Source organism: Phodopus roborovskii, unplaced genomic scaffold (assembly GCF_943737965.1).
Source record: "Phodopus roborovskii unplaced genomic scaffold, PHOROB, whole genome shotgun sequence".
Lineage (NCBI taxonomy): Eukaryota > Metazoa > Chordata > Mammalia > Rodentia > Cricetidae > Phodopus > Phodopus roborovskii.
In genome coordinates this window covers 9,208,695-9,280,783 of record NW_026126410.1, presented here as the reverse complement: position 1 = coordinate 9,280,783, position 72,089 = coordinate 9,208,695, and positions in this window count along the sequence as shown.

The following is a 72,089-nucleotide window of genomic DNA, read 5'->3' as shown; positions in this document are numbered from 1 at the left end:
AAACTAGTTAAAACATCTCATGAGTTTATATGTCTGGTCACACACACACACACACACACACTTATTTTTTACTGCATTTCTGACAAAAATGTTAGTGCTCATTTCTGTTTAGCACTGAGTAGCATTTCATTGTCTGGATGCATTATGATCTATTTAACCATTAACCTACTAAAGAATATATTGATGGCTTTCCCATTTTGATGATTTGAATAAAGGTTTTTAAAATAGGCACATGTATATTGTTCTGTGGATAACAAGTTTTCAACTCTCTTACATCAAAGCTAAAGAACATGTCTATTAGATTGTTTCAAAGGTGTGTGTTTTGTCTGGGGAGCTACTGCCAAGAGATTTCCTAACATAGTGGTTTCTTCTGCATTCCCACTAATAATGAGTAAGAGTTTCTGCTGATCCATATTTCATCCAGCATTTTATGTAGTCTTTGTTCCTTATTTTAGCTACTCTAGTGTACATGTCAACATATCTCATTGCTGTGGGCCTGTGGGCCAGAAAAATCTCTCATATTCTGTGTTGACATATGTTGGAAATATGTGATCTGTTTATTGATTTCTAATTTACAGAGGGTTACAGTTAAAAGATTGTCTTAAGTCTCAAAAGAGATTTTGAACTTTTTCTTTTTCTCTTTTTTCTTTCTTTCTTTCTTTCCTTTTTTTTTTTTTTTTTTTTTTTTTTTTTTTTTGAGACAGGGTTTCTTTGGTTGTCCTGGAACTTGGGCTATAGATCAGGCTGACTTCAAAGTTACAGCAATCTTCCTGCCTCTGCCTCTCAGTGCTGGATTAAAGGAGTGCACCATCACCTCCCAGCAGAGACTGCACTTTTCAAACAATGAGACTTTTGAAGTTGAACTGAATGTCCTTTTGCATTATGATATGGCTACAAACTTATAGAAACCTGGAAGTGGGATGCTATGATTTTAATAACAATGGTCCCTATAGCCTACAGGCTTATACATTTGAATGCTTAGTTACCAGTGAGTGACACTATTTGAAAGGTTTAGAAGGATTTAGAGGTGTGACCTTATTAAAAGAAGTTTGTCACTGAGGGTGAGCTTTGAGTTTTCAAAAGCCAAGCCTAGTCTCTCTCTTTCTCTCTGTCTTTGGATCAATATGCAACTCTCAGCTTCTGCTCTGGCACCTGCCTTGCATGCTGCCATGTTCCCAACCATGATGATTGCTGGGACATGTCAAAAGAATGATGCATTGTGAATAATGCTTTGGGGAATTGTGAGAGAGGCTCCCAGGGGGAAAGGCAGAGTGCCTTTTACCTCAGGTGCATTGTTTCCTGGATTGTTCTTGGATGCGATTTTGTGCCTTCTGTGACAAATATTTGCATCCGATTTATAAGATATATTTATTCTGTTGGATGTCAGAACATACCTATAGAACCTAATCTAGTGAAAGGACATGCTAAGTGATGTCCTAAGTGTACCCTGAATCTGGACATGGCCTTCTGCCTTGCTTTCATGCTTTTCCACATATAATCTATAGTATGTGTCAGACAATTGTATTGAAATTGATCTGTCCTGAAGAAATTCTGAGAATCTGAGAAAGGGCGGCTCTGTTAATATTTAGTATGTACTTACTGACATTTGTTTACATAATTTTCTGATCGTGTTTCTCTGAACTCAAACAGCCTTCCTTGGATCATTGCTTTCTTTGTTTTGAAACAAAGCAGAGGGCGTGGACCCTCATGCCCCGACTCAGGAAAGCCCCCTCCCCCCCATCAAGAAGTGGTCTTGATGCAAAAGCATGAGGTCTTTTATATTCCAGTGCACTGGGGTCCATAGCCATACTCCATGCAGGGCAGAGGACTGGGAACCTTGGGTACAGGGTTCAGACAGCTTTTATAGGGTTACACATCACAAACCAATCATCTCATAGCATCCAGTGCGGACTAATTAATTTAAACTATCCAAGCCGGCACTTAGCCCAGGAAGTCTGCTTTCTCTAGGGCTTCTGGGTGGTGTGACAAGGCTCATTTCCTGTGTTCATTCACTTACAGGTGCTGTCAGTAAACCGCCCTATCGTAAACAGTCAAGAATGTGACCTTTTGCCTACTCACTGCTAGTGGGCAGAGTCTAGGGAGAATTAGGCTACATTTTTCCATCCTTACAGCACAGGACAACAACGTTGTCTACAGCACAGGACTGTAGTCAGACCATCTTTAAGGTCCTTAAATCTCAGGTCTCCAAGACAGACCTTTCACAACTTGTGAAAGTTGACAAGATAATGGACTAAATCTCTGAAACTGTAAGCAAGTTATTAAATTACAAGCTTTCTATTATAGTAGTTGCCTCAAACATGGTGTCTCTGCACTGCAATAGAACAGTGGGTAAAGGGACTTGCTGTCAATCCTAATGACTAAGTTAGTCATAGCTAAAATGGTGGAAAGAACCAAGTCTCCTAGCTAATACCCATACATAGTCCACTGAATGTGTGCCCATGCTTATACATACAGACAAAATAAACACATGGAAACAAAATTTGTAAAAAGAATATCTCATTGTTGGTTAGTTGCTTTTCTCTTGGGAAAAATTACATATGATATGCTTTGTTTTTATGTCTTTTTGGTGTGGTATCTACAAGGTTATTATCTTGTTTTTCAATTGGGTTGTTTGCCTTCATATTATTGAATTTGGCAAATTCTTTGGATCATTTGAGTAAGAATCCTGCAATAAACATGATTTTTTTGTGAACATTTTCCCCAGTGGCTCATATTTTCAGACTTGTCATGGTATATTTTACAAGGTAATTAATTGACTAAATATTAACTATGTTATTTTAATTATTTAAAAGATGAATTTATTTTTATCTCATCTGTATTGGTGTTTTGTCTGCAATGCCCATGGAAGCCAAAAGAAGGTATCATATCCCCTGGAACCAGAGTTAGAGATAGTTGTAAGTCACCATGTGGATGCTGGGAATAGAACCTGTGTCCTCTGGAAGAGTAGTCAGTATACTTTTTAAAAATATTATTTTAATTTTCTGAGATTATGGTATAATGTAGCTATGCTCTTAACTGCTGAAATATCTCTCTAGTTCCTCCATTAAATTTAATGAGTCCTTTTGTGGATTCTTTTCATGCCTAAACTCATTGCCAATCCCAATGCTGTCACTATTTCCTTTACATTGTCTTCTAGGAGTTCTATGATTTTGTGTTCTACATTTATGTATGTCTTAGTTAGTGTTCTATTGATGTGAAGAGATACCATGACCAAGACAACTGTTTAATTGGGAGATTGATTACAGTTTTCAGAGGGCATTGTCATCATGGTATAGAACACACAGAAATACTTCTTGAGTGGTAGCTGAGAACTATAGCCTGATTCACAGGCAGGACATAGAGAGAGAGAGAGAGAGAGAGAGAGAGAGAGAGAGAGAGAGAGAGAGAGAGAGAGAGAGAGAGAGAATACTGGGCCTGCATGGGCTTCTGAAACCTCAAAGCCCACCCCCAGAGACACACTTCCTCCAACAAGGCTACACCTACTAATTCTTCATAAACAGTTAAGTATGAAAATATATGAACCTATGAGAGGCACTCTCATTCAAACCACCACAATGCCTATGATTCACACTAAGTTAGCTTTTGTAAAAGTAGTAAGGTTTGAATGTAGGTTTCTTGTTGTTGCTGTTGCTTACATGTAGCTTACAAGCTAGAATCACTGACCAAAATGAATAAAACATACTGTAAACTTCTTTCCTAAAAGGTCATGACAATAATGTCTTATTAACTGTTGTCTTATCTTTACTAGGGTTAAGTATCAGATTGTATACTATGGATCAATAGTCAAGTTCAGAGAGACTTTAAAATTAGACACCAAAGGGAGTGTGTGCTTTCCTCTACAGGTAAGGACCACATCAGCGGGCAATATGTGTTCAATGACCCTTTTCTCTTACGTCAGTTTGTTGTTTTCTTCTGGTCAGGATCTACTGTCCTGAGCCCCCTGTAGGTCTAAACCACTGTCCAACTCTACTTGTAAGTGAAAATATGAATTAATACTTTTATCAGTTATTTTACAAGAGGCATATTAAGAGAGATTTAACTATTAAATCTGTCACCAAAGTCTAAAATTAAGGAAGTGATTTCAGAAGTTGTACAAAAGTATATCTATTGGCTTGGCATGGTATGACAGAACTATAATCCAAGCATTCAAGAGGGGCAGGGAGAATGATTGTAAACTCAATAGATTGTGTAGTAAAATACAGTCACATAAAGAAAAAAAGGACCAAAGACTTCCTTTTAAAATTGGTGATCCCTCCTAGAAGGCATCACCCTCCCTGTGGAGTGGGGGAGGGGTGGGATGGGAGGGTAGTGGGGGGGCATGAGAGGGAGGAGGGAAGGAGAGAGAACTGTGATCGATATGTAAAATAAGAAAAAAATATATTTCTGCAGAAAGCAAAGCTAATCTGTTTCTTTCAAGTCTTCATTAACAAAGTGAAAGATGACATCCTATTAAATCATCTTCTTATCTCATTCAGTGTAAAGGCCTATATTATTACATCAGAAATTAGTACAATGATTATTTGAATGTATTTGTGTATGAGAGTATGTGTATGTATGGTGTATGAATGTCTGAGCCCAGGCATATGAAGATGCATTCCTGTGCATGTGTGAGCCCATGTGAAGATTAATCCTGAGGATTTGAGAAGACCACTAACCCAAATAATCATGAACAAATAAATAAAATCAAGCAATTAAGTAAATCAAGCTTTTTAAAAATTCATGTATATGGGCTATTTTCCCCTGAAAGTTGGGCTCAAGAGATCAGCCTTAGACATGAGGAAGACAAGGTTTGTTGTGTGATAATCTTTTTGTATATTGTGATAATGTGTCTCTGCCAAGGCACCTTCTGACTGGTTTACTAAAGACTTGAATTGCTAATCTATGCAGCACAGAATAGGTGGGACTTCTGTGAAGAGGGGTACTGGGTGGAGGGAAAGATCTGAGAGGTGGGGTTTTCATCAGCCAGATACAAAGGAAGGGAGACAATATTGAGCAGAGGCAGTGAACCACATGACAGAATGTAGATTAATATAAATAGGTTACTTTAAATTTTAAAATCTAGTTGGGAACAAGCCTAAACTAAAGCCAAGCTCTTATAACTAATAAGTCTCCATGTCATTATATGGGAGCTGTTGGTCCAAAGAAAGTCTAACTATAAAGGTTTTTAGAGCTCAGGGGTAGGGGTTTCCAAATGGGGGATTTGTTGGGCAAAACAGGAAGGGTTACAGGAACAAGACATAAGCACAAGTTCATCATAACAACCTTCTGAAATAAAGGCATGATTGCTGTCTTTGAGAAACAGATTTAATCACAAACAGAAATGAACCTAATTTATCCTTTCTATTAGATGGCTTTCAAGCCTAAGATGGAGGCAGGCGGGTTCATCAATGTGTGTATATGTGTTCATGGTCTGTATATGCGTGTGCATACATATGCATGTGAAGAAGTATTTGCTCATGCACACATGCAGAGGAGCCAGAAGGTGTCTTTCTCCTGGACAATAACTTCAACACCCACTCACCATCAGTGTTCTCACAAACACAGGTAATACTATCTCTATCATGGAGTTCTATGAAGATTACGAAATTAAATAGTTGTGTGTGTGTGTGTGTGTGTGTGTGTGTGTGTGTGTGTGTGTGTGTGAGTGAGCAGGCGTGTGTGCACGCCCTCGTGTGTATGATCCCTCCTGTATATCTTCTACTTTATTTCTACCTTTATCTCCATGCTATCTGTCTTGGAACACTTTGGAGACAGAAAGGTAAGTTTCTGTTCTGCCTCCAAATCCTCAAATCTCCAGATAATTTAAAGGACATTGAAGAAGCAGGAAAAGAATGGGGTGTAATCTAAACTAGTGCCTTGAAATACAAATGGTCTTTGAGAGTACCAGGAAACTTCCTAAGGATGAAGGAGAGGAGAGGGTGTGGTGATTAAGGAAGCTGAGAGCAAAGGCCTCTTGCATACTAGAAAAGCTAGCAAGCCTCATAACAGGATGACACTGAGAGCCTCTGGCAAGGGGACCTCAGGCAGGCTCATAGTAGATTTCCGCATCCAAAGAAGATAGGAAAGTAGTAAAGACTGCCAAAGTTGAAGGTGTGTTGGTGCCAAGGTTACAGGATAACAGGTAATCGGATAGTGGCAGATGGCCAGAAGGCCCTGATGTTATGCCATGTCACCATGTGATCCTAGAACCAGAGCACAAGTCTGGGCTGATCAGGGAAAGGCTCTAGGAAGGTTTTCATCATAGCCCAGTGGGAGAGAGGCTGGGAATCGAAATTGCTTGCTTTTCATGAGAATCAGAATCTGGCTGCACTCAACTGAAATCTAACACTTTGGAGGTAGAGGCCTCAGAATTGTGAGTTCAAGGTCAGGCTGGGCTACATAGTGAATTACAGGCTAGTCTGGGCTAAATAACAAGACATGGTTTTATTCACTTCTTTCCTCATCACATTCTTAAGGTGAGACATATCTCTGTCTAGTTCCTTGACTCCCCTGCTGCCTTCTCCAGATGTTTATATTTTAATTCATTTTCTTGAGGTTGAAGGAGACTTTGTATCACGAAGACTGAAGGGACACTAGCCCACTTGAACATGTGGCTCTGGCAGGCCTTGCCCTTCATGCCATCCCTTCTGCCTGGCTAAAACCCCATTAGATTGCATTCTTAAATCTATCTCCCAAGTTCTATTGCCTTATTTGGATACTTCTTTCTCCTGAGTCTGATTACCAAGGTCCAGCAATTAGAAGCTCCCTTTGGTTCACCTAATTAACATGCCCAATTAAAATTAAACAGCTAAGCTTAACATGAGGTTCCCCCCTTTACCTTTATAAACTGACAATTGCTTATGTGCCCTGTCTGTCTCCCTCTATCCAGAGCTAGTCCTTTGTCCCTCTGGGACAAATATCCTTCCCCTTTTCTCTTGTCCCCTTCCCCTTCTCCCTGGTCCTCTATCTCCTTTACAAACACATCCTAGCCCATTCTAACCTAGACCTCCCCCTTTTCTCTTCTGAAGAATGACACCTGCAAGGTTATTTCTGCTATATTTCTGCTTGAGTCAGAAACAGCCACTTTAACTTTTTCTTCCTTGCTTAATAAAGGATCTGTCTGTGAAAACAGGTGTTTGCCTATGGTTTGTGCCTAATCTGGGGTCTGGAAGGGAAACACCACTCTGTGGGAGTCCCCTTCAAAAACAACATACTATTATAGGTCAAATTCATTTTTTAAGAGAAATCCTTCATCTGTTTACTGTGAGTAATACCGGGCACTGGATGCTACTGCTGGGTAAAGAAGTTTTGAGTTTTAAATTCAGCGTAGTGCAAGAATATTTTTAAAATCCCATATAAAGAATGATGATGGAAATTAATAGTACCTCACCAATTTTGAGACCTGAAGTTATGTCTCTAGTATTCTGCTTATTGTATAGCCTACAGATAGGGCCTTGCCCTGAATGATTCTGCTGTCCAAAGTCCGGACCCCCCCCCCAAAGCACCAAAAGACCAGATATGATGCTAAAGCAAAGAGTCTTTTTTATTATGAGTTAACTAGGGTCCTTTGCCCTTTTGACACAGCAGGTGAAGTAGGGGGGGACCTCAAGCATCACTGGGTTGGGGTATATATTGGGGGTAGAGCACAGGGGGTTTCTGGAGGTATGCTAGTTGCATAGTAACAGTCTTGGGATTGGCACAACTCTGGGATGGGGGAAACTGACCTGAACTGATTGGCCAGCTGCAACTAATGAAAGGTTGCAATGCCTATGCCTGGAGGCCATCCAAGGGTGATTGATACCTACTGCATTACACTATTATCAGTAAAGGACACCCAAAGCCTGCCGGTTCCTTACCACATGGAGGGTATCTGGCAGTTTCTTCCCAGTAATTAGGACAAGGTCAGGCAAGGTGTGTAGTGTGTGTGTGTGTGTGTGTGTGTGTGTGTGTGTGTGTGTGGTGTGTGTGTGTGTGTGTGCGTGTGTGTGTGTGGTGGAGGGTTGCTCAGCATGTCTTGCTGGATCTTTTTTGCAGCCTGCAAATAAGAGGGCTGGGTAAGTGTCTGGGCACTTCAATTCCACTTTTCAAAAAGTGCATTTTGAGTGGAAACTCAGAGGCAAAATGATTCCACATCTGCATGAGTAACCATTGTCTGTTTATCAGAAATAATGAGTTTTAGACTGACAAATGACTTGTTTACACACGTGATGATATGCTTTGTGACTTTATAGTTATTCAGTAATTTCTGACATTGTAGAAAGACACAAACACATCAGTCTGTTTCTAAAGTAGCTGGCTTCTGACACCATAGTCTGATGGGAGATGTCATTCTGTAAATATGTTTCTCATACTGATTAATGAATAAAGCACTGTTGGCCAATAGGAAAGCTAGATAGGCGGGACTAGAAGACAAGGAGGATTCGACGAGGAAGGAGTAAGGAGGAGTCAACATGGAGAGACCAGGGAGACCAGACACCTGCCCCACTCCCCGTTAGGTGAAACCACATGAAAATACATAGAAATGGGTTAATACTTAAGACAGAGCTAGCCGATAAGAAACTAGTACCTGGCCAACAGAATTATATCTAATACAGAGTCTCGGTGTGTTAATTGGGGCTGGCGTGGCTGCGGGACAAGACCAGCGGCGGGCAGAAAAACCCTACTCCTTACAATATTCAGTTTGTTGATTTTTTTTTTTAAGAGTTCCATGAGTCTTTTCTTTCCTTTTGCTAACATTACTAATTTGTGTGTGTAATGATATTGTTCCTGTGTGAGAGTGAGCATGAGGAGGTAGGAGAACAACCTCAGCTGTGGGCCCTCACATGAACCTTGTTTGAGGTCAGTCTCTCTTCTTACTTCCCAGTGTGCTTCATATGTGAAGCAACATGGCTTGTGATGTCTCATCTCTCTGTAGCAATGCTGGGTGACAGACCAGTACCACTGCTTCTACCTTTTTTGTGAGTTGTAGGGATGTGAACTCAAGTTGTCAGGTGTGGGCAGCAAACACTTTCCCTGCTGCCATCAGGCCAACCCACCACTGATTTACACATACACAGCAGTTAATCCCCATGTTATGCTCCTTCCTGTTGGTTTTCTTTATTCCCCCTCAGCTCTCAAATCCAAGAAAAGACCAAATTCTGTGTCTATTTTAATAGATTTTCTTCCCCCAGCTTCCAGTACAATATGAAATTCTCTTTTCATTGTTAGAATATCCACTGTTCTGAGGCAGGCACAGTAGCACAGGTCTGTAATCCTAATAAATGGGAGTAGAGGTAGAAAGAGCAGGAGTTCAAGACCAAACCCGGCTAGTATAGCAAAGTAGAGGTTAGACTAGGTTATTTAAAGAGTTTGTCGAAAATAATGATGACAATAAAAGCAGGTTCAATACAGTGGCTTCATTTATATCAGAGTTTGTTACTTAAGCCTGATGACCGAGTTTTATCTCTGGGGGAAAAAAGCAGTGGACAGAGAAAATAAACTTCCCTCATGGAAGGCCTCACATTCCCTGGTGAGTGGATGGGGGATGGGATGGGAGTGTGGGCAGCATGGAAGGATGGGTGTGAGAGGGAACTAGGATTGATATGTAAAAATATGATTATTTCTAATTTAAATAAAATTTGAAAAAATTAAAAAAGAAAATTGTTCTCTGATCTTCACATGCACACTTATACACTGTACATTGATCTTAATGTCCCTTCTTTCTCTCCCTCTCTTACACACATACTAACAAACAAAAGTTTAAACAAAAGTACTGTTCAAACTATTAAATGTAAGGTGGAGGGTTTTTCTGCCCGCCACCTGGTCTTGTCCCGCCGCCGCCACGCCAGCCCCAAATAACACACTGAAACTCTGAATTTGATATAATCTGTTGGTCTGGATACTTGTTTCTTATTGGCAAGCTCTGCCTTAATTATTAACCCATTTCTGCTGATCTATCTATTTCTCTTACTGGGGAGCCGGCCGGCATACTGCTTTCTCCCGACTCTCCATCTTGGCTCCTCCTTCCTATTTTCTCCTTGTCTCCTAGTCCCACCTATCTTGCTTTCCTATTGGCCAACAGTGCTTTATTCATAAACCAGTATGAGAAACATATACAGAATGACATCTCCCATCAATTAAATAATATAATAAAACTTTCAGCAATCCCTAATTGCTTTCTCTGTTACCAGTCTCCATATTCATTCCACACCAGAGTCAAGGACACAGAAATGTTTCCAATGTAGTTCTCTTTTGTACTTACCTCTGGCTCAGTATCTCACAGGCTGAACCCCAGAACAGGAAAATCAACATTTGTACCAAGCAAAACTCCAGGCCCCATCCAAGGCCTACTGATGCAAACACTTCTATCCACTGATCTGTAACTTAACACATCTTTTGTGTGACTTGATTTACACTAAAGCTTGGGTACCATTTCCTCAGCTGGCTGGATCCCTGAATTCTGGATGCTCACAGATTTTTCAGCTTGACCCAAATTTGTATCGGTCACATGATTTATGTGCTCTCTTCTCTCAAACAACAAACATCAGGCTTTAAGACTGGTCTCCCTCACTGGGATATGACATCTACCTTTCCATTTCTTTCTTTTTTTTGTCTTTGTCAATAGGTATTATTGCTTCAGTATCCATGTCTAATGCTGTGAGAATTTTGAAAGCTCTCAAGTATACAGTGTGGCCTCATTCACCTTAGTACCACTAGTGGCCTAGATTGTTGATCTCCCTCCCTCTCCATAGTACTGATCTAAGATAAATGACTAGTATGAATTGTCAAAACCTTTTTTACCTATCAGAGTAATAAGTTTCTAATTGATGTTCTATCTACCTGCATGCATAAAATGACAGTAATTATCTGATAGACTGTAAGCAGATTTTTCTTTCCTACCTGCCAGTTCCCAATAACCAACAGGGAGACTCAATATTAATTATAAATCTCAGCTGATAGCTCAGGCTTACTACTAACTAGCTCTTATACTTTAAATTAGCCTGTTTATATGAATCTACAGTCTGCCACATGGTGTTATCTCTCTTTCATCTTACACCTCCTGTTTCTTCCTCATATCTTGCTGGTGACTCTGCCCTTCTTATTCTCTCAGCTCCCATAATCCTGCCTAGCTACTGGCCAATCAGCTTTTATTAACAATGAAAGCAACATGTCTTCATAGTATACGAAAGGATTATTCCACAGCAAGGGATATACTGAATCACCATATGTTTCTTCTATTCTCTATCCATGTGTCCCGATAGACTCCTTTTACAACTCTCCATGTGCTCCCAAGATTCTGACAAAAGGAAATAATACCTCCCAGGTGATTTCTCTCTACCATTCAAAAATCTTATGTTTTATTGCTTCCAGAACAGTGATTTTTTTTAAAGTCTTATTGCCATTCTTTAGTGAGGGGAGCCTGTATGATCAGAGATGGAAATGAGCCAGGGAATCTATTTACAGTCCCCGGCTTGGGGATCGGACTCTGATGGCTTGTTACACTGAAATTCAGCCATCTCCTCTTCAGGTGTTTAATTTGTTAAGATGCATACTTGAAAGAAAAATTTACTCCAGGTATGAAAATAGATTTTAAAAAGTGAACATTGGTATTTGCAAACCATTGGGGGCAGCTTTACTGTAACCATAAACTTGTTTCATGTGTTCTTGTTCTCACAGTTTTATGTGAAGCTGCTTAATAAATAACTCAAACTCAGCACCCAATCTAATTCTTAGAAATCTGAGTGCAGATGCAACTGGTAATTTTATATGTATACAAGAAAGGGGAGAAGAGGAGGGGAGAGGAGGGTATGAGGGAGCAGGAAAATTGAACCAGGGAAAGAATAGAGAACAAGAAAAGAGATACCATAGTAAGGGAGCCATTATAGGTACAAAGAGAAATATGGCACTAGGGAAATGTCCAGAGATCTACAAGGATGACCCCAAGTAACAATCTAAGCAATAGTGGAGAGGCTACCTTAAATGCCCTTCCCTGATAATGAGATTGATGACTACCTTATATGTCATCCTAGAGCCTTCATCCAGTAGCTGATAGAAGCAGAAGCAGACACCCACAGCTAAACACTGAGCTGAACTCCTGGAATCAGGTTGTAGAGAGGGAGGAGTGATGAGCAAAGGGGTCAAGACCAGGCTGAAGAAACCCACAGAAACAGCTGACCTGAACAAAGGGGAGTTCATGGACCCCAGTCTGATAGCTGAGAAACCAGCATAGGACTGACCCAGACTACCTGAAAGTGGGTGTCGGTTAGGAGGACTGGGCAGTCTATGGGGCATCTGGTAGTGGATCAGTATTTATGCCTAGCATACGAATGGACATTGGGAGCCCATTCCACATAGAGGGATACTCATTCAGCCTAGACACATGGGGGAGGGCCTGGGCCCTGCTCTAAATGATACGATAGACTTTGAAGATCCCCATGGAAGGCCTCACCCTTCTTGAGGGACAGAAGGATATGAAATGGGGTTTGGGAGGGGGACATGGGTGGAGGGGAGTATGAGGAAACTGGGATTGTCATATAAAACAAGTTTGTTTCAAATTTAAATTAAGAATATTATAAAAAAAAGAAATGAAGAAGTTAAGTATCAGTAAATGATTTAATTACCAATAAAGCAGACTTGAAATTATTTGGGTTCTGATGGGCTTTCACTAGGATACCAATATTTTAAGCTCATAAAGCTGATGACTTAAATGAATGGTGTTGATGTGTTTACCAACTTCAGTCACTTGTGGCTCCAGCCTATTCATTGCAGGCTGGATAACTGTAGATACTATGGGTAACACAGGGGATCATATTTTAAGGAAATGAGCAATTTTTATAATCACAATATGATGATATAAGTAGCCCATTTAACTTTTGGGTACAATGTCAAGGAACCAATTTTTAAAATGAATATCTTGAATCTGGGCTTGAAGATACCTTATTAGGTAGTGGTGTTAGTGGGTAGGCTTGATGATTTGAGTACAAACCCCAGATCCTACAAAGTGACAGGAGAATTGTCCTCTTACTTCAGGGCATAAAAGTGACTGTACAGAACAGACACCCACACAGACATTCACACACATACAAGTAAATATAAATATAATTACTTGAATCTAATCAATACAGGTAGATTGTCTTTGTGGCAGTAGGGCCAAACATGCATCAAAATATCAGAGGAAAGTTATTACTAAATAATAAGGGCTTGTCGAGTATGAAAATAAATTGTTAACAATGAGACACAATCATAAATTGTCAGAATCCTACATTTTAAGTTTGATGTTAATATGGTCATGGTTCAAAATCAAGCCCTTCTGGTTTGTTCAACTAATTACTTGATTGCTTGATAGAAAAAAATAATTTCATTATAATAAAATTGGTAATTACTCAAATTATTTAATAAATTGTAAGTGATCAATTTACTGTATATCTTACTCCATTTTGTGTTGGTATTGTAGACTACCATAGACAAACTAACTCTGAAACAACAGAATATATTTAACTTTGGCTTTTGGTTGAGACATTGTTGGAGTCCAGCTCCAGCAGGGCTCTGAGCTGCAGGGCAGAGATGTGAAGTTGGTGAAAAATGAAGAGTCTGACCACCGGTTGTCTTTCAAACCATTTTTATTTGTACAAGTTTTAATGCATTCAAGCATGAGCAGTTTCAATACATTTCTCTTTAATCACTTCCCAGGAATCATTAGCATTTATCCACTTTTGTTTCTTTTCCTCTTCCCCACTCCCTCCCTTGACCATTACACCATATCATTAATTTTTATATTGCAAGTGAAATGATTATACCTAGCTAGGCATATCTTACTCATGCTATGCCCTAGCCAGTGGCAAACATACAATTACAAAAAAAAAAAAAAAAAAAAAAAAAAAAAAAAAAGAGATTCAAGTCCTATGATTGGTATTTAACAATGTGATACTTTCATGTTTTTGTAATCAGCTGAGTGTATGATGCCATTCCTAGGATATTATTTTCAGATGTAAGTCAATTTCTAAATTATCTGTTTATCACTTTTATGTTGACAACAATTGTAATCCCATTATTTATAAAGTCTCAAAATGGTAATGATTACCTAACTCTTGTAACAGTTGGGACCAAGTTTCTATTCTTCCTGGCAATTTCTACGTGTGTTTTTACTTCCAAGGGAACTGGGAGTTTTAACTGGGGGAAAAAAAAAAAAAAAAAAAAAAAAAAAAAAAAAAAATTAACCATTCATGTCCTGGCACCAGAGAGATTTCTGACCTTTCATGTCCTTTATCTTTCCCTTATGTGTCCCTGTGAGTTCTTAATGCCATTTTAATGTCAGTCAGGTTCTTAAGTTCTTTGGAATAAAGTTATCTCTTTTTTTTAGGATAGTTAAATAAGCAAGAATCATTCATCTTAATGAGTTCCTCCTGTTTACTCAGGATGACTTGCAAAGGCAGCCAGGCGCAACTGGAGAAACCGGTTTCTGTGATAGACTTCAGAGAGGTTTAATTTCTTTGTAGAAACTTAGAAAAATTAACAGCTTTTCTTTCCAGTAAACTCAGTCACAATCACAACTGACAAAGCAAAACTAAGAATTACCATAAGTTTAAGTATAGAGAAAGTTAGAGAGACCAGAGGCCCATGAGCTTCCTAGAATCAGTGCAAGGGTCTGCAGCATAGCTTCTGCATGTCCTTGCAGGTGGATGGGATTCAAAGGGTCTTGCCATAAGGAGCTCCATTAGCAAAACATTTATGTGCAGTTCCCAGGGATGACAACATCGCTTCCACCAGGATGTCACTAGCATCCGGCATATCTTTATTGCTGTTATTCCATGGCAGAAAAGAGAAAAAATGTGAGTGAAGAGAGAAGGTAAGGGAGATACCCTTTTACCAAGAACATAAATCCCTTTACAGGGTCCAGCCTACTGATAACCAACTGATTTATTTGATAACCATGTTAACTCATTCATCTGTAAGATCTTTTCCTGTTGTCCAATTTGATGAAAGGATTGTCTCAATTGAGGTTTCATTTTAACAGATGGAACTGATTTGTGTCAAGTTGACAAAAGAACTAAGCAGCATAATGTTAGAACTATTTTTTTTTTATTGTTTATTTTGGAGATAGGGTCTTATGTAGCCAAGACTAGTCTTGACCTAGCTATGCAGCTAAGGGTGACCATGAGTTCCTGCCCAGGTTATGTGGTGCTAGGTATCAATTCCAGAACTTTCTGCATGCTAGGCAAATACTCTCCCAATTGAGCTACTTCCCTAGCATGAATTTATATTTACATTATCAATAGTTATTCCCATTGTAAGATTTATCATCTCAAGAATTACAAAGTTAGCACAAATGGAACCATAAAGCCCAAATGCATTTTTTTTTTTAAAAAAAATAAGACAGCCATCCATTAATATTAACAAAATTTTGTTAGCGTGAATTTTCTGGCCCGGCAGGTCCCGTGGCCCTTGAGTCCCAAAGAAGCACTCCGACAGTATATTAGTTATGAAACAGTTGGCCAGTGACTAGTATTTCTTACTGGCTAGCTCTGTCTTAATTATTAACCCATTTGTATTAATCCATGTATTTCCATGTGATCTTATCTTAGTGGGCAATGCTGTACCTGCAACTCCTTTGCCTGCTACATGATGAGTGATCAGCATCTTTTCAGAGATAGAGTGATTTCCTGCTTATATCTTGTTACTGCCCAGCTATAGCACTTCCTGTATGTCTCCTCCAGGCCTCTATAGTTAGTGGCAAGCTCCATTCTCTGACCCCCAGACAGGCTTTATTTGTGCAAGAAAGATATCACCACAGGAAAAGAAAGATAGATGTTTTGTCAGGGCTCTGTACAATTGTGTTGATTAGACAATTGTGGTTGAATTTCCTAATCCCTGGTGACATTTTTTTTTTTTTTTTTTTTATGGGGTGGGAAGGTTTTTCTAATCAACAGCCCTGGCTTTCTTAGAACTTTCTTTGTAAACCAGACTGGCCTTGAACTCACTGAGATTTGCTTGCCTCTGCCTCCATAGTGCTGTGATTAAAGGCCACCAGGTCCTGATGACATTTTGTGTAGTTCTGGGAATTCAATCTAGTACTTAAACATTCTAGATATGCATTTTGCTATTAAATTATGCCCTAACCCCTGCTCATAGTTTTTCTTTACAAACACACCTACTCAAAGAGGGCCATACTCTCCAATCAAATGGCAAGTCAATTGAGCAAATATGGACAATTCCTAATTAGTTATTTATTGAAAGGTATACACAAGCAGAATGAGCAAAACTAATATCTGAAAAATGGGTGTATTTGTGAGGTGTAGATAACCCAAAATTGTGTGGACCAATTTATGTTTAGATGGTATGATGCTGATATGGATATCAGTCACTCTGATACCCGAACCATACCAAGACTCAACCAACCAACCAACCAACCAACCAAAACAAACAAACAAACAAACAAAAAACCAACAACAAAAAAAGAGAATCATAAGCCAATTTCTCTCATGAACATAGATGCAAAAATACTCAATAAAGCACTTGCAAACTGAATCCAAGAAAACATCAAAAAGATCATTCACCAGGATCAAGTGACCTTCATCCCAGAGACTCAGTGATGGTTCAACATGTAAATATCTTTAAATATAATCCACCATATGAACAAACTGAAAGAAAAACTCAAATGATCATCTCATTAGATGCTGAAAAACCTTTAACAAAATTCAACACCCCTTTATGATGAAAGTCTTAGAGAGATCAGGGATACAAGGGACATTCCTAAACATAACAAAAACAATAAAAACAAGCTGTTAGACCAACATCAAATTAAATGAAGAGAAACAAAGCCATTCCACTAACATCAGGAACAAGACAAGGCTGTCCACTCTCTCTGTATATATTCAATATAGTACTTGAAATTCTAGTCAGGCCAATAAGACAACTAAAAAAGATCAAGAGGATACAAACTGGAAAGGAAGAAGTCAAAGTATCTTATTTGCAGATGATATGATAATATACATAAACAGCCCCCCCCCCAAATTCTACCAGGGAACTCCTATAGTTGATAAACACCTTTAGTGAAGTAATTGGTTACAAGCTTAACTAAAAAAAAAAAAAAAAAAAAAAAAAAAAAATCAGTAGCCCTCTTGCATAGAAAAGATAAATGAACTAAGAAAAATCAGGGAAATAGCACATTTCAAAATAGCTACAAATAAGATAAAGTACTTGTTGGGAACCAGCAGTCTGCTGACCCAATCGCCTGATGATGGGTGGGATGCTCATGGCCAGGTCTTCTCAACATCATGACTTACCTGGCTGCTCACTCTTTACCTGGCTGCCAGGCGACTTAGGCATGCACAAGTTTCCCTTTTAAAGAGCACCTCCCTCTTTCTCCTTCTCTCTCTCTCTCTTTCTCTCTCTCTCTCTCTCTCTCTCTCTCTCTCTCCCTTGCTCTATTTTTCCCTACTCTCTTTCTCTCTTCTCTTTTATGCTTTCAGTTGGCCACCAGCTACCCCTTCCCCTTTCTCCCCCCTCTATCAATAAACTCCATATGGGCGCTGAGTCTCCTGTTTGTGTTTCACAGGCAATAGCTGTATCAAAAGAACAACATTGGTGCGGTGACTCGGTCAGGCTCTCCTTGAGGACTCAGCTGCTGTCTGCTGGCAGGCGGCCAGCCAGAGACAAACGGGGACCCAGATTCCAAACCAGTAGCCCACTTCCATCCATCCATTCGCTGGAAATAACCATCCCACACTGGCTTCAATTAGGTAAGGTACCCCTTTTTAAAATTGTAACCCATTTCCTTAAGGTCAGGTACATTCCTAAGGGGTGAATGAAATACTGACCTCCCTGGGAGGTGTATCTGATTCTGGCTTTAAGCCTTTCTGCTCTTGGACTGCTAAGTCCTCCAGCCTCTGTTGGCCCTGGCAACGTTTTTGGGCGAGGAGCTTAGAATAAAGCTCTGCCATTCTTGCTTACCATGTGGCCACCACACTCTTGAGCTGATGAGTTTCAAGACTGGTCACTTCTCACTTCACCCATGGGGAATAGACCGGCCAAGGAAATACCCCCCACCACTCCACTGGGATGCCTAATTGAAAATTTAAAACCCTTTCACTTAATGCCACTTGTTATGGCACCCAGACTTACTTACCTTTGTATAGAAAAGTGGTCTAGATATCCCCTAGAAAATAAGTCAAATTGGCCAAAATTACTGCCAGCGAACAGATAGATGGAAGGAGTTTTTTTCTACCTCTCTGCTAAACAATCGCTTTCCCTAAACTTATTTCTGTTCTCTTCCCGCCACACTAAAACTCTCCTGCCTGCTGCAGCTGCAGCCTGTTTCAGGGAGGGAACCTCCCTCCACCTAAAAGTGTTCTGTTTTGCTAGGCATCTTATACTCCTGTTTGAATGTCTCACTCTCATTTGTCCTCTCTGCTGTTCTTCTACTTTTTTTTCTCTGTGCAGATGCCAGTGGTTCATAGTGGGCTGGGCTGGGCTGAGGCAGCATCTGCTCAAGATACTCATGCTGATGGGTGCATTTGTTTTTCTCAGACCCATGAGGGGGTCTCTGGGGTTTTATACCCTAGCACTGCCCTTAGACTGGTACATACGTTTCTCAGACCAATGGTGGTCTTTTTGGATGTTGTACCCCTTGTAATCCCGTGTCCTGTTAGTTTCACAAATCCTTCTGCCTCACGTGTGGAGAGAAAAAAGCCAACAAAATTATATCTCAAAACTTTATGACTTCTGCCAGCTGTTGGGAATGTGTTTATGATAGCTACCATCTTGACCATGTGGCCTAGCCTCACCCCCCATGGTTCTTCCCTCTGTTACATCAGCCACCTAGGCAAAGGGACAATCTAGCCAGCTTCTGCCACCGACAGAACTGTAATTCATTTACCTTTTGCCTTTTATTCTTTGTCTCTAATTTACTTTTTCACTGACTCTGTTACACATAGCTTCACATTCTGGTTCTTCTCATTTTTACTCATTCCTGTTTAATATATCTGTACATGTGATTTAAATTTAACTTTATATGTAAATGTAAGCTAACTCTATACAACTTAAATTCAACTGTACTAAATTTCAAATATTTCTAAATTGTTATGTGTCCTTAAATGATGGTAAACATTTAAGGTTACAAAGGTCTATTTCAAACTAACAAAATATCTATGCCACCCAGTCCTTCCTGTAAGCTGTTTATAAAGGTTAAGCTTCTATTACAAAAGGGAGTTTTTCTCTACCTCTTTGTCTTTTAAAGGTGTAAGTCTAACCTACTAAGTTAAAACCAGTTACAGTCAGGCTGGAGGGATCTGAGTAAAACATCCCTCCACAGCCTCTCAGCTTGGATCCAGTTTTCCAGGCAGATTAATTAATTACAGGGATAAAGCCTTACCTAGCCACCTATGTGCTTAAGGCAAGTAACTAAAGACAAATTTTGTATACTAAGGTATACTAAACACTCAGACAGCCTTCAAATGCTCAGAGATCTAGAGAATATGGCATTTAGAATGTTTCATTAAAAAGTTTTTGTAACTTTTATAATAGACAGGCCAGCTGCTGGCACCACCCATTTCCTCCAAGAAGACTGGTGGACACTAAAGAAACTCCACCCACAAAAGTGACAACACTAGTCACTGAGCAATTCTGCCTTTCATCTCAACTGCTGCAAAGGGCTCTAACGACCATGGACAAAAGGGCAGTGAAATCGATTTTCTCCACATTGCTTGGCCAACGGTAGGTAAGTCTTCCAAAAGCTCCTAATCCACAGGTCTTGTGCCATCAGTAGAAGGCAGATGTCCTTAAAGCCTCTAACCTCAACAACCTGGGGGTAGCTGTCCATGCTGCTAACTAGTAAGTATCTGTTACTCTCTCTAATCATTCAGGTAACATTTTATCCTTCTCAAAAACTCTGATGCTTTTGACAACTGGTAGCTTTGTCAGCTTAAAGCAGCAGCCAAGGCTCTAACTATTACAAAACTGATGGGTTGCTACTGTTTACAGTCTTAACATTAATCATAAAGTTTTAATGAGCTACTAATCAAATTCTGACATACTATGCTAGTATACAATCATAACTGTAACTATAAGCTCAAAATTAGGGGGCTTTTCATTGTGCTAAAAATCTGCCAGTTGTATGTGTTAATTCTTTCAACCAAATCATTTCTAACATGAGTATGCTGCTAATGTGTCCTAATATTTATGTTTTCACAAACTCAAAGGATTCTTGTAAGTTCCAGGGAGCCGAATTGGACCCATCCAAACAGGTCAGAATCATTCCAAATAAATATTCAACCTTTCCCTGGTCCCAGGACTCCTTTCCCTCACCTCCGGAACCCCTCCCTCATCTTACAATTCTCCCCTCAAGTTCCAGGACCTAGAAAAAAACTTTGTTTTCTATACTTAACCTTGTCCTCTGTTCTGCTAACATCTTGCCAGGTCTCAAAAAGATGCCAGAGTTCCATACAGTCAGGACTGCGATGAAACAACCAGCTACCAGAACTTGGCAGCATCCCCCAGCTTTCTCATTCCCCCAAAGATGATGACTGCCCCAAGTCAGCAGGAAGCAGTCTTGAGAACTCAACATCCTTACTCCCTAACCTTCCATGCCCAACCCCTACCTTTTTAATAACAATAAGAGGTGGGAATGTTGGGAACCTGCAGTCTGCTGACCCTGTCCCCTGATGTTGGGTGGGATGCTCATGGCCATGTCTTCTCTACACCATGACTTACCTGGCTGTTCAAGCTTTACCTGGCTGCCAGGGAACTTTATCAATGTTTAATAAGGATCGGGAGAAACAAATAGGCAGAATAGATGTTTATTCAGGGAGAAATAACTCACAACATAGACAGATGAACACCAGCAGTTTCCTAGTCCCAAGGGTGCCTCCGAAAGTGCTCCTGTTCCCGGGCTGCAAGCAAGAGAGCTCTCTGAACTCCTTCCTCAGCCTTAGTTCCCCCAGGTCACATCCGACCCTGTCTCTACCCCCATGGGCATGGTCTATGCCACAGGTAAGGACAAGGTGAATATCTCACTACAATTCCCCTTTTAGTCTGAAGAAAAGATTTGGGCTAGATATATAAACTATATACAAAATAGTGAATAACAGGTATGCTCCAAGAAAAGGAAAATTGAGAACATACAAACTGAAGACATAACTATCTAGTCTTAGGGTGAAGTCGAAACAGGGGTTTACAATAGAGTCGTCCTAAGCTGGAAAGCTTAAGTCTAGTACCTAATATATCTAACTAGGAAGAGAGAATAATAGTTGTTATAATTTAATCTTCAACCTCATCAAAGACCTGAGAAGGAAAATAATAATACTAGGGTAGGTGGGAAGTGCAGATGGGCAACTTCCAAAAGGTACAGCAAGGACAGAAACAGCAGGCTACCTGAATAGTCACCCAAGGTCTCATAGCAATGTTGGTACACCCAGTTTTGGCTAAGGCCTAGAGTACCTGACAGACCACAACAAAGCAGGGAGGTAAAAAGGCTGTCTTACCCTGACTTGGCAGGGTTTAGCAGTCTTCTATGTTTGTCTCCTGTAAGCACATAGATTGCATGTCCAAATCAGTGGTCAAGGTGGGGGCAGTTCTTTGCCCAAGAGGCCATTAGCCAGAAGGAGCAACAACAGTGTCCAACATATTTTTGGGAAAGTGAACAGTGCTGTCAGGAGTAATAGTGTCTCATGTCAACGGTGTACTAATATCAAAACATTTAAATGCCATGTTCTGCATGTCTATGAAGTGATTGAAGATTAAGAATCTATATCTGACTAATCTCATAGTTAAAGGAAACATGGGTGAAGATAATCTGTAATATTCAGGAACTTAGCTAAAAAACCTGATTAAAACTTCCTTGAGTAAAGCAGGGATAAATACCTGTAACTATATACATATAAATCCCTAAAATAGAGGTAGAGTAGAAATGTCTAGACATGAGGTAGAACTATAAAGGGCACCAAGATAAATATCCCCAATTGTATCAATTTACAAAATGTCTTGAATACAAGAAAAAGTATACATACATAGAATGTGGTAAGACTAATATGCATGCATAAAACATCATTAAGTGCAAGTTTCCCTTTTAAAGCAAGCGCGCCAAGTGCGCCACCCTATTGCTCCTTCTTTCTTTCTCTCTTGCTCTTGCTCTCTTTCTTTCTCTTGCTCGCTCTTTCTCTCTCTACTAATAAACTCCATGTGGGTGCTCAGTCTCCTGTTTCTGTTTCTTAGGCAATAGTTGTATCAAAAGAACAACAGTACTTGGTGTAATTCTAAGCAAGCAAGTGAAAGACCTGTATGACAAGAACTGCAAGTATTTGAAGAAAGAGATTGGAGATGGCATCAAAAGATCTCCCATGATCATGGATCAGTAGGATTAACATAGTAAAAATGGCTATCTTAACAAAAACAATCTACAGATTCAATGCAATCCCCAACACAATTCTTTACAGTCCTTGAACAAATAATAAATAATACTCAGCTTCATATAGAAAAGTGAAAAACCAGGATAGCTAAAACAATCCTGTACAACAAAAGAACTGTTGGAGATATCTCCACCCCAGACTTCAAGCTGTATTACAAGGCTACAGTAATAAAAACCACATGGTATAGGCTTAAAAACAGACAGGTAGGTCAATGGAATCAAATCAAAGACCCTGATGTAAATCTACACACCTATGAACACCTGGTTTTTGGAAAAGAAACCAAAACTACACAATGAAAAAAGAAAGCCTCTAGTACTGGTATAACTGGATGTCTGTATGTAGAAGAATGCAAATAGATCCTTATCTATCATTCTGCAAAAAACTCAATGTGTAAGTGGATCTAAGACCTCAACATAAAACCAGATGCACTGAACCTGACAGAAGAGAAAGTGGGGAATATCCTTAAAGCATTGGCACAGGATATATCTTCCTGAAGAACGCCAATAGCACAGGTGCCAAGATTGACAATTAACAAGTGGGACCACATGAAACTAAAAAGCTTCCTAAGGCAAAGGACACTGTCAAAAAGACAAATTGGCAGCCTACAGAATGGGAAAAGATGTTAACTATCCCCACATCTGATAGAAGACTGAGTTCCAAAATACACAAAGAACTCAAAAAACTAGATATCAACAGACCTAATAATCCGGTTAAAAATGGGGTACAGATTTAAACAGAGAAATCTCAATATAGGAATCCAAATGGCCGAAGAACACTTAAAGACCTGTTCAACATCCTTAGCCATCAGGGAAATGCAAATTAAAATGACTCTGAGATTGCACATTACACCTGTCAGAATGGCTAAGATCAACAGAAGAATGGGTAAAAAAAAAAAAATGTGGTACATTTACACAGTGGAGTATTACTCAGCTGTTAAAAACAGTGACGTTATAAAGTTTGAAGTCAAATGGATGGAACTAGAAAAACAATGATCAGCCTTGGTATGGTAACCCAGACCCAGAAAGACAATCATTAAGTATACTTACTCACAAGTGCGTATTAACTGTATAGTGAAGGATAACCATGCTACAATACACAGACCCAGAAAGGCTAGGTAACAAGGAACATTCAAGGAGGATGCATGGATCTCCCTGGGAAGAGGAAACAGATGAGATTTTTGTGGATGGATGGGGTTGGGTGGGGATGGGAACATGAGGGATCAGGCAGGGTGTGGAGCCGAAGGAAGAATACTGAAAGAGCTGATTGGAAAGCGGTGTTAATCAGGGTCAGATAGAAACCTGATACAAGGGAAATCCCTAGGAATCTACAATGATGACCCAGACTAAGAGTCCCAGAAATCAAGAGTAGGGGGAATACATAGCCTGAATGGCCATCTCCTGTGACCAGGCAAAGCTAACAGTGGAGGGACTGGGACACTAACTCAGCCATACAACATTTGGTATACAGTCTGTCTTGCCAATGTGGTGTGCTGGGTTAAGTGTGGCACAGAGATTGTAGAAATGGCTAACCAATGACCATTCCAGACTGAGACCCATGCCATGTGAGCTCTCCCCTGACACTGCTTGGAGTGTCAGGACCCAGAGGCTGAATGAACCAGAGACCTGGAATAGAACCAAACATAAATGAAGAAAAAAAATGTCAATGTAACAACATCTAACTATATTTTGCTATTCTCACAGATTGATGCCTAGCCCAATTGTCATCAGAGAGGCTTCATGCAGCAACTGGTGGAAACTGATACAGAGACCCACAGCTTGGGAAATCCTGCTAGAGAGAGGGAGGAAGGATTGTAGGAGCCAGAGGGGTCAAGGACACCATAAGAAACCCCACAGAATCAACTAACCTGGGCTCATAGGGGTTCACAGAGACTGAACTGACAACCAGGGTGCCTGCATGGGACTGACCTAGGCCCTCTCCATACATGTTACAGTTGTGTAGCTTGGTCTTCCTGTGGGACTCCTATCAATGGGAGCAGGAGCTGTCTCTGACTTTTGTTTTGGCTTTTGGGAACTTATTACTCACATTGGGTTACCTTGCCCAGCATTAATACAAGGTGAGGTGCTCAGTCTTACTGCAGTTTGATATGCCATGTTTTGTTGATATCCATGGGAGGCTGTCCTTTTCTGCATAGAAAAGGAGGAAGAATGGATGAGAAGGAGCAGAGGGGACGTTGGGGGGAAGGGCTAGGAGGAAAAGAGGGATGTAAAATAAATAAATAAATAAATAAATATGAAAAAAATAAGGAAATGATTAGTAGTGCATTAGTTGTCTGCACACTGGAGACCTATAGGACTTAGTAGTTCAGGAAGCCAGAAGTTTAAGATCAAGGGAGACCTACCAGTAATGCAAACCACTGTGAATTTGAAGGCTTGGGAATGGCTGGTTAAGTCCATAAAAAAAGGCTGAGAAACCAGAGCCTACAACTTCAGAAGTGCCCAGGCAATGATGGCAAGAATGGACACACTTGTTTCGAAAGAGTGAAGCTTGCTTGCCCTGCTGGCATTTTGCTTTCCAGTTTTTGGTCCCTGCAGGAACACAGCCTATTGGTTGGTGTTGCTCACATTCAGGGTGAATTCTTAATCCTTCATATCCCCTCATTGTTGTCTCATATGGCAATCATTTCTGGCAATGTCCTCATAGATGCCTGCGATTCACTAACCTCAGAGGAACCTCTGACAATTAAGATTCATCATTACAAGGGCCAGTGAGGTGGCTCAATGGGAGACACATTACTGTGTGTGTGCCTGAATCCCCAAATATGCTCTCCCAAACAAAACTAGGGCTTGACCACTGACTCCACAGAGCTGTCCCTTGGCTTTAAAGTGTGGGCCGTGGCATAAATAAATTCCAGAAAAGAATGGAACAAAAGTGTTATAAGACACATCCACTTATAGAATGTTGTGTCATGTTCTCTAGTAAAGAATTTTTCTACTTTAGAAAGCTGGGAGAGTGAGAATAATAGTGTGTGTGTGTGTGTGTATGTATGTGTGTGTGATTTGGAGAAAGACTGAGTCAGTTCAGAGCAAGAGAGAACTAGGATGCTAATTGAATTATTATGCTTGAGAAATTAAACTGAAGCATTGTAATAAATATGTAGAATAAATGAGGACTATTTTTTCCATCCACCATGAGGTTCATAGCTGACATCTGCATTTAAAGAAATAATAAAGTTATTTAACCGGACCCCGGATCCCCCTGCTCCTGTGTCCTGTCCCCATAGAGAGTGCTCTTGGAGCTCTGATACACCCCCACCCACCCCCACCTTGAGCTTGCCTTCCCCCTCCCCTGTGCCCTACCTTGACCACTGTCCCACTGCTCTGGTTGAGCACTGGGACAGAGGGTGGAGCCAAAAGTCCACACAACTTCGGGGAACTTCTCAGAGCGGCTCTGAACACAGGAGACCTGCCTATCCATGCAGGGCCACCCGTTATTTCCACCTGCTTGGTCTCTGAACCCCACCACCAGTCCTCTACTGGAGTCCCAGGCCCCTCCCAGAGATCTGCCTATCTCTGAGGGACCACTCTGAGTTCCTGCCGGCAGGATCCTTGACCTCCATAGCAGGGCCTCTGATAAAAAGCCTCAGCTGCAGAGTACCAGGCCCAGGCTAGATCTGCCTATAGGGACAAGGAACATCCAGATTCCCGGCCTTCGGGATCTTTGACCCCCATCACCAGTCTGGAGTCTGATCACTGACCCCATCCCTGTGCCCCTACGTGGAGAGACCTCCTAGAGAGTGTGGACCACCCAGAGATACAGATATCGAACATCTGACCCACATAGGCCCACTGGGGAAGTATCATAGAGAGAGGGAGAGACCCCACCAACACCTACTGGAAGAAGCTAACAACAGAAAGACAAGCATGACACCACCAGAATCTAGGGAATCTACACCAACTAGACAGGAACACAACAACAAAGCAGATGAAGCAGAAGGGAACAACTTAAAAATTACCATGATGAAAATGTGATGAAATCCCTTAAAGAAATGGAAGAAAAAACAAACGAAAAAGTGGAAGAAATGAACAAATTTCCTAAGGAAAGTAAAGAAAGTACAGAAAGCCAAGAAAAAACAATTAAGCAGGTGAAGGAAATGGTTCAAGACTTGAAAACTGAAATAGAGAAAATAAAGGCAACACAAACCGAAGGAATGCTGGAAATAGAAAAACTGGGCAAAAGATCAGGAACTACAGATGTAAGCATAACCAACAGAATTCAAGAGATGGAAGAGAGAATCTCAGGCACGGAAGATAAACTAGAGGAAATAGATTCATCGACCAAAGAAAATCATAAATCCAACAAATCCTTAACACAAAACATCCAGGAAATGTGGGACACCGTGAGAAGGCCAAACCTAAGAATAATAGGCATAGAGGAAGGTGAGGAAGCCCAGCTCAAAGGTGCCGAAAACATATTCAACAAAATCATCGAGGAAAATTTTCCAAATCTGAAAAGGACATGCCCATGGAAGTACAAGAAGCATACCGAACCCCAAATAGGCTGGACCAAAGAAAAAAGACCCCTCAACATATAATAATCAAAACACCTAGCATACAGATAAAGAAAGAACATTAAGAGCAGCAAAGGAAAAAGGACAGGTAACATATAAAGGCAGACCTATCAAAATTACACCTGACTTCTCCATGGAAACCCTCAAGGGCAGAAGATCCTGGATAAATGTTCTACAAGTACTAAGAGACCATGGATGCCAGCTCAGGCTACTATACCCAGCAAAACTCTCAATCACTATAGATGGAGAAAACAAGATATTTAATGACAAAACCAGATTTTCACAATATGTATCTACAAATCCAGCCCTACAGAAAGTATTGGAAGGAAAACTCTAACCCAAGGAAGGTAATATGCCCACAAAAATGTAGGCAACAGATAATCCAACTACACCACAAACCAAGGGTAAAGCAGAACAAATATATTCACAATACCACTGCCAACAACAAATCTAAAACAAACAAGCATCAACAACCAAAGTTCCTTACTTACCCTCAAAATTAATGGTCTTAACTCACCTATAAAAAGACACAGACTCACAGAATGGATATGAAGACAGAATCTATCCTTCTGCTGCATACAAGAAACACATCTTAGCTTCAAAGATAGACATTACCTCAGGGTAAAGGGTTGGGAAAAGATTTTCCAATCAAATAGAACCAAGAAGCAAGCAGGTGTGGCTATCCTAATATCTAACAAGTTAGACTTCTAACTAAAATTAATCAAAAGAGATGAAGATGGTCATTTCATATCCATCGCAGGAGAAATCCATCTACACAAACTCTCAGTTCTGAACATCTATGCCCCTAGTACAAAGGCACCCACATTCGTAAAAGAAAAGCTACTAAAACTCAAAGCTCATATAAAACCTCACACACTTATAGTGGGAGACTTCAACACACCACTCTCAACACTAGACAGGACCACCAATCAGAAACTCAACAAAGAAACAAAAGAACTAACAGAAGTTATGTATCAACTGGGGTTTAACAGACATCTATAGAACATTCCATGCAAACACAAAAGAATATATCTTCTTCTCTACTCCACATGGAACCTTCTCTAAAATCAACCACATACTAGGTGGCATAACAAACCTCAACAGATACAAGAGAATAGGAATAGTCCCCTGTACCTTATCAGACCACCATGCTTTCAAATTGGAATTCAACAACAACACAAATAGCAGAAAACCTGCAAACTCATGGAAACTTAACAATGTGCAATTGCACCACACCTGGGTCAAAGAAGAAATGAAGAAAGAAATTAAGGTCTTTCTAATATTCATCGAGAATGAGCACACAGCATACCTGAACTTATGGGACACCTTGAACCAGTGCTACGAGGGAAGTTCATTGCACTAAGTGCCCATATGAAGAAAACAGAGGATAGTCACATAAGAGAATTAACAGCTCAACTGAAAACCTTAGAACAGAGAGAAGCGAACTCACCCTGTAAGAGTAGACACAAGGAAATAATCAACTTGAGGGCTGAAATCAACAAAATAGAAACCAGGAAAACAATACAAAAATTAATGCAACGAAGAGTTGGTTTTTTGAGAAAATCAACAAGATAGACAAACCTTTACCCAATTTAACTAAAAAGCCAAGAGAGAACATGGAAATTAACAAAATCAGAAACGAAAAGGGGAACATAACAATGGACACAGAGGAAATCCAGACAATTTTCAGGTCATACTTTGAACACCTGTATTCCACAAAAATTGAAAATTCAAATGAAATGGAGAAATATCTGGACAATTATCACTTACCAAAATTAAATAAAGAACAGACAAATAACTTAAATAGACCTATAACCCGCAATGAAATAGAAGCAGTCATCAAAAGCTTTCCAACCAAAAAAATTTCAGGGCCAGATGGATTCAGTGTAGAATTCTACCAGACATTCAAGGAAGAACTAATACCACTACTCCTCAAATTGTTCCACAAAATAGAAACAGAAGGTTCATTGTCAAACTCTTTTTATAAGGCCACAATAACCTTCATACCCAAGCCTCACAAAGACACAACTAAGAAAGAAAACTACAGACCAATATCCCTGATGAACATCGATGCAAAAATACTCAATAAAGTACCGGCAAACTGAATTCAAGAATACATCAGAGAAATCATCCACCAAGACCAAGTAGGCTTCATCCCTGGATTGCAGGGATGGTTTAACATACGAAAATCTATTAACATGATCCACCATATAACCAAACTGAAAAAGAAAAACCATATGATTATCTCCCTAGATGCTGAAAAAGCCTTCGACAAAATTCAATACCCTTTTATGATAAAGGTCTTGGAGAGGTCAGGGATAACAGGAACATACCTAAACATAATAAGAGCAATATACAGCAAACCAACTGCCAACATCAAACTGAATGGAGAGAAACTTAAGCCAATTCCTCTAAAATCAGGAACAAGACAAGGCTGTCCTCTCTCTCCATATCTCTTCAATATCATACTGGAAGTTCTAGCTATTGCTAGAAGACAACAAAAGGAGATCAAGGGCATCCAAATTGGAAAGGAAGAAGTCAAACTGTCTCTATTTGCAGATGATATGATCATTTACAAAAGTGACCTTATAAACTCTACCAGGGAACTCCTACAGCTGATAAACACCTTCAGCAAACTAGCAGGATATAAGATAAACTGAAAAAAATCAGTAGCCCTACATTTTTCAGACGACAAAGAGATAGAGAAAGAAATCAGAGAAACATCACCCTTTACAATAGCCACAAGCAACATAAAGTAACTTGGTGTAATGCTTACCAAACAAGTAAAAGACCTATATAATAAGAAATTTGTGGCTCTAAAGAAAGAAATTAAAGAAGATACCAGAAAATGGAAAGATCTCCCATGCCCTTGGATAGGTAGGATAAACATATAAAAATTGGCAGTCTTGCCAAAAGCAATCTACAGATTCAATGCAATCTCCATTAAAATCCCACCACAATTCTTCACCGACCTTGAAAGGATAATAATCAACTTTATATGGAAAAACAAAAGACCCAGGATAGCCAAAACAACCCTACACAATAAAAGAACTTCAGGAGGCATCACCATTCCTGACTTTAAGCTCTACTACAGAGCTATAGTTCTGAAAACAGCCTGGTATTGGCACAAAAATAGACAGGTAGACCAATGGAATCGAATTGAAAATCCTGACATTAACCCACACACCTATGAACACCTGATTTTCCACCAAACATCTAAAATTGTACAATGGGGCAAGGACAGCATCTTCAACAAATGGTGCTGGCACAATTGGATGAGGGTGTGTAGAAGACTGCAGATAGACCCATGTCTTTCGCCATGTACAAAACTCAAGTCCAAATGGATCAAAGACCTCAACATCAATCCAGCCACATTGAACCTCTTAGAAGAGAAAGTAGGAGGTACCCTTGAACAAATTGGTATAGGAGACTGCTTCCTGAACATAACTCCAGGGGTACAGACACTGAGAGAAACAATTAATAAATGGGACCTCTTCAAACTGACAAGCTTCTGTGAGGCAAAGGACACAGTGGACAAGACCAAATGGCAGACCACAGACTGGGAAAAGATTTTCACCAATCCTATATCCGACAAAGGGCTGATCTCCAAAATATACAAAGAACTCAAGAAATTAGTCAACAGAACACAAATAACCCTATTCAAAAATGGGGTACAGAACTGAAGAAGGATTTCACAACAGAGGAAATCAAAAAGGCTGAAAGACACTTAAGAAAGTGCTCTACATCCTTAGCTATCAGGGAAATGCAAATCAAAAAACTTTGTCATACCATCTTACTATTGCCAGAATGGCTAAAATTAGAAACACCAGTGATGACTCATGCTGGAGAGGATGTGGAGAAAGGGAAACACTCCTCCACTGCTGATGGGAGTGCAAACTCATACAGCCATTTTGGATATCAGTATGGCGGTTCCTCAGGAATTAGTTTACCACAGGACCCAGCAATTCCCCTCTTAGGCATATACCCTAATGATCCACATCCATGCAACAAAGACATTTGTTCAACTATGTTTATATCAGTATTACTTGTAATAGCAAGAACCTGGAAGCAACCTAGATGCCCCTCAATTGAAGAATGGATAATGAAGATGTGGCACATCTACACAATGGAATACTACTCTCCAGAAAGAAATAATGGTATCTTGAAATTCGCAGGCAAGTGGATGGCACTTGAAGGAAACATCCTGAATGAGGTAACCCAGTCACAAAAAGAGGAACACAGTATGTACTCACTCATATATGGATTTTAGACCTAGAACAAAGGATCACCAGCCTATAATTCACACCACCAGAGGAACAAGGATACAAGGTGTATTCTAAGAGATTCATATAAAGTCCCTCACAGAACTGGGAAGGGACAAGTCCCCCAGAGCACAGGGCAAGTGGGGGGGCAGCAAATGGAGAGAGAAGTAGGAGAAAACGAGGGGGAGGAAGGAAAACATGTGGGGCTAGGAAGATTGAGCCTGGTTAGGATTAGAAGACAGGAGAGAGAGAGAGAGAGAGCAAGTGAGAGAGAGAGAGAGAGAGAGAGAGAAGAGAGAGAGAACATAAAAGATAGAGCCAATATTTGAAGATACCGTTGAACACAAAGAAAGGTCTATATAACTACAAGACTGCTGCCAACTAACAAATTGAGCATCCGTGGAAAGGCTACCATAAATGCCCTTCCCGGATAGTGAGATCAACAACTAACTTATCCATGGAGCCCTCATCTAATACCTGTTGGAAACAGGAACAAACACCCATACATGAACACTGAGTGGAACTAAATCCAGATGCAGATGGAGAGGACTAGACCAGGTGGCAGAAACACATAGAGCAGCTTACCTGACCAAGGAGGATCTAACGGGCCCCCCAGACTGATAGCTGGGAAGCCAGCATGTCACTGACTCAGACCCTCCTGAATATGGGTCTCAGCCAGAAGGACTGAGCAGTCTAAGGGACCTCAGACAGTGGAGCTAGGATGTGTCCCTGGTGCACAAATGTACCTTGCTAACACATCCCCCATGGAGGGAAAACTGCCTTAACCCAGAGACAGGAAAGAAGCCCTATTCCCTACTTCACATGACCTGTCAGATCTACATGACCCCAACTGAATGGTATTCCCCTACATGTGTATTTGGGGTGGGGGGATGGGAGGGGAGGGTGGTTATGGTGCATGTGAGAGGGCAGAGAGGGTAAAAGGGAGGGAGGGAGAGAAGGAGAGAGAGAGGGAAAGGGAACTGGGATCGACATGTAAAATAATAAGTTAAATAAAAAAATGCTTTGACTCCAAAATTTAAGTTGAAGGACAAGTTCCTGGGGAAAAGGATTTCTAATTTTGTTTCCACAGAAAATGAAAAGCTGTGGATCCCTTCCAGACTAATGTGGTTTGATCAAGCCAGACCGCCTGAAACAGAGTACCAGGTGATCCTACATTCAAAACAGCTGGACAAAGCAACCTTGCAGATTACAGCCAGGATTTCTGCATCTTCTTAGAATCCCCCATGACAGAGCCCCTTACTAGCAGGAAGTAGTTTGGAAAGAACGATGCTTAACTTCCCAAATATTGTCTATAAATGTTTGTTTTCATTTAAATGGCCTTGGTTATATAAAATAAATAAATGAATGAATAGAAAAAAAAAAAGAAAGAAAGAAATGACCTATCTCCAGGGAACCATTAAGGCTCTGGCTATCTTTCAGGACTTTGAAAAAGACAGGGACACAAACCTGAGGGTAATTATATTTATATATGTACGTTATGGGCCTCGAAGAGTTTTTTTAAAAAATTAAATATCTGATAAAATAATTTAGGGGAAAAATAAGACTGTGAAGTATTAGTAGTTTTTCAGAGACAGGTAATAGACAACAAATGCCTAAATGATGTCACCTGGGATTTGTGTTTCAAGCTGGGTTCTGTTCCCATACTGCAGAAATAGGAACCACTTTCAAGAGAATAATGTAAATCGTTAAGCTTCCCTGAGTCTGGCTCAGTGACTATTTAAGTGTATCAACAGTTCAATGTGCTTGTCTGGGTGATGTTGCTTATCGGACTAGGTAGGAAGGCAAAGAGCTTTGACTGCAACTTGATGAGCTGCCAGCAGGTGGCACTGGCGAGGAGCCAATGATTCAGTTTGAGGAAGGATGGCTGGCAGATAGATGCTGGGATTGCAGTCAGAGAGCAACTTGTCCTTCAAAACAAAACCAAACTACAGGGCTGTGAATTTTAGCACTAAATTTATAAGGTGTAAATAGCAGCAATGTTTTAAAGGACCCTGTGGAAAGGTTTTCCTTAATAATCCATTCTTATCTATGCTAAATTGATCAAATTCTAATGCTCTTCCATGGTAGATCAGCTTACTTTTTGTTGCTTTCTCTAAGAGTGTCAGAGAAATTTAGTTTTTATTCACTTACTAAATTTTTTCTTCGTCTTTTAAAACTGGTCAGTAGAGTTCTTGGCAATAAATTTGTTCAACACCGAGAGTGCCGTAGAGATTGAAATTGCTCAGGCTGAGGGGAGAATGGATGAAGACTGAATTTGCTTAGTACTATGAACATAGTTGTTACTTAGTTTCCTGTCCTCAGAGGGCAGTAGCTTTCTTCCACTTCAGATTTGCCTGTCCCAACTTTGCTTGTAAATGTAAGATACAATTTAGTATGAAGGCTCTTTTATTACTCTTGATCCTTAGTGGCTAAAGCTGTCTCCTCCCATTCCCTTCTTCCTCTCTTCCTTCTTCCTCCTCCCCTTTGCTACCCTCTCCTTTCACTTCCAAAACATAAAATAATGGACAGTGGTACTCTATTTTAGATTTTAGAAGGGGGATGTTTAATAAAGAGTGTTTGCTGTAATCAATTCCCTGGATATTTCAGCTCCTGGGTGCCTTATAATACTGTTTCTCAGAAATGGGCTTAGGGTGTGAAATTCATTTAAGGTTTGCGATGAACATGTTCATCCTAAAATTTAATTTGAGTCATCAACAGAATTTTCAGACTTTCATATCAGATCTTATTAATGACATAGAATTACAATTATTTGCTTCTTAGTACGCCAAGGATTTTTTCAAGTGTTCCACATTTGTTAGCTTATCTCACAACTGTGCAAAGTGGACTATTATATCAAAGGCTTTCTAGCAATGGCTCAGATCCTAGAGGTAGCTCATCAGATGCTAAGTCAAGATTTATATATGGAAGTCTCTCCAAAATCCTTATTTAAAGCAAAGGTTTGACCAAGCATAGAATTTTTTTGTCATTGTTTTTGTTTTAAATAATTTTCTGTGTTTTTTCCTAGCTGAAGTTTGTAATATTGCCAAACTTTATTTTTCTTCAAAAACTAGTTCATCAATATCTTCACATTTATTTTGTCAAAACTCTTTCATGAGGATTTAACTTGAAACATGCTTGATGAAAAGATGAAATAAAGCCTGTAAGTTATATATTCAAGATTCCCCGTGGATTTTTAACAGAGACACAGGAACAACTGGATGGAGTCTTTTCCTACAAACAGCCCAGGAGCAATTGGATATCCTGAAAAAAGAGCTTTAGACTGACTTAAATGTAAGAACTATAGCAAGAGAAGATCAGTAGGACTGTTGACCCTGCCTAGGGTTGTTAAAGATGACACCACCTGGGGCTGAGGATGGAGATCAGTGACAGCCTGGATCAGATCCCCAGCTCTGAACAAACCGGTCCTGGTGCCACAATGCCTCGTTTGAAGGTGGAAGCAAGAGAGTCGGAAGTCCAAAGCCAGTTGGAAACTTTTGCCATCTTGCCTAACAAACCAAACCAAACCAAACCAAACCAAACCAAACATTAAAATGAAGATGATACGAAAAGTAACATAGTTAAGTTTTTGTAAAACTAGAGCGCAATGAGAGTGTTGCTCTATGAAATCTCTTATGAGAACAGAAAGACACAGGGCAACAACAGGGTATTTTAAAACTCTGTACTGGAGTACTGGAGGAAGAAACTGCACCTAGAATGTCTGAAGAGCTCCAAAAGTTAGAGAGAGAGGGAGAGGGAGAGGGAAAGAGGGAGATACAGAGAGAGGGAAGGAGGGAGGGAGAGAGGGAGGGAAGGAGAGAGAGAGAGAGAGAGAGAGAGAGAGAGAGAGAGAGAGAGAGAGAGAGAGAGAGAGAGAGAGAATGAGAATGGCTAGAAGACAGACATTTCCATAAGAGTAACCATAGTGGCTGAAATAAAATCACAGGACCGTGGTCACATTTACTGACAGCAGGAATTGAAACTCGAACAAACACTTTCAAAATATTTTTGAAGTTCCATCTTGGGAATTTATGTGTTTTTTCACGTGCTTAACTCTCTAGTTATAAATAACAAAAAAATATTTAAGGAAACAATACAAATACAGTAAAATTGAAATGAGCTGTTAACTTACCATTTTGTTGCAACGATGAAAATGGTAATTATTTATGGTAATTATATACAATGGAAATGTGTAGTTTATTTTATTAAAGTTTTACTTTCCAGTTGCTTCTGGCTAAAACATCTAAAGCAGTTTAGAATCCAATTTAAAATGCTAGTCATGGTTTGTTGCAGTAGTTTTTCTTTTAAAATTCATGTGGCCACTAGGTGGCAGTAGATGCTTGGATTTTTTTTTTAACTTGCTTTAAAAAAAAACAAGGGATTAATTTTGTTCTCTTAGCAAATAAAAGGAATTTGTAATGATGGATGTTATTGGTAATTGGCAAGGTTTGAACTGCAATTCTAATCCTTAAACATCACTGTTGTTGTACTTTAAATAAGACATAATAAATAAAACCTACAGAGAGGCACTTAATGTCGAGTAAAACCTTGTAAAATAAACCGGGGCTAGCCGACTGAGATTTAAAATGTACACTTCAGAGAGAAAGAGTTTGACTTTGAGCTCTGTCGTGGTATCGGGAATATTTGGCTTTCAATCTTAATGGTTCTCAAAAATGTGCAGCCATCCCTGAATTTCTCTGCAGCTTCCCAAGCATAATACCCACAATGCTCCTGTTCTTCATTACTTATCTGGAGAACTGTCTTCTTCCTCTTTTAGATATAAAGATGAAAGCGGTCAAGTGTAAAGGAACCAAAGCCTGTGAACTTCGTGATATCACACTTCAAAACGCTCACTGTTTTCCAAGTTGATAAAAGCTGAGAGAAACATATCTATAAAACTTTCAGGAAATGCTACTTGCTTAGGAGCAAATTGAGATATTAACTTGAATAATGAAGACTCATTTGTCTTTCTTCACTGTTTGGTCAGGGGAAGTCTTTGGCAGAGTGGTGGCCTAGAGTGCCTGGTGATTTAATCCCCAGTTCAACATAAACCAGGAGCACAAACCTGTAATCCCAGCACCAGAGGCTAGAGGGTCTGAAGTCCAAGATCTTCCTAGGATACTGGTCAGGTTAATGGCCAGCCAGGATTTTATAATATAGTATCAAAAACAAACAACCACTCCCTAATAACCACAAATGAACAAAATCCACACAAAGCTTAACCTCATCAATACATCTCATTCCAAAGATACATTGTCATCAAGGATATTTCTGAGGTGTTTAATGTCATATTGCCCTGTTCTTTGTTTCATCTTCATGACAGATGGAATAAAAGCTATCCCACACCACTTATGCAGGAGAAGGCATTATAATGTATCTGCTGGGAATTCATAGCAGAGTTCTCTATTTTTAAATAATATTCTCTAGTCTCCATTGAGAGAAGAACTGAGATGGAATTCACATGGGACATCCTTCAGCAAGCCAGGAGAGATTCACTAGCTCCTGGAAGAAAACCAGAGATATTTGTTTTTAATGGACTACAGAGAAGAGGGTTCCCATAGCTGGGGAGGATTTTTTGAGTGTAGCAACTTTGTGACGAAACTAAACAGGATATGACCTGGTAAATCACTAAGGTACTCCTAATGTCCCATCCTTTCAGTGAATGCTACATGCTAGGAACTTAGCAGCCTATGGAGGTATTAACTAACATATGGGGCATGGCTGATCCCCTCCACAGGCACTATCTGCAATCAAGTTCCTCCTCACTGATAGGATTTTGGGTTAGTTACAATAACAGATTTGGTAATTAAAGGGCCCAACTTTTAGTCTGTCTTCATCTGATGTTGTATGAATCTGTGGATGGTGGGCAATCGATGTAATGATACACACACAGGAAGGATGAAACGTGGTAGCATTGCTATTTGGTTTGAGTGTGAAAGAACTCAGAAACACTCAGCCCTCCCTGAGAGCAGATGCTCAGTGAATCCAGTCTACTCTGGGAGTATGGTTAGGATCAGAAAACACAAATGCAGACTCAGCTCAAGTAGATGGACAGTTCTAATGTTCTTTCTTGCTGTTCTTTAGACTTTTAAAGTATTTTATTAGTATATATTAATTGTATAAGATATTGGCTTTCATTATGACTTGTTTCATTTTATATGTAATTTAATTTTATGTATGTGGGTGTTTTGCTTGCAAGTTTGTTTATGTACCACACAGGTCCTGGTGCATACGGAGGCCAAAAGAAGGTGTTAGATCCACTGGAACTGGATTTACAGATAGTTGCTAGCTGCCACATGAGTTCAGGGAATTGGAATCAGGTTCTCTGGGAGAGCAGCTATTGCTCTTAGCCACTGAACCATCTTTCTACCTCCTTTTACCTCTTTCTATGGCTCCTTTTAAAATTACTTTATCCACCTCAGAAAAACACATGAAATACTATTTTTGTCATAGTTATTGTGTTGGTTAGTTTTCATTGTCATCTAAATACAATCTTACAAAAAGGGGGTGTCTGTGAAGGATTGCCCAGATCAAATTGGCCTAAGAAAGTGTCTATCAGGAGTATATGGTTTTAATTGTCTTAAGTGATGTTGGAGACCTAGCTTGAAAGTTGTGGGGGCGGGCACTGTTGTCTGGATCCTGAACTGTGAAGAACAGAGAAAGCTCATGGAGTGAAATCACTGAGGCAGTCATTCCTTTCTATCCTTGAGACTGATTTGATGTGACTTGTAGTTTGGAGTTCCACTATGGTTTCCCTGTTATGGTGAATTGTAACATGGGGTGGGCTAAACCAAACCCTTTCTCCTCAAACTTGGTTTTTTTTTTTTTATCATGGCAGTAAAATTAATTAAAACCATGTTGCTTTCATATATACTTTTAAATATTTTTAAATTTTTATCTTTCTCCCCCTTCCCCTTTTATTAAAATAGACCCATTTTTCCACACATACTATTATCTTGATTATGGTTTTTAGTCCCTCTACTCCTCAAGTTCCTCCCTAATTACCCCTCCTATATGAATCCTCTCCCTTTCTGCTTCTAGTTAAAAGACAAGTAGGCTTCTACTGGATAAAACTAAACTAAACTATGATAAAAGGTAACACAAAAGCAGAGTTGGACAAAATAAGCAGAAGGAAAAGAGCCTAAAAGAAGGGACAAGAATCAGAGACCCACTCATTTACACACTCACTCAGGAATCACACGAAAATATTATGCACAGAAGACCAGATAGAGACCCATGTAGGCTGTGTGCATGCTACTTCAGTCTCTGGGAGTTCATATGAACTCTGCTCATGTTGACTTAGAGGGTCCTGTTTGTTTGGCATCTCCATCCTTTCTGGTTCTCACACTTTCTCTGCTTCCTCTCCCCAAGGGTTCCCTGAATGCTGAGGGGAGGGATTTGATGGAAATATCTCATTTAGAGATGGGGGTTCCACATTTCAGTTTGATGTTGGCTGTTGGTTTACTGTATATTGCTTTTATTATGTTTAGGTATGTTTCTGTTATACCTGATCTCTCCAAGACCTTTATCATAAAAGGGTGTTGAATTTTGTCGAAGGCTTTTCAGCATCTAGTGAGATGATCATGTGGTTTTGCTCTTTCAGTTTGTTTATATGGTGGATCACATTGATAGATTTTCATATGTTGAACCATCCCTGCAACTTAGGGATGAAGCCTACTTGGCCATGGTGGATGATTTCTCTGATGTGTTCTTAAATTCAGTTTGCCAGTATTTTCTTGAGCATTTTTGCATCAATGTTCCTGAGGGATATTGGTCTGTAATTTTCTTTCTTAGTTGTGTCTTTGTGAGGCTTGGGTAGCAAGATGATTGTGGTCTCATAAAAAGAGTTTGGTAATGAACCTTCTGCTTCTATTGTGTGGAACAATTTGAGGAGTATTGGTATTAGTTCTACCTTGAATTTCTGGTAGAATTCTGCATGAAGCCATCGGGCCCTGGGCTTTTTTTGGTTGGGAGGCTTTTGATGACTGTTTCTATTTCATTAGGGGTTAAAGGTCTATTTAAGTTGCTTATATGCTCTTGATTTAATTTTGGTAAGTGATAGTTATCCAAAAATGTGTTCATTTCCTCTGAATTTTCAAATTGTCTGGATTTCCTCAGTGTCCGTTGTTCTAAAACCCTTTTAGTTTCTGATTTTGTTATTTTGCATGTTCTTTCTCTGCTTTTTGGTTAGTTTGGATAAAGGTTTGTCTATCTTGTTGATATTCTGGAAACACCAACTCTGTTGCGTTGATTTTTTTGTATTATTTTCCTGGTTTGTACTTTATTGATTCAGCCCTCAAATTGATTATTTCTTGGTGTCTACTCCTCTGGGGTGAGTTTTCTTCATTTGTTCTAAGGCTTTCATTGCTGTTATTTCTCTAATGTGACTACCCTCTGTTTCTTCATATGGGCAATGAACTTCTCTTGTAGCACTGCTTTCAAAGTGTCTCATAAGTTCAGGTATGTTGTGTCCTCATTCTCATTGATTACCAGCATGGCTGTACAACTTTTCACTTTTACAAGCAATGGAGTAGTGTTCCCTTTACTCCACATCCTCACAAATAAGATCTATTTGTGTATAGATCTTAGCCATTCTGACAAGTGTAAGATGGAATCGCAAAGTAGTTTTGATTTTCATTTCCCTGATGGCTAAGGATGCTGAACATTTCTTTAAACATTTCTCAGCCATTTAGGCTTCCTCTTTCGAGAAATTGTAGTTTACATCTCTATTTTACTTTTCAGCTGTGTTATTTGTGTTTTTGATATATAGTTTTTTGAACTCTATATACTCTGTATATTAGTAATCTATTGGATGTGAAGCTGGTAAAAATCTCTTCCCATTCTGTAGGCTGCCATTTTGTCACACTGAAAGTGCCCTTTGCCTTACAGAAGCTTTTCAGTTTCATGTGTTCCCATTTATTAATTGTTGATCATAGTGCCTGTGTTTTTGGTGTCCTTGCCAGTGTGTTCAAGGCTACTTCCTACTTTCTCTTTTATCAGGTTCAATGGGTTTGGTTTTATGTTGAGGTCTTTTATCCATTTGGAATTGAGTTTTGTGTTGGGTGATCATTATGGATCTAGACCTATTTGGATTCTTCTACAACTGCTGTCTAGCATGACCAGTATACATTTTTGAAGATGCTGATTTTTGTTTGTTTCAGTTTGTTTTCCTGTTTTTTTTTCCGTTAATAATCAGGTGTCCACAGATAAGTGGATTTATTTATGGTCTTCTATTTGATTTCATTGGAAAGTGTCTGTTATTGTATCAATACGTTGTAGTTTTTATTAGTTTAGTTTTGTAGTATAACTTGAAATCAGGGATGGTGATGTCACTGATAGTTCTTTTACTATTTTGGATTGTTTTAGCTTACCTAGGTATTTTGTTTTTCCCTATGAACTTGAAAATTATATTTTTAAGGTCTGGGAAGAATTGTGTTGGAATTTTAGTTGGAATGTTTTTGACAGGATAACTATGTTAATTCTACTGATCCATGAGCATGGAAGATCTTTCCACCTTTTGTAGCTCCTTCAAATTCTTTCAGAGAGTTGAAGTTTTTTTTTTCTTTCTTTCTTTTCTTTTTTTTTTGTATCATGCAAGCCTTTAACTTGCTTTGTCACAGTTACTCCAAGATATTATAGTGGCTATTGTGAGAGGTGTTGTTTCTCTGATACCTTTATCAGACCATTTATCATTTTTATATTGAGGCCTACTGATTTTTGTGAGATTATTTGGTATCTAGCTACTTTGATGAAAGTGTTTGTCAGATATAATAGTTTCCTAGTGGAATTTTTAGGGTCACTTTTTCATGCTATTTTATCATCTGCAAATACAGCTATTTTGACCTTTGTAATTTGTATCCCTTTGATTCAGCTGTATTTGTACTCTTTCAGTTGTCTTTTCCAGTGTTTATGATTTCAAGTACTATATTGAATCAGTATGGAGAGAGTGGACAATAATGTTATCTGTTTTGTTTCTGATCTTAGGGGATTTTTTTTTTTTGTGTGTGTGTGTGTTTCTGTCCATTTAAGTTGATGTTGTCTATGGCTTGCTGTAAACTGCCTTTTTTATGTTTATCCCCAATCTCTCCAAGACTTTTATCATAAAGGGGTGTTTGATTTTGTCAAAGGACATTCTTGCATCTAATGAGATTGTCACGTGGTTTTTGTCTTTCAGTTTGTTTATATGATAGATTACATTTATTGATATATTGAACCATCCCTGCATCTCTGGGATGAAGTCTACTTAATCATGGTGAATGATCTTTTTGACATGTTCTTGGATTCAGTTTGCAAGCACTTTATTGAGATTTTTTGCAACAATATTCAAAAAGAAAAGTGGTCTGTAATTTTCTTTCTTTGTTGAGCCTTTGTGTAATTGAGGTATCAAGATAACTCTGGCAACTTAAAATGAATTAGACAATGTTACTTCCATTTCTATTTTGAGGAATAATTTGAGGAGTTGACATTAACTCTTCTTTGAAAGTCTGGGAGAATTCTGTAATAAAATCATCTGGCCCTGACTTTTGTTGTTATTACTGGGAGATCTTTAATGACTTTCTTTATTTAACTTGGGGTTATGTTTGTTTGAATTGCTTATCTGATCTTGACTTAATTTTGTTAAATGATATGTATTGAGAAAATTGTCCATTTCTTTTATATTTTCCATTTTTTTGGAGAACATATATTTAAATTATGTCCTATGATTCTCTGGATTTCCATAGGGTCTGTGTTCTCAACTTCAATTCTAGTTTTTTTCCTTTTGTTGTTGTTTTTTTGTTTTTTAATTTGGGTATTCTTTCTTTGCCTTTTAGTCAATTTGGGTAAGGGTTTGTTAGTTTAATTGATTTTCTCAAAGAATCAACTATTTTTTATTGATTTTTTGTATTCTTTGTATTGATTTTTGCTTATTTGTATTTTATTGGCTTTAGCCCTGAGTTTTATTATGCCCAGATTGTGGAGTTCACCCAAAACCAAAAAGGAGATTGAATCCCTTATGTAAAAGCAAAGAAACTTTATTCAAGTTTGAGCTTGGACCTTCTATGTGTCCAATGCATTGGCACAATCAGAGAGCCTAAAGATCAGTTGGGGTGGGGTTTTTGTCATAGCAGAGGTTGGGGTGAGGGATTTCTAATGTTCAGTACCCTGAATGACATTTGTCTAGGGGTATCTTGGTTAAAAGGGATGGGTGTATCTGGGTTAAGAGACACCTGGTGATCCTATCTACAATGGTTGGAACTTTAGGCATTTCCTTTGTATCATTAGGTATTTTTCCCTTGGATGCTTATTGGTCCATTCCTGGGTGGTTCCTGGGAGTTCCAGTTTGTAGTCTTTCCTGGAGTCAGGTGAAGTGTTACCTTAGGGTAAACTGAAACTCAGGCCTACTTTCTGGTATTGAGCCTGCTATGGTAGGTGTGTACCAAGCTGCCCTAGGTCCTACAAGTTTGACAATTTCTTGTCATCTATTCCTTTTGGGTGTGATTCCTTCTTTTTGTTCTGAGCTTTTTTTTCTGTTACTAATTAGTATGTGAGCTCTTCAATTTTTAATGCTATAAACTTGCCTCTTAGAACTGGCTTCATTGTGTCCCACAAGTATGGGTATGCTGTGTATTCATTTTCATTCCATTATAAAAAGTTTTTAATTGCTTTCTTATGTTTTTGGTTGTGAGCCTAGCCTTTAACGGCTGAGCCATCTCTCCAGCCCTTAATTGCTTTCTTAATTTCTATCTTGACCCATTTTTTTTTTCATTCAGTAGAGAGGTTTTCAGTTTCCATGAGTTTGTAAGCTTTCTGTTGTTTCTATTGTAATTGCTATCTAGTTCTAATCAGTGGTTTTAATATGAGTTGCAGGGTGTTATTTTATTTGTTTGTTATTTATTTATTTTTGTATCTGTTGAGAATTGCTCTGTTTCAGAGTATATGGTCAGTTTTGGAGAAAGTTCCATGAGGTGCCGAGAAGAAGGGATATTCTTTTGTGTTTGGATGAAATTTTTGTAAATACCTGTTAGTTGCATTAGATTTATAACATCAAATATCTCTAGCATTTCTCTGTTTAGTTTTTGTCAGGATGAGCTGTCATTTGTGAGAGCAGGATACTAAACTTTTCCCACTATTAGTGTGTGAGGGTCAATATGTGATTTAAGCAGTAGTAGTATTTCCTTCATGAACTTGAGTGTTCTTTTGTGTATTTATTTATTATTGCATAGATATTTAGAATTAAATATCCTCCTGGTGGATTTTTTTCTGTGATAAATACATAGTTCACTTCCCTACCTCTTTTGAATTACTTTTGGTATAAAGTCTATTTTGTCAAATATTAACCTGGCTATACCAGCTTTCTTCTTATGTCCATTTGCTTGGAATATTTTTTTCCATCCTTTTACCCTGAGGTGATATCTGTTTTTGATGTTGAGGTGTGTTTCTTGGATGTAGCAGAATTATGGATCCTGTTTTTGCATCCATTCTCTTACTCTGAGTCTTTTTATTCAGGAACTGAGACCATTGATGTTGAGAATACCCATGAACAGTGTTTGCTGATTCCTATTATTATTATTATTATTATTATTATTATTATTATTATTATTTGTTGTTGTTGTTGTAATGGTGGTGGTGGTGTATGAGTGTTTTCACTGTTTTGATTTTCTAGTCTGGTATTATTTATTCTCTGTATTTTCTGGATGTAGCCAACTCTTTAGGTTGGAGTTTTCTTCATTACCTTCTGTAGGACTGGATTTGTAGACAGTGCTTAAATTTAGTTTCATCATAGAATGCCTTATTTTCTCCATCTATTGTTATTGACAGTTTTGCTGGGTATAGTAGTCTAGGCTGACACTAGTGGTTTCTTACCGTTTGTAGAATGACCTTTTCTGTTCATGCCCTTTTTTTTTCTAGAATCTCAAAGTCTTTGAGAAGTCAGGTGTAATTCTAATAGGTCTGCCATTTTATGTTACTTGGTCTGTTTTCATTTCATCTTTTAATATTTATTCTTTGTTCTGTATGTTTGGTGTTTTGCTTATTATGTGCTAAAGGTAATTCCTTTTCTGGTCCAGTCTACTTTTTTTGTTGTGTATTATTCCTGTACTCTGACAGGCATCATCTCCTTTAGTTTAGGGAAAGTTTCTTCTATGATTTTGTTAAAAATATTTTGTGCCTTTGACCCAAGTTTCTTCCCCTTCTTCTATTCCTATTATTCCTAGACATTCTCTTTTCATAGTGCCTCAGATTTCCTGGATTATTTTGTGCAAGGAGCTATTTAGATTCAACCCCTTATTTGACTCATGTATTCATTCCTTCTATAATGTCTTTAATGGCTGAGATTCTCTCTTCCATTTCTTATATTCTGTTGGTGAAGCTTGCCTTTGAGGTTTCTTTTTGAGTTTCTGGATTATTCATTTACAGATTTCCTTTTATTTGGGTTTTCTCTATTGATTATGTTTTCACTTCTGTGAAATAAAACTGTTTCCTTCTACTGCTTGTGTTTTCATAGATTTCTTTAAGAGTTTCATTCATTTCTCCTTTAAGGACCTCTATCACATTCACAAAAGCCATTTTAAGTATCTTTATTGTGTTTTTGCTGTGTTGTAATGATCATGGCCTGGGTTTAGTGGGGACATACTGTCATGGGTGTTATTGATTGTGTTTTTACACTGTGTGTATGCATTTGGGTTTAGGAACATTGTAATTCTAGGTGCTGATATCTGATCTTGTCTTTGTTGGATGAGTATTATTTTTCTTAGTTTTGATTGTACTCTGTGGTTCTTAGGAGTGTGCAGTGCTGTGTGTTGCTTGGTAGGAAATTCTTCTGGGATTCTGATATGTGTGGCCACTGGGGTTTTCAGACAAAATGTGTTTCTGTATATTCAAGCTGATATTTAGGAATGGTAGTAGACTGGAGATTTGTAGTGGGGGGGAGTGAGAGGGTCCACAGGATGGAGGAAAGCAAGGTGTTCCTCCAGGGTATGTTTAGTTCCCCGGAAATTGGGGTAGAAAGTGAGGCAAGGAGAGAGCTGGAAGTCTGCTCCAGAGCTAGGGACGAGACTGGGAGATTACACTCAAAGGAATGGAGGGGACAATGAAGATCTGAAGTTAACTTACCTGCTTTCCTTGGTGGAGTGACCTGAGGGTTCACAGGGATTGTCTGGTTGAGTTTAAGTATGGGATAAAGCAATCATTATGGGAAAGGAAGTTAGAAGGGGAAGATCTGTGTGGTTCACTGGAGGTAGGGAGGGCATAGAGGGAAGAGAGGTCTCAGAAGGTGTTTTCTTGCAGAGCTAGGGATCAGAATGGAGAAACTTATGTGGAGAAGATGGAGAATAGATGAAGATCTGCAGTTACTATACCCATTTCCCTGGTCAGAAGAAAATTATCCATTTCTTACACAAAAATCAGAACAAGTTTTCTGAGAAATATGGAAGTCTCTAAGATCTGTGTAAGTTATTTCACATTTATTTATTCAATGTGTGTATGTGATTTGTGTTACCACACATGTAGTATTGCAGGAGTATAAGGATCAGAGGACAACTTGTGGGAATCAGTTCTTCTCTTCTATCTGGTCTGGAGACTCCAACTTGGGTCACCAGGCTTAGACTTTACTTGAGTCATGGTAAAACCCATTTTTTACAAGAAGAAAACAGATTAGTTAATCTCTCTGTACTTTTGTGAGTCTATAACAGAACAGATAATTCATGAATAATATATTTGCATATATTGTAACTGTGTTTGGTTAATAAGAATATACAGTTAAAATGTTCTCAACTCTTTATCAACTTTCTTCTATTAGCTTGGATAACAAACCTTGTTCTGTGTGAAACTGCAAGAGTTACTGAAAAAGATTCCACACAGGGTGCTGTGACACACTCTTGGAATCCCAGGACATTGAAATTAGGAAAAAAAAAAAAACCAGAATAGCTCAAAACTAGCCTCAGCATCAAACTCAAGACCAGTGAGGGTTGCATAATAGCTGACATCAATAACAAAGAATAAAAAAATTCTCTCAGAACACTAGTAACTAATAGGGATTCTTAAAAAACTGATGGTAGATCTATATTTTAAAATGTTTCATCCAATTTTCCCATAAATAGCATGTTCAAAACATAAAATGTTTTCTCCCTTTTTATTTATTGAAAATAGATTTTTCTTTTATACAGTACATGCTGACCACAGTTTCCCCTCCCTCCACTCCTACCTGATCCCCCAGTACCTCATCTTACCCCCAGATCCACTCCCCGACTTTTTCCCTTCAGAAAAAGTGGGCCCCCAAGAGACAACAAAACAAGACATAACAGAAAGCAAATGCCCTCCTATCAAAGCTGGACAAGGTAACCCAGTAGGAGGAAGAATCCCAAGAGGAGGCAAAGAGTCAGAGACAAATGTGCTCTCACAAAAACATCATCACATATACACAGAATATTCCTTTTCATTCTGCTGCTTCCAATCTTCACCTTTCCAATTCCTGTCTTTTTTATTGTTGTTCTTTGCATGTGAATTTTCTAGTTAAAAAATCTGAGTCAGGTAGACTTTTTGATGTTACATATAACACAAGTAGTTATAGGTAGGCATTCATAAAATTTGTTCCTGGAGCTGAGTTTATGCGCACTTCTGTCATGAAGATGAATGACTACTAAACACCATCATATTTAAATAAGTTCTGAGTTGAGCAAGATGATTGGAAGTTGCATTGTGTGTTTTGAAATTGGTTGCCAGAATCTCCTAGCAACAATCATTAAGTGACAATAAAATAAATTTAAAAAAGGCTACCATAGGGAACTAGACTAATGTTTTATTGTAGAACTAATTTAATTCATGTGCACAGCAAATGTACCCCAAAGCAACACATTCCTGAGAAATTGGTTGAATTTTTGCATGGAAGAAATTGCTTACTGCATTATTATGAATGCTCTTTGAAGCAAATTCTTCTGCACATTCTCCCACTCTAAAATAGCAGTAGATAAGTCAGAATTTTCACCTGCTTACAGCAGTGTCCTAATTGCCATGACTTCTTTCTTTATAAATAATCCATCTTTAAATGTTTGGATTTGTAAACAGCCCCATGTTCATTTTTTTTTTTCCAAATCATGGTGCTCTTAGCAAAGTGACAAGGGGTATTTCATCTCCCCGTGTTTAAATAGAAAATTAGAATATGATAGACTAAATGGCTGCCAAATCTAAGAGAAATGCATTTGCTATGCATAGCAAATAAGTTGCTTTTGATTTTAATTAACACATAATCAATTTGGCTGCAAATTTCACAAGTAAACAGAAATCAGGCAAGGTAGCAAAATGAAAAAAAAAAAAAAGATCCTAAGTAGTTTTAATAACTAGCATGTGACTGACATTGTGTCAGGAGTTATACAATAGTTTTATCAGTGTAACATTAAACCCAATGATCCTGATTTCTTTTCACACACAAGGAAAGTGGAAAACTTAGGTCACAGAGCATGAAGCAAATGGAAGATTTCAAGCCTGAATTGGTCCTTATCCAGGCTTTGATTGTTGCTCTTTGAATTTGGAAGAGATTTCAAGTAAACAAAATATCTGTTAACCCTGAGATGTAGACACTCATCACCAAGACAACAGCCTGTCTGTAGTTTTCTTGTTAGTTGTACAGAGGCCTTGTTTTAGGATTCAAACTCTGTTTTGGAAGTAATATGACTGACAAGTTAGGCCATGCAAAAAATGGTTAGGGAATGCCTATAAAACACATGCAGTTTCGGGTCTCACTTGTACTGTCTGTACATTATTACATTTGTATAGTATTTACTTGGTTGGGGAAGAATATTAGATGAAAAACACTGCTAACAAAAACACAAATACTTAGCATAGGGCCTGTCTTGAAGGAGTTTGTGCATTCTACATAATTCATTGAGTTTGAGGTAATTATTACTAAATTACTCATTCATGACTACCACCTGGGTCCATATTGGAGAATTAATTATTGAAAATATGGTGAGTAGACCAGCAGCACTGGCCACATATCTGGTACCTATTGAATAGAACTTAGAAGCTGTATACAATCATACTTTTCAGAAAAGATGTACTGGATAAGAACCTCCTGCATTTTAACAACATCCTAAGGTGAATATTTTTATGTATGTAAGTTTTAAAAGCATCAAGTGTTAAGCTATTGTTACTACATTCACTTTTATAATAGGTAGGTTGTCTTATATCCTTCCTTTCTGTTATATGAAACCTAATGTCTCCATAAATAAAAGAAATCAGCATATATACATATATAATACATACATATATCATACATATGTATATATGTATAATATATTATAATATGTACATATATTTAAAATCTGAAAGTTTTCAGAATGTAGAATTTATTTTCAGGTATTAGAATATATGCATATACATAATGAGGTATTATAGAGACGAGACCCAAGTCTAACCATGGAATTCATGTATGTACGTTTCCTATCTGATACTTAAACACTAATCTTGAAAGTCATCTCATACATTATTTTTATAACTTTGTGCATGAAACATCACCTGTGTATTTTTACCCATTAGAAAGAGCAGGACCACTCATTTGGACACTCTCTGGTGTTTTGGAAGTCATTAGGATCCGTGAATGTGAATTTATGCACAATCATTTTCTTACACTTATTCTTACATAAATACTTCATGGTAAAAATAACAAACTCACTGGTGAAAATATCACATGATCAGTGTACATGAGCCATACAGTGTGTCATGAGAACGTGGGAACAGTGACACATTAGTAACTACAGACAGACGCAGGTTTAGACTCCACCCAGGAGGCCTTGACATGGTTACATGGCTACAGCAATTCTATTTTATTATTTTAGGTGAGTAAACACATCAGAAGCAATTGAGAGTCCAGGAAAAAGATTCGTTAAGGATGAGGAGGCATTCTATGATATAACATTTTTAAAGTAATTCCCTCACATTCATCTTCCTCATTAAAAATAATTTATATATATACATATATATACACACATACACATACACATTTAACTAATTAGTTAATTAATTTTTCTTATTTTACATATCGATACCAGTTCCTTCTCTGTCCCTCCCTCCTTCACTTCCACCCTCGCATGCCTCCCCCCGACCACCCTCCCATCCCAATACCACCCCAATCCACATGTAGGGTGATGCCTTCCTGGAGGGGTCATCTAAATCTGTCAAGTCATTTGGAGTAGGGACTCGGCCCTCCCTCCTGCCTCTAGGTTAAGGGAGTATCCCTGCATGGGGAATGTGCTCCCAAAGTCCTTTTGTGCATCAACAATACATCCTAGTTCCACTCTCAGAGGTTCCTTAGACTGCATAGGCCTTCTAGCTGAGACCCATGTTCAGGAGGGTCTGAGTCAGTCCAGTGCTGGATTCCTAGCTATTAGTCTGGGGGCCCATTAGCTCCTCCTTGTTCAGGTCAGCTGTCTCTGTGGGTTTCTGTAGCCTGGTCTTGTCCTCCATCTCTGAATCTGGATTCCAGTTCCTCCCACTCCCGATATGCTCTGGAGATCTTGTCCCTTTCTCATACTAGTGAGGGAACTAGTATGAATCTTTTAGAATCTGCCTTGTATCCTAGTTTCTCTGGTGGTGTGATTTATAGGCTGGTGATCTTTTGCTCTAAGTCTAAAATCCATATATGAGTGAGTACATACCATGTTCCTTTTTTGTGACTGGGTTACCTCATTCAGGATGGTTTCTTCAAGTTCCATCCACTTGCATGCTAATTTAAGATGCCATTTTTTTTTCTGCATAGTAGTATTCCATTGTGTAAATGTGCCACATCTTCTTTATCCATTCTTCAATTGAGGGGCATCTAGGTTGTTTCCAGGTTCTTGCTATTACAAACAATGCTGCTATGAACATAGTTGAACACATGTTTTTGTTGCATGGATGCAGATCATTTGGGTATATGCCTAAGAGGGGGTTTGCCAGGTCCTATGGTAGATTGATTTCCATTTTCCTGAGGAACCATCATACTGATATCCAAAATGGCTGTACAAGTTTGCACTCCCATCAGCAGTGGAAGAGTGTTCCCTTCTCTCCATATCTTCTCCAGCATAAGTTGTCATTGGTGTTTCTAATTTTAGCCATTCTTGGAGGAATAAGATGGTATCTCAAAGTTGTTTTGATTTGCATTTCCCTGATAGCTAGGGATGTTGAACACTTTCTTGAGTGTCTTCCAGTCTTTTTGATTTCCTATATTAAGAATTCTCTCTTCAGTTCAGTACCCCATTTTTAAAAGGGTTGTTTGGTGTTTTGTTGACTAGTTTCTTGAGTTCTTTGTATATTTTGGAGATCAGCCCTCTGTCAAATGTAGGATTGGTGAAGATCTTTTCCCAGTCTGTGGGCTGTCGTTTGGTCTTGTTAACTGTGTCCTTTGCCTTACAGAAGCGTCTCAGTTTGAGGAGGTCCCATTTATTAATTATCGATCTCAGTGTCTTTGCTAATGGAATTATGTTCAGGAAGTGGTCTCCTATATCACTTTGTTCAAGGGTACATCCCACTTTCTCTTCTTTTTTTTAATTTTATTTAATTTTATAATTTATATATAATATATATTATATATATTATATATATATTATATATATTATATATATATATATAATTTATAACAAAGTCCAATTAAATGAAAACAAACATTTATACACAATATTTGGGAATTTGTGCGTTGTTCTTTCCAAGCTACTTCCTGCTGGTAAGGGGCGCTGTCTTGGGGGGATTCGAAGAAGATTCAGATATCCTAGCTGTAGTCTGTAGGGCTGTTTTGTCCAGCTGTTTTGAATGTAGGATTAGCTTGCACTCTGTTTCAGGCGGTCTGGTGTGATCAAACCACATTAGTCTGGAAGGAATCCACATCTTTTTATTTTCTGTGGAAATAAAAATAGAAATCCTTTTCCCCAGTAACTTGTCCTTCAACTTAAATTTTGGAGTCATGTCTCTTCTAAGAGATTCAGTGTGGCTGGATTGATGTTTGGACTTTAGTTTTGGGTATGGTGATACACATGGGTCTATCTTCAGTCTTCTACACACCCTCATCTAATTGTGCCAGCAGCATTTGTTGAAGATGCTTTCCTCCTCCTGTTGTATTCTTTTACCTGTTTTTGTCAAAAAATCAGGTGTTCATAGGTGTGTGGGTTAATTTCAGGATTTTTGATTCGATTCCATTGGACTACTTGTATATTTTTTGTGCCAATACCAGGCTGTTTTCAGGACTATAGTTCTGTAGTAGAGCTTAAAGTCAGGAATGGTGATGCCTCCTGAAGTTCCTTTATTGTACAGGGTTTCTTTGGCTCTCCTGGGTCTTTTATTTTTCCATATAAAGTTGATTATTATCCTTTCAAGGTCAGTGAAGAATTGTGGTGGGATTTTAATGGTGATTGCATTGAATCTGTAGATTGTTTTTGGCAAGATTGCCATTTTTACTATGTTTATTCTACCTATCCAAGAGCATGGAACTCTTCCATTTTCTGGTATCTTCTTTAATTTCTTTCTTTAGAGTCACAAAGTTCTTATTATATAGGTCTTTTACTTGTTTTGTAAGCATTACACTTAGAGACTTTATGTTTCTTGTGGCTATTTTAAGGGTGATGTTTCTCTGATTTCTTTTTCCGTCTCTTTGTCGTCTGGAATAAGTAGGTCTACTGATTTTTTTGAGTTTATCTTGTATCCTGCTAGTTTTCTGAAGGTGTTTATCAGCTGTAGGAGTTCCCTGGTAGAGTTTATTGGGTGGTTTATGTAAACCATCATATCATCTGCAAATAGAGACAGTTTGACTTCTCCCTTTCCAATTTGGATCCCCTTGATTTACTTTTATTGTCTTATAGCATTAGCTAGAACTTCCAGTATGATATTGAAGAGATATGGAGAGAGAGGACAGCCTTGTCTTGTTCCTGATTTTAGAGGAATTGGCTTAAGTTTCTCTCCATTCAGTTTGATGTTGGCAGATGGTTTGCTATATATTGCTCTTAATATGTTTAGGTATGTTCCTGTTATCCCTGACCTCTCCAAGACCTTTATCATGAAAGGGTGTTGAATTTTGTCGAAGGCTTTTTCAGCATCTAGGGAGATAATCATATGGTTTTTCTTTTTCAGTTTGTTTATATGGTGGATCATGTTGATAGATTTTCGTATGTTAAACCATCCCTGCAATCCAGGGATGAAGCCTACTTGGTCTTGGTGGATGATTTCTCTGATGTATTCTTGAATTCATTTTGCCAGTATTTTATTGAGTATTTTTGCATGGATGTTCCTGAGGGATATTGGTCTGTAGTTTTCTTTCTTAGTTGTGTCTTTGTGAGGCTTGGGTATGAAGGTTATTGTGGCCTCATAAAAAGAGTTTGGTAATGAACCTTCTGTTTCTATTTTGTGGAACAATTTGAGGAGTAGTGGTATTAGTTCTTCCTTGAATGTCTGGTAGAATTCTGCACTGAATCCATCTGGCCCTGGACTTTTTTTGGTTGGAAGGTTTTCGATGACTGCTTCTATTTCATTGCAGGTTATAGGTCTATTTAAGTTGTTTGTCTGTTCTTGATTTAATTTTGGTAAGTGATAGTTATCCAGAAATTTGTCCATTTCATTTGAATTTTCAATTTTTGTGGATTATAGATTTTCAAAGTATGACCTGAAAATTGTCTGGATTTCCTCTGTGTCTATTGTTTTGTTCCCCTTTTCGTTTCAAATTTTGTTAATTTGCATGTTCTCTCTCTGCTTTTTCATTAGTTTGGATAAAGGTTTGTCTATCTTGTTGATTTTCTCAAAAAACCAACTCTTCTTTGCATTGATTTTTTTGTATCGTTTTCCTGGTTTCTATTTTCTTGATTTCAGCCCTCAAGTTGATTATTTCCTGGCGTCCTATGGGCTAAGTTTCTTCTCTCTGTTTTAAGACTTTCACTTGTTTTGTTAATTCTCTTATGTGACTATTCTCTGTTTTCTTCATATGGGCATTTAGTGCAATGAACTTCCCTCTTATCACTGCTTTCATGGTATCCCATAAGTTTGGGTATGTTGTGTCCTCATTCTCATTGAATATTAGAAAGTCCTTAATTTATTTCTTTATTTCTTCTTTGTCCCAGGTGTGGTGCAATTGCATATTGTTCAGTTTCCTTAAGTTTGCAGGTTTTCTGCTATTTGTGTTGTTGTTGAATTCCAATTTTAAAGCATGGTAGTCTGATAAGATACAGGGGACTATTCCTATTCTCTTGTATCTGTTGAGGTTTGTTATGCCACCTAGTATGTGGTTGATTTTAGAGAAGGTCCCATGTGGAGCAGAGAAGAAGGTATATTCTTTTGTGTTTCCAAGGAATGTTCTATAGATGTCTGTTAAACCCCAGTTGATACATAACTTCTGTTAGTTCTTTTGTTTATTTGTTGAGTTTCTGATTGGTGGTCCTGTCTAGTGTTGAGAGTGGTGTATTGAAGTCTCCCACTATAAGTGTGTGAGGTTTTATGTGAGCTTTGAATTTTAGTAGTGTTTCTTTTACGAATGTGGGTGCCTTTGTCTTAGGGGCATAGATGTTCAGAACTGAGACTTTGTGTTGATGGATTTCTCCTGCGATGAATATGAAATGACCGTCTTCATCTGTTTTGATTAATTTTGGTTTGAAGTCTAAGTTGTTAGATATTAGGATACCCAAGCCTGCTTGCTTCTTATTGCCATTTGATTGGAAAATTTTTCCCAACCCTTTTCCCTGAGGTAATGTCTATCTTTGAAGATTAGATGTGTTTCTTGTATGCAGCAGAAGGATGGATTCTGTCTTCATATTCATTCTGTGAGTCTGTGTCTTTTTATAGGTGAGTTAAGACCATTAATGTTGAGGGTGAGTATGGACCATTGATTGTTGATGCTTGTTCGATTTAGGTGTGTTGTTGGCAGTGGTATTGTGAATATATTTGTTCTGCTTTACCCTTGGTTTGTGGTGTAGTTGGACTATCTGTTTCCTACATTTTTGTGGGCATAGTTACCTTCTTTGGGTTGGAGTTTTCCTTCCAATACTTTCTTCCAGTTCTTTAAGGGATTTTGTCATATTGTCTTTGACGGCATCTATCATTTTTATGAAGATCTTTTTTAAGCCATTCTCTTCTGCTTTTCTGCTTTGGTGTGTTCAATTTGAGTTTGTGTAGAGTCTCTATATTCTGGTGGTGTCATCCTTGTCTTTCTAATGTTAGGTGTTTTTTGTATTGCCATTTTCCTATTGATTCTTCCAGTGGGTGTAGGTGGGGTCTCTCTCTGTATATATATGCTACTCCCAGAGTGGGCTTAGGTGGGTGAGGAGTTGGATGTGTGTAGCTCTGGGTGATCTAAGCTCTCTAGGAAGTCTTTTCTCAGGTTGGGCCAGCGATGGGTGGTCCAGTATGGATATGCAGTTCTAGTGTGCTTAGACTGGATCCAGGAAGCTTCTTGGAGGTTTTGGGGTTGTGGGTCCTGACTTTTGGACCAGTGCTCAACCAGAGCAATTGGGCAGTTGGCTAGGCAGGGCACAAGATGGGGGGAGGGCAGGTTCTGTGTGGGGTTGTTGTGGCTCCGAGTACTAGGAGAGTTCTCGCTGAGAACAGGATATAGGCTGGAGCGAGATTTGGGCCTAACCCAGGGAGTTCCCAGGGAAGGGTGTGTGGAGGGATTTGACCTGAACTGGTTCCAGACTCACCTCTGGCAGAGGCCAGAGTCAAAGATCAGAAAGGTGGGGACTCCGGGTGGTCCTGTGTGGATAGGTGGGTCCACATATTTTTATTTAAATTATAGACTCCTCCCTGTCTTTTTAAAACCATTTTATTCTTTTTCTCTCCCAAGCCTACATATATTTTAAAACACACTGTAAATCTTTAGAGGTTTTCTTAATGTGAATCTGTCTTTACTGTAAATCTTTATCTTTTTGTAGCCATCAGTCTTTTATCTGGTAAACAGCAACATTGCTAAAATGAAAGTCATAGCTGTGTTAGCCATGATCTATCCAAGATGGTGGCAGGTACTTTTACTGCCAGAACTGAGAGCTGTGCTCACCACCTTGATCTAGGCTGCCATCCAGCAGCATGTTGCTGGCTTGTAGATGTGGTCACTGCCATTGTCAGCTCTTGTATACACCAATAAATTGTTAGCAGAGTTTCTAAAAGCCATGCGGTTTTTTGCTGCTTATGCTGAGTTAGGAAATCTCCCTTAAAGGAGCTGCACAAATCTCTGCTTGAATCTAGCAAAATAGAGTCCAACCGAGAGAAATGCTGCTATCAAGAAGCCTTGCTTTTCTGTTTTATTTTTTCTAAAACCCTTTTTAAAGCTTCTGTTAAGTTTCAAATGAAAGTTCGTATTAGCCACGTTGCAGGGCCATAATGTATGGCATAGGCCTCCCCTTCCAGCTGCTGGTCTTGTCCTGCCACGTGCCAACCCCAATTAACACATAGAGACTCTGTATTAGATATAAAGCTGTTGGCCTGCTACTTGTTTCTTTTTGGCTAGCTCTGTCTTAATTGTTAACCAATTTCTATTTATCTAAGTATTTCCATGTGGTCTCATCTTACCGGGGAGTGGGGCTGGCATCTGGTCTCCCCAGTCTCTACATGCTGACTCCTCCCTACTACTTTCCTCTTTCCTCCTTGTCTCCTAGTCCCACCTATCTTGCTTTCCTATTGGTCAACAGTGCTTTATTCATTAACCAGTATGAGAAACATATTTACAGAATAACATCTCCCATCAAACAATCTCATTTTACATATAAATCTTAATTTCCTCTTCCTCTCATCCTCCTATTTCCCCAACTGATTCCCTCATCCACCCTCCATCCACTCTTCAGGGAGGGGGAGGCCTCCCCTGGGGGATCATCAAAGTTGAAGACAGCTTTTCTTAGATGTCTTTCTGTTTCTATAAACTGCTCAGTTTTTTGAACTATTATTAACTCATACTATCCTTCACATATTTTCATTATGTTGTCTACAGTTTCTTGCTTTCTTTAGTTAGTAATGTCATATTTAATATTACATAATACTCGTGACCACCACGACCCATTCATTAATCAATGGATACAAAGTTGAATGAAGTCTTGTTGAGTATTGAAAGTTTCTTTGATACTCACTTTTTTTCTTTTTCACTAAAGGCTTCTGTGTGTATGTGCACACAGACAGACAGGCATACAGACAGACAAACATACATTATCATCTAGGAATAGGGAACATCAATTGAGGAACTGTTTATGTATACATACATACACGTGTTCTCTCTCTCTCTCTCTCTCTCTCTCTCTCTCTCTCTCTCTCTCTCTTTATTTGACTTAAAGAATTCTCCAATTGGAATACCTATTGGCTTCACTGAACACAGTCAGCAAGCCAGAGATTTGGTTAGGTGTGCATGCCCATGCTTTTAGTAATCTTGTACCAAGGTTTTTAGACAACTTTCATAGCATCTTTGATGCTAAACTATTTTGCAAAGATTCCCCACTCATGTTTAAGTTGTTAGGCTTTTTTTCTTTCGACCTTGAATTAATTAACACTCAGCCCCAATCCACATTACTTTTGTAAAACTGACTGACTTTTCTTCTGTCTAGTCATGCTAACAGTAATCACTTAAAAAACTATGTTAGCCCAAACATTGTATTTCTTACTAGATGCTATTGCTATAATATTTTAGTGCACCTTTAATATTTTTTTTTTACATTGGAATGCATTTTAGTTGATTTTAAGTACTGCTTACATGGGGTTCATTTTGTGAATACAATAAAAGAATTGCACTCTATTTTGATAAAATTTACTTGTATATGTGTTATGAACTCCAAAGCAAAGAATAATTGACTCCTTAGAAAAGCAATAGTCCACATTTAGTCTCTCCATTGTTTTCTCATGCTGTTCAAGAAAGTGTTTTCACTCTTATCCTGCATTGTTCTATTAAGGTCATGTGTGGAGAAAACACATAAATATTGCTTTTTACCTGAACTTCAGCTACAAAATGAGCAGAAAAGTTGCTGAGGAATCATGAAATCCTGTGGTTACCAACCACTTCTGTCACTGGCACAGGATTTTTAAGTAGCAAGGACAGATAGCCAATGAGGTCTAGATTTTTCTTAGACTAAGGCAGACTAGCAAGAAATTCACTCATTAAAAAGAGGGGGGGGGGAGAGATCATGTTAGGACATGTATAGCCCTGGACTTAGTCTTTAATACTTCAAAAACTAAAATAGAATAGAAAATAAGGAAGTGAGGTTTTGCTTAGCATATCATATTAATACTAGCATGTTGTCTTAGGGTTTCTATGATAAAGACCATGATCAAAATCAACTTGGGAGGAAAGTGTTTATTTAATACTGTACTTCTAGGAAACAGTGACCCACCACTGAGGGAAGTTAGGACAGGAACTCAAGGCAGGAATCTGTAATCAGGCAGAGCAGCAGAGTCTAAGGAGAAATGTTCCTTATTGGCTTGTTCTACATGGCTTACTCAACATGCTTTCTTATATAACACAGGACCACCACTGCACACAGTGGACTGAGTCAACCCACTCCCACACCCATATCAATAATTAATTAAGAAAACACCCCATGGAATTGTCTGTTGACCATCTGATGGAGATGATCCCTCAATTGTCATTTATTCCTACATGATTCTGGCTTGTGTTAAGCTGTCAACAAAACACAAAACAAAACCATCAACAGCAACAAAAATATTTAGCCAGCACACACGTGCTTGTTGTGTCAGCATATCTCAGCATAGTTATTCTGTTCTTGGCAGTCTTATGTCTTGTTTGGGCTGTCTCATCAGCTGTAGTCAGTGTATTTCTGGGGACAATGCCAAGAATGTGACATTTATTAGCAACGTGCTTCAGCAAATGATTTCTGTGAGGGATGACCTTGTGAAACTCATCAACTGATTCACCTGTTGCCTGTGACTAGGTGCTTTATCACCAAAGACCTTAAAGTTTAATTCTGTGTCTCCTCTTAAATTTCTGTATCCATCCTGCTAATTATTCATCATTCCCTTCACAGTGAAGGGTCTCTGCTTGTATCACTTTCATTACACCAGTGACATGTCTTCATTGTCACTTTGATAAGCCTTGTCTCTCAATAGAGAAATTATTGTTTTAAATTCTTCTCAGTGTTTCCTATTTCCCATTAACTCTCCTCACCTTTAGCACCAGAAAATTCATCTTTCTCTTTTTTCAGGTGACATTGGTGGTCATACTCTGTGATAAAATGTTTCATATTTCACTGCTGAGATTATCAAATGACTTAAAAAAATATTTTCAGCACTGTATTTACACCATAGAACAAAGCATTGGCCAAAACATTCAATGACTAATGCACACAGCTCTGTATGAGGCAGCCTGTGGAACTTGCTTTGGGTGTCTGGACTAGAGAACATGCAATGCTGTTATATTACCTCATCTTACTAATATTGATGAATCTGGATATGAGCTGAAAGCATACTCCAGTTTAAGAAGTTCCCAATTTTCCCTCAAAAATGTTGAACAAATTGTATGCTATCATTTTTTTTTTCTTTTTGGAGACAGGGTTTCTCTGTGTAATAGCCTTAGCTTTCCTGAAATTAGCTCTGTAGACCCGGCTGTCCTCAAACTCACAGAGATATGCCTGCCTCTTGCCTTTCAAATGCTGGGATTAAAATTGTATGCCACCATGGCCTAGCTGCCATCATATTTTTACATTTATTATGTATGTGTGTTTATATATGTGGTCACGCGTGTGCCATGGTGTATATATGGAAATTAGGAAACAATTTTTGGAAGTTTTTTTTCCAACTATGTATGGTGATCTGTTTCAGAACATGTATAGAATTTCCCATTTGTGTCTTTTTTTTTTTTTTTTTTTTTTTTTTTTTTTGGTAAAGTTAGGATTTCAGATGTCAGACTTACTGAGTAGAAAAGCTTAACATGTCGTCTGTCTGTCTGTCTGTCTGTCTCTACAAACACAAACACACACACACACACACACATAATGTGTTTAGTGCCAGGTACTTGATACATTGGAATTTGTTAGCGAAGAAGGAGATCTTTCCTTTGCTAGAACTTGAAAAGCTAAAGGATAGGAACTATGAAGAAATGGAGACTGAAGACCAAAGGTTCCATCAAGAAGAGGAACAAGTAGGAAAGCCACAGGCTAACTGGGATCCACTTACTACTCTCACTAGTTTAAGACTGAATGAAAGCAAAAGTTTCCAACAGTTTGGGAGAGTCTATGAATTGGTTATCACTTGACTAGTTAATGCTTACTGAAACAACTTGGTGAAGACTCTTTGCTTGATCTGAGCTCAAGTGAATCTTCAGTAGTCCCTCTAAAATTATTCAGTTTATAAACTGCCTTTTCCTAGTCTCCACTGGATAGTGGAGAATAAGGCTTGCTAATTAAAGCTAGATTACTGGTTATTATAATCAAACAGAACTGTGTGCAGTTTTACTTTTCTATCCTAAAGTACAATAAAGCTTAAAGCTTGAACTTGGCTCATTACATGTGGTGGTTCATTTGGTTAATTTTTTTTTCTGTTGAAAAGTATAATCTTTTATCCCAGAGGTTCTAACGCAATCATTTTATCATGAGGTGGGTATGTTAAATTTGTTACGAAAGGACTCCCAAATGAGTAGGACTCAGTCTCATACTGCATCAAAGACTGATGATTATTTTAAACATCTAATGAGGGACAGCTAAGGAAGACATTTGGCTAACCTGGGGGAAATCAGCCTTTCTCAGTGGGCTAAAGAAAGTAAGAAAATTATGTATGACTTCCCATTGATTTCCTGACTTGCTTGCACATTGCATTTCCTTTTGAGCTGTATGGATTCACAGTGTTTCTTTCTCCTTATACCAGTGTTTTGTTCACAGTGTGGTTTTGAGGTTGTGTTGAGAGGTGTGCTTTCATTTCTAGTTCCCTAGAATACTGCCTGGCTACCTCATGAGCATGTGAGGGAAACCCTGCAAGATCTTATGATGGAGGGCCTTGCTTTCAATCTCTACTTTTCAGCTGAAGAAGCTCTAGTTCTATGTTCTTGTGCTTTGAACATATGATGAAATATTTTACCCAGGGAAAGACTATATATATATATATATATATATATATATATATATATATATATATCTGTGATTACTCCCTACCTTCTACTAGTTACTTTCCATCCCTATAACCCTCCCCTGAAGTCTCTGAAATCTCTGATATTCCCTTTCCCAGGTTCACAAATTTTGGTTCAGTTTTATTAAACCAGGACTATTGGATTGGAGGTATCCTTTGTAACCTGGTGGGGTCTTTGGTTTGCAATCATTTCCACATTCCCTGAATCTACTAATAGCTGAGTTCAGTAGCAAGGTGTAGGGCCCCCTGAGTTCCTCCTCCATCCATGCCTGCCTGTTGATGGGCTCATTCTTTGAAGATCAAGTGTGGGCATACACAGTTGCTATGCATTCATGACTTCAGTGGCTGTGTTTTGTCTAGAAGATGATGCTTCACAGTCTTTCTGGAGTGCCATAAATCTCATTGCACCTCTCTAGGATCAAATTCACAATGAAAGCATTAGTATTTTATTTGTTTTCACCCTAAGAATGCCAGAGAGTTGGCATCTGATAAATGTTGTTTTAATTAATGAACATTTAATCCATTCTTTCTCTGTAATTTTCCTGGAATTCTCAGTGTGGTCGAAATTCCCGTCTTTCAGGCATCCCTTGTTAGTTCAGACCCCTGTGACTATAGGGAAGCAACCACAGAGCTATTGTTGGGGGAGGATTCTGACAATATTAGGCATTCCTGGAAGGGGCAGTAGTTTCCAGAAACCATATCAACATGTTTTACGTCCTTGAGTTACGTACATTGACAGTATTTTTTTTGTAAGTGAGGCAATGATTTCAGTATCCCTCTTTCTTATGTCATGAAGAAGCATTTCAAAATATCATTAAAAAATCGTGACAGTCACCTTGAATGCCAAATCACTATTCCATGAACAGAAGGGTTCTTTAAGAAAGACCCTTCTAGGGTAGTTTAATATATATGTATAAGATATTTTTAGCAAATGCTTATTGAACAATTTGAAAAATTTCAGTATCTGTATTGAAACTATCATCTCTGTAAGTTGTGGATGTGAATGTTAAGGGCATTATTATTAAAATGTTTAATGCTATTTTAAGTCCTAGTGGAGAAAACACATTTAATATAGTTATTTTTATTTTCTCTATTCACATCATTATATGCTACCATTTTTCTCACTCCTCTATTTCCTGATAGCATCTGCTTTTGGCATTATTCTAGCATTCCTTAGGCCTGTTCCAAGACTAATGCTTGGAATCATGCTGCCATGGCTTCTGCATGTTCACTAAGGGTTTTATTAGACTTTGCTAACGGAGACCAAACTCTAATTCTTCTGGCCAGTAGCCAGAAAGAAGCAGCAAAATTAATCTAGCAGTCACTTCTGTGTAATTTCAACTTTCCTCCCAGCTACAACAACAGTTTATCCAGTTTGGGAGAAGTGATTATTTCAATAGGGTGTGAGAATAAGGGGAGAAAGACAAAGAGAACACAAGCGCAGAGTAGATAGGGATTTGTGAATGACAGTATAGGCAGGAAGAGTGGGAAAGAGAAGATATAGTACCAGATTGAGAAACGGAGGAGAATGTGGGGCACAAGCAACTTACCATGGGGAGACTATTCTGAATCTTTTAGCTTTCTGAGTGTTTTTCGTTTTGATGAAATAATCTCAAAATTGCCTTCTACTTTAATCATGGTCTTCTTTTTTTTCTTAATTTCCTGCTTGAGATAGGGTCTTACTGTGGAGTCCTAGCTGGTCTCAAAGTCATTATACTTACCGAGTTGGCATCAAATGCACAGAGACCCTCCTGCTTCTGCCTCCTAGGTGCTAGAATTAAAGGCATGCACCACCCCCCTTAGCATGATTTCTTCCTATTTATGTACAATGTAATACTAACAAATTATACATATTTTAATAAGTTTCACCACTGGACTTCATGAATCCAGTGTGTTATATTTCTTGTTAGCTATTACATTGTATTATGGTTATCAAACAACACTCATTGTTATGACAAAAATCATGGCCACATTTCATTATGGCAGGGCAAGCATAACAGCAGGAGTGTGAGGCAGCTGGGGAACATTGCAGAAAGCAAGGTGAGATGATTACAGATGCCCAGCTCATTTTTTCTTTTTCATTAAGTCTAGAACCCTAGCCTAGAGGATTAAACCTGAGTCTCTGCTCTGTTAAGTATTTCTGGAAACCCAGAAGTATTTTCATGGTGATTCTGTATCTCATCAAATTGGCTACAAAGATTAACCATGACACACCCCATATCATTTTCTTTTGGGGCCTGTGTGGTAGTTTGAATGAAAATGGTGCTTATAGGCTCATAGAGAGTAATATTAGTTTCCTTTATATAGATTACCCTGTGTTTTAATTAGGATTTCTACTGGTATGTAAAGACACCATGACCATGGAAACTCATAAAGTAATTATTTGGGGCTGGTTTCCTTGTCCCACACACACATGCTGTGGCTGTTGCATATCTGCATTATACTCCCGGAAGAGTAGGAAGTTACTGAATTTTGCTTAAAATAGGGTGTTTACTTTAATCATTGCTCTATTAGTATATGTAGGGAATAAGAAGGAAATGTGAGGTTGCCCAAAGGATGACCATTAAGGAAAAGCTACAGAGTTAATTAAAACAAAATTTGAGAACCATGAAATAATGTTATTTGGAGTTTGTTTTTCTATAAAACTCATACTAAAATTTATTTTATATAAACTTTTTGGAAAATCCATTTTGTCTAATACTTTTCTTCAATCAAATAAACAAAACAAAAATTAGAAGTTTATAATTTTTGTGAGGGAAATGATTCTATTGCCCAATCAGCAACTTTGAAAACTGTGAATGCATTTTCATCATTGAAAACCAGTTCTGAATGTATTTTTGTAAAACTATAACTATACATATTTATAAAAGTGAAGGTTAAACAGGAGATAAAGAAAAGTATATTTGTTTTGAACATATTGAAGATGTTTTTCTTTCAAGAATGATAACTAAAGATAATACTTAAGTAATAAATTGTTCCCTCCCACCCAATATTCCTATTTAAACTTATCTTGGTTTCTATTATAATGACATGATGACTCATTAGAAGCAAATGCATGTACACAGACATACACCCATATATGTGCATGCACCCGCACACATATACACAGACACACAGATACACACACACACACACACACACACACACACACACACACACACACACGTAGGCATTTATCCTGTCAACATTGTGGTAGAGAAAGAGGTATTCACTAAACATTCCTTCACAGCCCTCAATTTCCCAACCTTACTATACTTATTCGGAACCTTGTGATTAGTTTTGTTAGTGGTTGTGGGTGGAAATGATGTGCAATGTTATTGCAGCGTGTGCAGTGTTTGTTAGTTGAGTATAATAGGCTCTCCTAGTTAAAACAAAGGTTTTATACAACACAATTTATAGCACACCAGTTTCAGATCAGCAGAGGTCTTAGTGTAAAAAGTGATCTAATGGACTAGGAGTGTTATAAGCATGTGGACATTGTCCCTGTAGCAGAGGCTGACCTGCCTTTCTACCTTCTGTAAGTTTTTAGAATATCAACAAGACTGGTCATTTTTGGAGATCAAAGTGGTCACGTCAGTGGAATTTTAGAGTTAGGTACTGATATCCCTTGTCTTAGGGAACAATCAGGATGCCATAGAACATTAATCATTCTTGCAAAATTGCAACATATTTTAAATTTCCAATACAAATGCTTACACATTGTTTGAATTTTTTTACTTAATTCCACATCATAGGTAGATGATCTGATTCCAGAAAAAGAAAATGTATCATAAAACCAATTAAGTTGAATTTATTTGAATATTCAATTCATGATAATAACAATTTATATATTCTACTTAAAATAAGACTTTGATTGTAACCAGAACCACAAGAATGATCTTTAATAAACTAAATGACACAAAAGAAAGAAACTGGTCTTAGTTCATGTTGTCCAAGGACAATGTATGCTCTATGCAGTCACATTCCTGAGATTGCAGTTTTTATGGCATTCTGTAATTAAGGACATAAAGTCATGCAGTTTCCATTACTGCAAATAGTTCATTATAGAATTACATCAGCTTTCCATCTCACCATCTGAGTTCCAAATAAAACAAAAACAGCTACTACTTCTGAGTATCTATTTCATGTTGCATTTCCCCCCAATTGTTTTGTTTAAGCCAAACCAACTGGAACCAGTTTAACTATTAAATAGAAGTTTCTCTTTCTGCATTCAGCAATACTTGTAAGCCTTCAGCTCTGTCTTCTGAAAAAAATCTTTGATGTTTAATTTTTAAAAGTTTGTGTATGTGTGCTCATGTATGTGTGTTGGTATGTACATAAGTTTCCGGAGAGGCCATAGCTTCAGATACTCCTGAAGGGTGTTGTGACCTGCCCAACATGGATACTAGAAACTGAACTCAGACCCTCTCTGTATGAGCAGGAGGAGCTGTTAACCACTGGTCACTTATTCCAGTCCTATTTTCTGTTCTGTTAATTGTGGCAAGTGCATCTAATATTTTAGAAACCTTAATGGAAACAACTAGCATGGGAACATAGAAGGCATTACATACTATTAATTACTATGATTTTAAATGTACTCCTGTAGGACAGACACATATCCTAGAGGGATATTTACTTCAGATTTACAAGTCTAGCTCAGTGTATCTCTGGGATAGCTGTTGCAAAGCAAGCTTATATTTCTTAACACAAGGTGATATTGAAAGGGGAAAGCTGCTGACCCCCTGAGTCTAAAAGATTGATTATATATGCTATTTACATGAGGTTGTTCCTAGTTTTGGTATGAATAATATATATACATATATATATATATGTGTGTGTGTGTTAAGCAACTTAAATATATTTGCTTAAATATATATATGTATATATATGTATATATATATATTTTCTGCATTAAAATGTTTTAGAAAATAGAGTTTTTTTTTTTTGTGTGTCCCTGGTTATTCCCTCTGCCTCTCATGTTCACAAATCTCATATTCTTCTTACTTGCTGAGTACTATGGCAGGCAGTAGATGATAGTGAACAAATCAAACTACCCCCATCATCATGGTTGCTTAAGACAGTTGTGGAGACAGGGATTAACGAGGTAATCCCACAGCAATGGGAAATTAGATTTGTGATAAGTGCATAAAAATGGATGATATTAAGAGCCATAGTGTCATGTTGAGAAGGGATAAGATTTAGGCACAGTTTCCTAGAAATAGTGATGAGATTATGATTAGATTAGATTTTAGCAAGTGACATAGGGAGGAGGAACACTCCAGGCAGAGTGTTTGGAATAAGTTGATTCTTTTGCATTCACGATTTGTCAGGAAAAGCTTCTCAATCAGGAAGTGGTATGCTGTCAGCATGGAAACCTGAGTTTGGATCCCTAGAATCCATGTAAAAATCTGGGTATGGTGGCATGTGCCTGTGACTCTGATGCTGGGAAGGCCAGTTTAAGAAGATCCCAAAGGCTTTCTGGTCAACCAGCCTCAGTGTATCAGCAAGTTCCAGGTTCAGAAAGAGACCTTGCTTCAAAAAGAGATTTGAAGAGTGATAGAGGAAGATATGGGATATTGACCTGTAGCCTACACGCGCACACACACACACACACACACACACACACACTCACACACACACACACACACACATGGAGAGAGAGAGAGAGAGAGATTTGTCAGGTGGGTGGAACTGCTATCTAGAGCTTTTCTTCCTTGCAACTGAGGCATTAATATTTTGAATGTCATATCCAAAGCCCCTAGAATGAGTCAGATTTCTGATGTATGTGATGAATTCAAGACCTCTCCTAGGCTCTGGGGAATTTTCCAAGTCATTTCATTTTCTCTTTTGGGGTGTTCCCTTTTGCAGTCTTCAGTGCCTTCCTCACATATCTGTGTAGGTTGATATTCAGCTGAAGGCTCATGAGGTCTGTGGTGACATCTGGAGCTTACTATCTCACTTTTTTTGCACAGTTGTCTGACGTTCAGTACACTGCTGTGTGAACTACAGCTGTCTGAGTCTCCTTGAACTCCTGGTTCTATGTTCTCAACCCACAAAACTTAACACAACTTTCCACACGGCTTCCCTTTCACCTTAGTCTTTTCTGTGCCAATAGAGAAATATTAATACTTGTGACTGGATAATTTAGAAAGTGCAGAAATTTATTTTCTCACAGTTCTGGAGGCTGAACAGTTCAAAGTCAGGTGCTACTGTTGTCTTAGTCATCTGATGAGGGCTGCTCTCTGCTTCTGAGATTGTGTGTAACATGAATGTTTCTGGCCCATCTGGTCCCTTGGCACTTGAGCCCAAAATAAACACAAGGATGCTATAATAGTTATAAAGCTGTCAGCCATTGCCTAAGGTTCCTTATTGGCTAGCTCTGTCTTAATTATTAACCCATTTCTATCAATCAATGTATTGCCACAAGGTTGTGGCTTCCCCTGTAATACCCAGCATGGTGTTTTTCCTCTGGCAGCATTGTGACTCTGGTGGGCTCCCTGTCCTACCTCTCCCAGAATTCTCCTCATCTCCTAGTCCTGCCTATCTTCCTGTCTTACTGGCCAACAGCATTGTATTCATGAACCAGTAAGAAACATATGTACAGAAGACGTCCCCATCAATAGTGTGATGTTGCTGTACCCTCCTGAGAGGAGGGATGTTAGGTTGTCACAAGTATGAGAAAGGGCATAAGGGTAAGCTAACTGAATGCTTCCATAAAGATCAGGCTGCAGGCAATCCTATAGGACATTTTTCTTTTCTTAGTGATTGATATGGGAGGGCTATCTCTGGACTTGGTGTGCCGGGGAGCTATACAAAATCTGCCCGAGCAAGCCAGAGGAAGCAATCCACCAAGCAGCACTCCTCTTTAGTCTCTGTATCAGCTCCTGTCTTCAGGTTCCTGCCCTGTTTGAGTTCCTGTCCTGACTTCCTTCAATGATGGACTACAATTTGGAAGTGTGGGCCAAATAAACTACCTTCCATCATTACACACACACACACACACACACACACACACACTCACACACACACACACAAAGAATATATAGTAGCAGGGTGGCCATTGAAGTTCATAGGTATCACAAATGTCCATTCACTACTCTGGCAGCTTGCAAAGCATCTTCTGGTACTAGGAAAGCTAGTGCTTAGGGAGGGAGTTTTCAGGTCAATTCCAACTCAGTTTTCCAAATTCTGTGTCCAAAGTACATGGTGTCTTAAATAAAATGACTTATCTTCAACCTTTAGGAGGAATCACGGGTAACACTTCTATTGTTTTTAGAAGGCTCTTGGACTCTCCTGACTAACAACTCAAAAAGTGTTTTGTTGTTGTTGTTAGATGGTCTATATCTTTTGGGGATGGGCATTGTCAGCCCAGGTGACACAGCTTCATTTAATGTACACACACACACACACACACACACACACACACACACGTTTATGTATGTCATATGTGATTTTACGAAACATAAAACTACGTGTTTCCTTAAGGCTTCTTAATATTGTTTAAGACTCACTACTTACACCTAGGTTAAGGTTTCTTTTTATTTTGAAAGGTAAGTTAAAGGCTTTTTTATTATAAAGTCATTAATTTCAGAACAATTCTTTGTTATACATATAATGCTATTATTTATTAAAGATAGAAACAAAATTATAGATAACAAGCTACGTGTACTTTTTCATGAATAATTAGATTTTGGCTGAATATTTGATAGTGGAGGCATAGAACATCTTCAGAATTTCTTAGACTTGATCGATATTTTGATTTTGAAATTCTCAATGCTATAACATCATTTTGAATAAATATGTGTTACAAAAACGACAGACATATGTTTAGAGTCATTTCAAAATTGTAGGAAATTCCTTCCTAACCCCAAGCCAAACTATTGACATTTTTATGTTTTATCTTTTCTTTTTGAGAATTTCAACCAATATATTTTGATCATATTCCTTCCCCTCACCCAACCCCTCCAGAGCCTCCTCTATGTCTCTACCCATTAAACTTCATGGTTTTAACAAAACAAAACAAAAAAGAAAAATGAAGTCTAATTGCTGTTGGCCAATGACTCCTGAGCATGAGGGTTGCCATGGAATGTGGTTTATATAAACTCAGTGTCACTCTACTGAAGAAAACCTATTTTCACTCCTCCAGCAGCTATCAGTTGAAAAGAGTTTGTCTAGGGATGGGATTTTATGCCTGCTTTCTCTTCTTCACACTGGGGTTTTGTTTTGCTTGAGCTTGTATAGGCCTTGGGCTGTCACAGTCCCTATAGGTACACAGTATCAGTCTGGTGTTCAGAAGACACTGTTTTCCTGGAGTCATCTGCCACCTCTGGCCCTTACAATCTTCCTCTGTACTCTTCTACATAGAATTCTTAGCCTTTGGAGGAGGAGAGCTTAATTAAGTATTCAAGCACAGGTGTTGGGGGCAGGCCAACACAATGCTTAAATGCTAATATAGGCTTCTTGAAGAAGCCACAGGTTGAAAAAAAAAAAAAAAAAAAAAAAAAAGAAACACCAAACAAACCAACAATCCAGTGCCATATTAGTATAACTCCCCTGGAATTGTTTGTCAGGAGTTTCCCAGCGAGCCCCCAAAACAATACAAATTATTACTATTGCTCTTGCTTGCTCATCAGAACTTGATGGTGAGAACCTATTGCTGAAGATACCAAATATTTAGTCACAGGACATAAACAAATCAAGTTTGTACTAATAAGGAAGCTCCTTATTAGTATTTCATAGTACTGGAAGATGCTGTTCATGATGTTGAATGAGAAAAAACATCAGCTATTTTGCTCATCTGTGAGACCTGTGGTTGACAGCCATGCCGAGTGTGGCAAGATAGGGCCATGGGTGCATACCTTACATTGCCTAGGAGGAAAAGAAGAGGCTGAAGCCATGATGCCCAGGGTAGAAGAATTTGCCTTCCAGAGAGATTTCCCTCAGCTGTGACTCACAACTGAGTCATGAAGTGCATATTTCCTGGCTTTTGCTCCATAGTTTCTACTGACCTATACCACTGCAGTGGGAAAGTAAGAAAACAAAAACAGAAGCTAGAATTCTCTCTTTCTGGTTTGGCCAAACCATGCATAGGTCTAATATCTTTCACCAATTTCTTTTTCCTAATTTCTTCTGGAATATAGGGAACCTACAATAGCATGTTTATAAATTAAGGGCCAGGTTTGGTTTGGCAAGCCAGGAGGAAAACTCTTGGCTAACCAATCTGTGTGCCTTGAATGCAGAGCAATTCCCTGTTATTATAGCACCCTTGTGCCCTGAGTTCCTGGTTCCTTGACTCTCTGGAGTCAGTTGCTTATTAATCCATACTGATTAATTGAAAAGGCAAAGAGTTTTGGCCTTTGACCCAATCTTATTTGTGAAGTGTACTCTAGTTGTTTGGTTTTATGGTTTATAAACTCAAGGCTATGACTCTAAGAACTCCAATAACATCAGTCTTCCTTATTCAAACTTCAGATGGCGGAAGTACTTCCTCTTACATCTGCTGGTACTACAGTGTCCTGGGGTAAGTTCAAATAGTTAGCATTTCTCAAACACATAGATTAAACTCTAGTGTCTCTTGAGAGGTGGCCTAATACTGTTAAAACTCATGAAATCTTTCCCATGCAGTAGATTCCACCTTGTTTGGCACCAAGGCCTCGATCTTTTGTGGTTTACCAGCATGAGGTTTCTCAGAAAATTGTAATTTTCTGCGGTCTGTTTCTAGAGCCTGATAGCCAATGGGAGGTGCACAGTGTATCTCTTTAGACTATCATCAGACTGCCTCAGTAATTGCAATGCTGTGCGAAGAAGATTTAGAATCTACAATTCTTAGGAAATTTGCCTGTTTACTCTTGAATTCTCCTATAGTTTGAGAAGATTTTTTTCTGTTGTTCCATTGTGTTGGCATGGGCTACACTAAATCTATAATATCGTGGTGGCCCTTAAGGAGATTTCTGTGACTAGTTCTTTAAGGACGTATGAGTATGATCTGAGTTAATGAAAGTTTGTGTCATTTTGTGTATTAGTCTTTGTCTATGACAATTGTCTTCATAGAAACTGCACTACCAGTTAGAACTGGGTGAAATCTTTTCATGGGAGGCAAGTTCCTCCTTTGACTAGTGCCAGGTTTCACCTTCCCCTTCTTCTGGCATAGAATTCCTGGGGTTGATCGTTTCAATAGTCTGATGGCTAAAAGGAGGGGTGTAAATGTCTCCCTTTAGATTGTGTGTTCGTCTGTCAGACAGTTACAATAGGTCACTTCTATCAATTATTAAGCTACTGTGTTTGATAGGCGCTGCATGAGTTACCACTTAAAGCTGACCCTCAGGAAAAAAGACAAGTAAAAGCACCCACCTTACAACCAGATAAAGAAAAGGCATAAGCCACCCTTAGCCAAAATCTTCAGCAAATACAAAAAGGATGAGAAATTATCCACCAGAGACTCATGATTTTAAAAAATGTAAGAGGATTCTAGGTGAGTTCAGCCAATATACTTTCCTTCAGATCTCTTGGTTGCTTAAATTGGCCAAGAAAAGGACCTTTTGCAATGTCTTTCCAATTGCCTCATCTTGGTAATAAAGGATAGTTAAAAATGAACCACTGGATGATTAAGCTGTGGTGTCTTCAGAGAAATCAAAGAGGGGCATTGTCAGACTCAAAGTGGGGTCATCTGTGTCAGCTGAGTGGTTGTTGAACAGTGTTCAAGCTTCTATTCATATGTTGTTTATATTTATTTCAGGTACAGGCCATTTTCTAGGAACTTTCATGCTAGTCTAGCAATAGATGGCATGACATTCCCAAACCCTTCAAGACTGAGCAATGAACAAATGAGTGTGATGGATTCATACAGTGTAACAGATACTCTAAAACAATTTTCTATGAAATTGTAACATTGCTACAGGAAAGGGAGAAACTAATAAATCAAATTGCTGCTTCCTAATTTATTTTTGAACACAGGCATACACCTAAGATGGTGTGCTGAGTTCAGGCTATGTCCTCTCCATGGTCCTCCATATTGTGGGAAGCTGTGTGTGTGTGTGTGTGTGTGTGTGTGTGTGTGTGTGTGTGTGTGTTAGAGAATGCTCTATCATTATAAACACATTATAAATAACAAATGATTCTATCTTGAGCAAAAAAGATAAGTTTACTCTGAACATCTGTGGGCATGTTTACAACATCTTTCCACAGCTATCCACAAGGCAGGTTGATGAGTAATTTCTTCCTAATAGTAAAAAGGGATCTGCCCTATGAGCTGGTCAAAGTCCATTAAGACCATTTGAGAATGTAGGTGTATCAAGATCATATCAGACAAGCAGGCGCGTGGGCTTGTGGAACATGCTGAACTGAAGTTAGGGTGCAATTCCCTCATCTCAGCCCCTTAATGAAGAGGTGTCCTGTTAAGAGGCTGATAGAATTCCCAGTTACTTGAAGGACTTCATCTTGGCTTGGTCCTCCTTATTGATGTGACTTGTTTAAATTACCACCCATCTGCTCAACCACCTGTTTGTCTGTCTGGACCTGTTGTCAATTTTGCTATCTGGAATTTGTCTTTCATCTCTGTGGTCTCCATGATTGCACCTTGTTTGATTAGACCTGGAGGCTCAACTCAATCCTGTTTCCATAGCTTGAACTCTGCAGCAGCAGCTCTAGCACTATCCATTCTTTTATTCTCTCTGAGATTTACATCCCTATCTGTCTCTGCTTGATTCCAGTCAGTTAACCATCAGAATGCTGCTGTAGTTCACTTAACAGTTTGTAGCTATTCTGTGACCTAAGCATATGCATATATACAGAGATATTTACTGTATGATGTATAACATGTGAGCTGAGAGTTAATATTGGCAGTTACAGTTGGAATAAAAGAAGTTATGCTTGCTTCAGATGCTACTAAAGGAAGCCAAGACTACTTGGCAAATTGAT